We start from the raw sequence: 71,892 nt of genomic DNA, 5'->3' as shown, positions 1-71,892 counted from the left end.
GCAGGGTGCGCCACCACTCAGCCTCGGGGGTTTTTCACGGGGGCGAGCAGACTAGCCAGCCGCCGGATGTGTCTCTTCTCCAGGCACCAGTCGGCGGGAGCAAAGAGGAGGGAGAGAAGGAAAACTGCAACCAGAAAGAAAAAGAATAGGGTTACCAATTTCAAGGCGTGGCCTGAATTCTCCTGGAATCACAACTGTTCTGTATTTCAAATTAAAATGTAACACTTGGGGGTCAGTCAGCAATCTGTCCCCAGGCTAGTTTGGCCAGGAATCCTGGGGCTTTTTGCCCATGGGGCAGGGGGCACTGGGGATGTGTGTGAGGGGAAGGGGTTTGTGAAGTCCCTGCATTGTGCAGGGGGTTGGGCTAGATGACCCTGGAGGTCCCTCCCAACTCTAGGATTCTATGTATTTTCAAGTTAATAAGGAACCTATGACTAGGGAGCACAGACATATCTCCTAGCAACCCAGGATCCAATCAGAGCAGGAGGGGCACTCTGAACAACCAATAGGAACTGTCAGGGCTTTCTTTTGTAGCAGGATCTCCTCTGCATATTAGGCCATGTCCCCTGATGTAGCCAATCCTCCAAGAGCTTACAGGGCTCTTCATACAGGGCCTGCTGTAAGCTCCAGGAGGACTGGCTACATCAGGGGTGTGTGGCCTAATAGGCAAAGGAGCTCCTGCTAAAATTCCACCCCTGTAGCCAATCCTCCTGGAGCTTAGAGGGCTCTTTGTACAGGGCCTACTGTAAGCTCCAGGAGGACTGGCTACATTAAGGAGGTGTGGCCTAACATGCAAAGCAGTTCCTGCTACAAAAAAGCCCTGGGGACTGTCTAGGGATGGAGGGGGAGCTCTAGGGCCAAACTAGACCATACCCCCAAGTCCACCATGGGGTGATGGTGCCCTTTTAGAACCTTTCAAAACTTTTAAAATTCCCACAGGGCCGCAGGTTGGGGATGAGGGGCTCGAGGCTTTCCCTTCCCCCTGCCCCATTTCCTTGGAAAACTCAAAAACAGAGTTGGGGGGGGGGGACAGAAGCCCCTCTCCCCCTACACACCATGGTCCCCAGGAAGATTAGGTCCCCAATGGTGGTTTTAAAAGGAAAACATCACGGCTATAAAACGGTGGGGCGTTCCTTTCGGTGGTGGATTCCAGGTGTCAAGCATGCATATTTCTGTAACTTGATGGTTCCTTCTATAGGGAACAGGTTGGGGAGGGACGGTGGCTCAGTGGTAGAGCATCTGCTTGGTAAGCAGAAGGTCCCAGGTTCAATCCCTGGCATCTCCAAAAAAGGGTCCAGGCAAATAGGTGTGAAAAACTTCAGCTTGAGATCCTGGAGAGCCGCTGCCAGTCTGAGAAGACAATACTGACTTTGATGGACCAAGGGGGGGTCTGATTCAGTAGAAGGCAGCTTCATATGTCCATATGTCAACCATCATTTACTGCTCCCCCTTCCTTTACAGCCTTTGGGCAAGTAATAAATCCATCTGGCCCAAGGATGTTTATGCTACAGCCTGGCTGTGGCTACTCTCATGCCGCCTCTCCCCCAGGTTCACACAGACAGTCGTATCTGAGCTGAAAGAAGTGTGAGAAAGGGAGATGTTTTTAATAACCTAAATTCCTTAGCAGTAAAAGAGATAGTATGTAGTAACCTTTGAACCCGTGACTCAAGCTGCATCTCTATGGTACCCTTTGAAGTTATCCTCTATAGCAACTGTGTAACGCTGTGCATGTCATTACTTCCAAGGCCTGTGACCTCGGCAAAGCTTCTGAGTTTCTTAAATAAAGCAACTGTTGATTCAACAACAAAAGACTGATTATTGGGAGATATCGATGCCTGACACCGGATGCAGTCTCATCTCAGTGAATTACGTCTTTGCAAGCTGGGAGTGAGAGGAAAGGGCTAGTCTAGCAAGAGAGTGAATTAAAAGATAGGTGGAGGCACCGGAACTTTGGGCTGAGTTCTCCTGGGTGGGGAAATGGAAACGTTGCAACTGCGTTTGTCGCCTTGTTAGTCGCTTCTAGCCTGTAACATGGGCATTTTCCAGTCAGCCTTAAAGTTCCAGCTTCATTCCCCTGCGGTGTCTTTTGCCCCTCTTATTTCTACACAGCTTCATTAGCAATACTGTGATGTCCCACTTTTTCAAACCTCAGAGAGGAAAAAAAAAACCCCTCAGCGACAAACAGAAACAAATGAAACTGGAACATTAAGAATATTTGAAAAATGCCTCTGTTGTACTTATATTTTACAAACTTGTTTGAGAAGAGATTATCCCTGGAATGGGCTTTTTGTAACCTAAAATGCCACAATTCCTGGTCGGTTGTTAGTATTTCCCTCCGCAGGAGGTTTCTTGCTGAATAAACGATGCTCATTTTGAAGAAGCAGACCCCTTTTTCCTTGTCAGTTTTCTTCCTTGTCCTTCTGCTATTAATCTGGCCTTGAGGGACTTTAGACCAAGGCCTGGAATCTATGCCCTCATTGGGCCTCTCAAAAACCTTGCTGGAATCCCACTACAGGGAGGTAGGAGTAAAATGGCGACAGGAAGAAAAACCTGTGCAGTGACACCTGGCCCCCAGAAAATACCACCACCACCACCACCTCTTTTTTTTTTCTTGCCACGTGACAGAAGAGAGGCTTCAAGCCATTCTGGCACCCCTGAGATGTCCTTCCAACCCCAAACTGTGATTCTTGTTTTGGAGCACCAAAGGCGGCAGCACAACTGAAGTTGCCAACCTCCAGGTGGGATCTGGAGTTCTTCCATAATGACAATTAATTTCCAGACAGGGAGGGCTGCCAGTTCAGGGTCTGGAAATTCCTAGAGATTTGGGGGTAGAACCTTGGGGTGGCAGGATTTGGGGAGGGGAGGGGCCACTGAGCAGGATAATATATGGAGCTTGCCCTACAGAGCATCTTCTGGCTCCAGAGGAACTGATATCTGTGGTCTAGAGGTCCGTTGTAATTCCAGGAGATCTCCAGGCTGCAGCTGGAGGTTGGTAATGTCTCCAGACTTCACAGATCAGTTCCCCTGGAGCAAAGGACAGCTGTGCAGGGCATATCCCCAGGTATTCCCACACAAATCAGGTATTTCTACAGCTGGCAACCCCAAACAATGCAATTTTCCTTCCTTCCTTCCTTCCTTCCTTCCTTCCTTCCTTCCTTCCTTCCTTCCTTCCTTCCTTCCTTCCTTCCTTCCTTCCTTCCTTCCTTCCTGCCTTCCTGCCTTCCTTCCTTCCTTTCCTCCCTTTGATTTTCAACCACATTTTCAAATTTTACTAGGGTTGCCAATCCCCAGTTGGGGGCAGGGGATCCCCTGGTTTGGAGGCCCTCCCCCCGCTTCAAGGTCGTCAGAAAGCGGGGGGGGGGAGGGGAGGGAAATGTCTGCTGGGAACTCTGTTGTTCTCTATGGAGATTTATTCCCATAGAAAATCATGGAGAATTGATCTGCGGGTATATGGGGCTCTGGGGGGGCTGTTTTTGGGGGGTAGAGGCACCAAATTTTCAGTATAGCATCTAGTGCCTCTCCCCAAAATACCCCCTAAGTTTCAAAAATATTGGACCAGGGGGTCCAATTCTATGAGCCCCAAAAGAAGGTGCCCTTATCCTTCATTATTTCCTATGGAAAGAAGGCATTGAAAAGGTGTCCTGTCCCTTTAAATGTGATGGCTAGAACTCCCTTTGGAGTTCAATTATGCTTGTCACGGCCTTGATCTTGGCTCCACCCCTAATGTCTCCTGGCTCCACCCCCAAAGTCTCCTGGCTCCAGCCCCAAAGTCCCCAGATATTTCTTGAATTGGACTTGGCAACCCTAAATTTTACAGTGAACCACTAAAACAATTCAATGCGTCCAAAGCACAGCCATTAGACTTCAGCCATTAGCTGCAAAAGCACTGGGCAGCTAAGAGCCAGCTAAAACCATCAAGGCGTGAAAAAAGCAGCAGCGAGACGCTGAGGCCAGTCTCAAGGCCCTGACCGAGTTCCTTGCGTGTGGCCAATACGAAATTTCCCCAGCTGCGCTTGCAGAATCGGCTGTGGCAATCGCTGCATAATGTCCCCCTTTCTTGGTTTGCACAAGTATTTCTTCACACTATTGTGTATCCATGACCTAGTTGATAGCAAGAAGAAGAAGAAGAAGAAGAAGAAGAAGAAGAAGAAGAAGAAGAAGAAGAAGAAGAAGAAGAAGAAGAAGAAGAAGAAGAAGAAGAAGAAGAAGAAGAAGAAGAAGAAGAAGAAGACGACGAAAACTCCACTCCTCCTGAGTCACTCGGTACTTCGAACCTTCTCTACTTCTGGGGATTGGAAGTCCTCTTCCAGCTCGTGCAGCTCCCGTGGTCTCAACATCTGGATTGACTCAGCCACTGCTAATCTCTACCAATCCACCAGGGAGTGACCTTCGCTGTATATCTACTAGGAAGGCAAAGGTGAATGAATGGGGGAGGGCTGCAGCCATTCCCCTGAGCTAATTCCCGAGTCCTGGGATAGGAGCATTGTTTGGCCATCAGAGGCAGCCTCCGTTCACTGAACACTGCACATCTTGCCCTCCCCCCATATCAGACAGAGAGATGGCTTCCACAACACTCACTACCGCCTGGCAGCGTTCCAAGGGTGGCCAAACTGCTCTCGAAGCACCACCGTCCTGTCAGCCAGCTAGGAGGAGGCATCTGTCTCTTTAAATCACTTTGCTAAGCCAGCCAGGGGCTTGGAGAATGCATTTAAAGTTAAAGTTGCTTTCTTTCCACCTCCACCTCCCTCCCCCATCTATTTTCCTTCCTTCCTTCCTTCTTTCCTTCCTGTCTTGTGGCTCTCAAACATCCGACATCCATGTCTTGCAGCTCTCAAACATCTGATGTTTATTCTGCGTGCCTCTTACATTAAACAAGTTTGGCCACCCCTGCTCTAAGTCAAGGGTGCTCAAACTGCGGCTCAGGAGCCACACGTGGCTCTCTCACACAAATCGGGCGGCTCTTGAAGCCCCGCACCTCCCTGTGGGATGTCCTGGAGAAGGCTTTTCTTTACATCACTTCTCCAAGTCAAGCTAGCTGGCAGCTTGGAAAATGCATTTAAAGTTGCTTTCTCTCCACCTCTCCATTTCTCCTCCCTCCCCTCCATCTATTTTCCTCCCTCCCTTCCTTCCTTCCTTTCTCCCTCCATTCCTTCCTTCCTTTCTCCCTCCCTCCATTCCTTCCTCCTTCCTTCCTTCCTTCCTTCCTTCCTTCCTTCCTTCCTTCCTTCCTTCCTTCCTTCCTTCCTTCCTCCCTCCCTCCCTCCCTCCCTCCCTCCCTTCCTTCCTTCCTTCCTTCCTTCCTTCCTTCCTTCCTTCCTTCCTTCCTTCCTCCCTCCCTCCCTTCCTCCCTCCCTCCCTTCCTTCCTTCCTTCCTTCCTTCCTTCCTTCCTTCCTTCCTTCCTTCCTTCGTCTGGCTTCTGGCTCTCAAACACCCTAATGTTTGTGCCTTGAGGCTCTCAAACATCTGACACTTATTCTATGTGGCTCTTATGTTGAGCAAGTTTGGCCACTCAGCTGAGCTAGTGCTGGCTAGCTCAGGTTTTTAGCCTCTGGCTCCCACATCTTTGTCTTAGCTCAGGAAAGATAGCCCCAGAACAAACTAACGTATGCAGTCGCTCCCACCAGTAGCTCACAAAGTAGAATTTCTGCTCACAAGACTCTGCAGCTCAGAGGGAGCCTTGTCTGGTCCTTTGAACTGAAGATGCTGCTGGGGATTGAACCTGGGACCATCTGCATGTCAAGCAGAGGCTCTTCCACTGAGCCACGCCCCTTCCCAAGGAGGAAGCCCCTCCCCTCACACCACGGAAATGCAAATATTCACAATCATTACAGTAGCAACAACAGCAATGGGGCGGATCCAACATAAAGCCAGTAGTGCTTGGCAAACAATTTCCTTGCGGCTGCTCTATCCAGATGCATCACGCATCGGATAGTTTGGAATCGGAAGCCCAGCAGTTCAGCCACAGGTCTTAGACAATCTCACGTGGCACGTGTTGTCAAATATGCCTTTGCAGTTCCTACCAGGGATTTCCTTCAGTTTTCTGGGCACTTTGGATTCCTCTATCTCTTCCACCCAGATCATGCTGGACGGCGTCTTCATCCCGCTGGGAATTCCTGCCAGATGGAAAAGGTGGATTTTAATCTTCCTGCTATTCACGGTTCTTTGGCAAGTGCTTCAAATATCTCTCTCTGAAACAGAAGCTGTTGGCTAAACAAAAGGAAGGCTTTTAGTTCACTTGCCTGTTTGCCATTACATTTCTTCATGAGTCTGTCATTGGTTGAAAACTGAGCTCTTGGAATGAAACCTGAGATTTATTCTAGGGTTGACGATTCCCCAGGTGGGGGCAGGGAATCCCCTGGTTTGGAGGCCCTCCCCCCACTTCAGGATTATCAGAATGTGGGGTGGGGGGGGTGAATGTCCGCTGGGCACGCCATTATACCCTATGGAGACTGGTCCCCATAGGGTATAACGGAAAATTGATCTGTGGGTATCTTGGGCCAGGACACTAGCAGCCCTCCCACTGTGCCCCCCCACAAGCACCAAGAATACAGAGCATCACTGCCCCAGACAGAAGAACATAAGAGAAGTCATGTTGGTATTAGATGAGCCCTGCTCTGAACGTAGCAGCCCCGTTGCTGCCAGAGAGCGTGAGGGTCGAGAGGGAACAGGGCACCGTGCTGAGGATAAGGGGAATGCGCCCTCAGAAGGGACCTCTTCTTCGGTCGGTGAGCGGGAATCCTTTCGCGCCAAGGAACCATCCCTGAGCAGGGGGAGAGGGGGGGTATTGGTAGTTGGTGATTCGATCATTAGGCAAGTAGACAGCCGGGTGGCGAAACCGCGTACTGACCGTATGGTGACTTGCCTGCCTGGTGCGAAGGTGGCGGACATTACGCGTGTAGTAGATAGACTGATAGACAGTGCTGGGGAGGAGCCTGTGGTCGTGGTGCATGTTGGCACCAACGATGTGGGGAAATGCAGTCGTGAGGTCCTGGAGGAAAAATTTAGGCTGCTAGGCGGGAGACTTAAGGCCAGGACCTCCAAGGTAGCCTTCTCGGAAGTGCTACCTGTTCCACGTGCAGGGCAGGAGAGACAGGCACAAATTAGAAGTCTCAATGTGTGGATGAGACGATGGTGTAAGGAGGAAGGGTTTAAGTTTGTTAGGCACTGGGATGCTTTCTGGAACAAGCGGGAGCTGTACAAAAGAGACGGTCTCCACTTGTCCCCGGATGGAACCAGGCTGCTGGCGCTTAAAATCAAAAAGGTGGCAGAGCAGTTTTTAAACTAAATCTTGGGGGAAAGCCGACAGGAGATGAAATGTCTCTGGTTCGGGAGGACTCGTCTCAAAGAGATGAAGGGTTAGCTGCTATTTTTCTACCGGGTAACGGACCGGAGTTGTCCACTGTGAAGGTGACAAACAATATGGACTGTCTGCCAGTGTCTCGAGGCGGCAGGAGGAAGGTGGCGGGCCTAGCTCGCCTGGGAAATTATAGATGTTTGTATGCAAATGCTAGAAGTGTTCAAAGTAAAATTGGTGAATTGGAATGTTTAGTGTTGGGAGAAAACATAGACATTGTGGGAATTTCAGAAACTTGGTGGAATGAGGAGAATCAGTGGGACACGGTGATTCCTGGATATAAGCTATATCGGAAGGATAGGGAGGGAAGGGTTGGAGGTGGGGTGGCTCTGTATGTCAGAGAGGATATACGGTCCAGTAAGGCTGAGATCAGAGAATTAGATTCACTTTTAGAAATGCTTTGGGTTGAAATAGAGGGCCCAAAAGGAAATTTAACTATGGGAGTTTGTTATCGCCCACCAAATCAAAAGAGAGAGGACGATTATAATATGATGGAAGGCTTAAAGATAGCGGCTAAACGTAAAAACTGTGTTGTAATAGGTGATTTTAACTACCCGCAGATTGATTGGGTCAATATGTGTTCTGGTCGAGAGAAAGAGATTGAGTTTCTTGATGCTCTCAATGACTGTGCTATGGAGCAGATGGTCTCAGAACCTACCAGGGGTGGGGCGATCCTGGATTTGGTCCTAAGTAATGCCCAAGACTTGGTGAGAGATGTAAAAGTGATTGCGCCGCTTGGGAGCAGTGACCATAATGTTATTGATTTCACCGTTTGTATAAATAGGGAGTTGTCCAAAAAGACCACCACAACCACGTTTAACTTTAAAAGGGGTAAATACACTGAGATGAGGAGGCATGTGAGGAAGAAACTGAAAGGAAAGGTACATACGGTCAAAACCCTTGAGAAAGCTTGGACGCTATTTAAAACTATAATCCTAGAAGCTCAGATAAAATACATACCACAAGTTAGGAAAGGCACAAACAGGCATAAGAAAAGGCCTGCGTGGTTAACAAATAAAGTAATGGAAGCTGTAAAAGGTAAGAAGGACTCCTTTAAGCGGTGGAAAACCAGTCCAAGTGAGATTAGTAAAAGGGAACACAGGCTGTGGCAAATCAAATGCAAGACTGTGATCAGGCAGGCAAAAAGGGACTATGAGGAGCATATTGCAAAAAACATAAAGACCAACAATAAAACTTTCTTCAAATATATTAGAAGTAGGAAACCAGCCAGGGAGGCAGTGGGGCCCTTGGATGACCATGGGGTAAAAGGATTACTGAAGGAGGATAGGGAAATGGCTGAAAAGCTAAATGAATTTTTTGCCTCCGTCTTCACTGTAGAAGACGAGAACTTTTTGCCCGCCCCAGAACCACTAATTTTGGAAGGGGTGTTGAAAGACCTGAGTCAGATTGAGGTGACAAATGAGGAGGTCCTACAACTGATAGACAAATTAAAAACTAATAAGTCACCGGGTCCGGATGGCATACATCCGAGAGTTCTGAAGGAACTCAAAGTTGAACTTGTGGATCTTCTAACAAAAATCTGTAATCTTTCATTGAAATCTGTCTCCATTCCTGAGGACTGGAAGGTAGCAAATGTCACCCCCATCTTTAAAAAAAGGTTCCAGAGGAGATCCGGGAAACTACAGGCCAGTCAGTCTGACTTCAATACCGGGAAAGTTGGTAGAAACCATTATCAAGGACAGAATGAGTAGGCACATTGATGAACACGGGTTATTGAGGAAGACTCAGCATGGGTTCTGCAAGGGAAGATCTTGCCTCACTAACCTGTTGCATTTCTTTGAGGGGGTGAACAAACATGTGGACAAAGGAGACCCGATAGATGTTGTTTACCTTGACTTCCAGAAAGCTTTTGATAAAGTTCCTCATCAAAGGCTCCTTAGAAAGCTTGAGAATCATGGAGTAAAAGGACAGGTCCTCTTGTGGATCAAAAACTGGCTGAGTAATAGGAAGCAGAGAGTGAGTATAAATGGGCAGTCTTCGCAGTGGAGGACGGTAAGCAGTGGGGTGCCGCAGGGCTCGGTACTGGGTCCCATGCTTTTTAACTTGTTCATAAATGATTTAGAGTTCGGAGTGAGCAGTGAAGTGGCCAAGTTTGCGGATGACACTAAATTGTTCAGGGTGGTGAGAACCAGAGAGGATTGTGAGGAACTCCAAAGGGATCTGTTGAGGCTGGGTGAGTGGGCGTCAACGTGGCAGATGCGGTTCAATGTGGCCAAGTGCAAAGTAATGCACATTGGGGCTAAGAATCCCAGCTACAAATACAAGTTGATGGGGTGTGAACTGGCAGAGACTGATCAAGAGAGAGATCTTGGGGTCATGATAGATAACTCACTGAAAGTGTCAAGACAGTGTGCGTTTGCAATAAAAAAGGCCAATGCCATGCTGGGAATTATTAGGAAGGGAATTGAAAACAAATCAGCCAGTATCATAATGCCCCTGTATAAATCGATGGTGCGGTCTCATTTGGAGTACTGTGTGCAGTTCTGGTCGCCGCACCTCAAAAAGGATATTATAGCTTTAGAGAAGGTGCAGAGAAGGGCAACTAGAATGATTAAAGGGCTGGAGCACTTTCCCTATGAAGAAAGGTTGAAACGCTTGGGACTCTTTAGCTTGGAGAAACGTCGACTGCGGGGTGACATGATAGAGGTTTACAAGATAATGCATGGAATGGAGAAAGTAGAGAAAGAAGTACTTTTCTCCCTTTCTCACAATACAAGAACTCGTGGGCATTCGATGAAATTGCTGAGCAGACAGGTTAAGACGGATAAAAGGAAGTACTTCTTCACCCAAAGGGTGATTAACATGTGGAATTCACTGCCACAGGAGGTGGTGGCGGCCACAAGTATAGCCACCTTCAAGAGGGGTTTAGATAAAAATATGGAGCACAGGTCCATCAGTGGCTATTAGCCACAGTGTATGGAGCACAGGTCCACCAGTGGCTATTAGCCACAGTGTATGTGTGTATATAACATTTTTTGCCACTGTGTGACACAGAGTGTTGGACTTGATGGGCCGTTGGCCTGATCCAACATGGCTTCTCTTATGTTCTTATGTTCTTATGGATCAGGCCAATGGCCTAACCAGTCTGACACTCTGTGTCACACAGGGGCCAAAACATCCAGGTGCCATCAGGAGGTCCATCGGTGGGGCCAGGACACTAGAAGCCCTCCCACTATTGCCCCCCCCAGCACCAAGAATACAGAGCATCATTTGCCCCAGACAGAGAGTTCCAACGATACGCTGTGGCTAATAGCCACTGATGGACCTCTGCTCTAGATGTTGATTCAATCCCTTCTTGAAGCTGGCTATGCTTGTAGCTGCCACCACCTCCTGCGGCAGTGAATTCCACTTTAATCACACTTTGGGTGAAGAAGGACTTCCTTTTATCTGCTTGAACCCGACTGTTCAGCAATTTCATTGCGTGCCCATGAGTTTTTGCATTGGGAGAAAGGGAGAAAAGTCCTTCTTTCTCTACCTTCTCTGTCCCATGCATAATCTTGTAAACCTCTATCATGTCACCCCGCAGTCAACGCTTCTCCAAGTTAAAAAGCCCCAAGCCCTTTAACCTTTCTTCATAAGGAAAGTGTTCCAACCCTTTAATCATTCTAGGCCAAGGTAGAGCGGGTAGAACAGCCATGTTTGTTCTTCATGCTTTTGCCTCAACTGGTGCAGGAAATAGTCTAGCAGGAAGAGGTGGAAAGAAAACAAAGGAGATTTGAGTCTTTCTTTGCTCCTCCCAGGTGGTGGGAGAGGGGAGGGCTGCTGTTGCAGACACGTATCACCTCCCCGCTGCCCTGGATTCTAAACAAAGACAATTATGTGAAGCAACAGAGCAGAGTGAGATAAGACAGGGTGGCGACTGCATTGAGCTTCCCTCACCCACACACGTCCTCCGAAGCAAAATCGAGTCTCACACCCTTGAGGTTAGACCCAGGTGGGCAGCCGTGTTGGCCTGAAGCTGCAGGGCGTTGCTTGAGTCCAGGGGCATCTCAAGACCAACCAAGTTTTAGTCAGGGTGCCAGCTTTCGTGCGCTGGCACACTTCCTCAGACAAACCGGAATGAGCCTTACCAGCCCATACGTCTAAGACAGAGGTTGCACAGCTAATTAGCATGCAATATAATAAAATGTTTGAACAGATGCAAACAGGAATAACAAGCTAAATTTATAAGGTCATAATTGCTTGGTTCGATTCCAGGAGGAAACAGTGAGACTAATAAAGATGTCAGAATTGGCAACAGATGAGTAAAGGCATCCTTCTTAGTTGTGGAGTGTTAAGGGCAATCATCTAACCCTGCTGACACACAATCACCTGTTAGAGTTCAATGCAAGGGGGGGGGGGGGGACTGATGCGTCCTTGGTTGTGAGAGGCTGTCATTAGGTTTCTTAATTGTAAAGAGGAATAAATGTAGTCTGTTGCCGTGTCCTGATGCGAGATGTAACTGTGGAAGAGAGGCCAAGAAAGAGACATGTCTGCCTACAGTATATCCAGTTTGGCACTCTCTGTACCACAGTTTAAGAAGCTCACAGACAGCCCCACGCACTGACAAATTATATATGTGAGTCAGAATTTCACACGAACACACAATGCTGCCACACTGAGACCCAGTTTGATGTAGTGTTTAAGAGCAGCAGACTCTAATCTGGAGAGTCAGGTTCGAGTCCCCATTCCTCCTCCTCCTGGAGCCTGCAAACAAATCTCTCGCAGAGCTCTCTCAGCCCCACCAGCCTCACAAGCAGTGCTCCCTCTAAGCTGAGCTGGTGTGAGTTAGCTCACAGTTTTTTTGGTCTCTGGCTCACACATTTTTGTCTCAGCTCAGGAAAAAATGGCCCTAGAGCACACTAATTGATGCAGGAGCTCACAACTTTAATGGCAGTCGCTCGAGAAGTGGAATTTTTGCTCACAAGACTCCGCAGCTGAGAGGGAACATTGCTCACAGGGCATCTCTTGTGCGGAGAGGAAAGGAAGGAGATTATAAGCCACACCAAGACTCCTTGAGAGCCAGTTTGGTGTAGTGGCTAAGTGTGCAGACTCTTATTTGGGAGAACCAGGTTTGATTCCCCACTCCTCCCCTTGCAGCTGCTGGAATGGCCTTGGGTCAGCCATAGCTTTGGCAGAGGTTGTCCTTGAAAGGGCAGCTGCTGTGAGAGCCCTCTCAGCCCCACCCACCTCACAGGGTGTCTGTTGTGGGAGGAGAAGGTATAGGAGATTGTAAGCCGCTCTGAGACTCTGATTCAGAGACGGGCAGAGTATAAATCTGTAGTCTTCTTCTTCCTTCAGGCAGTGAAGGCTGAGCTCTAAAACCAACTCCTCCTCCTCACAGGGTGTCTGTTGTGGGGGCAGAAGGTAAAGGAGATTGTGAGCCGCTCTGAGACTCTAAATGGAGGGCGGGATATAAATCCAATATCTTCTTCTTCCTCCTCCTCCTCTTCTTCTTCTTCTTTCCCCAGTCGGACCAGTGGTCTAACAGAATCGGTATTGTCTATTTCAACAGGCAGCAGCTTTCCAGGGCCTCAGCCAGACGTCCTTCACGTCACTTGCTCTCTCTGCCTGGAGATGTCGGGGACTGAACCTGGGACCTTCTGCGAGCCAACCAGAAATTCTGTGGCTGAGCCAGGTCTTCTCCCTGGTGTGTCATTCCACGCCCTTCCGTTTTCCTTGCTGCTCAGGAATGCCAGGGCCTCGTCCCTCCTCGGAGTCTCAGGGACAGACAAAGCAAGGCAGGGAGAAGTCTCCTCAGCATTTCAAAACTGGCAAGCTGCAACCCTGCAGGACTTAAGTCCAAATCAGAACTGAGTGTTCTCAACTCTCTGGGAATTGCCTTTGGACATTTTCCCTGCTGCGAGAGGAAACTTTCACAGAGGGCTGCCAATCCCCAGTCGGAGGCCCTCCTGCTTCAGGGGTATCAGAAATTTGGAGGGGGGGTGTTGAATGTCCACTGGGCAAACCATTATACCCTATGGAGACAGATCCCCATAGGGTGTAATGGAGAATTGATCTACGGGGATCTGCTGCTTGTGAGAGGGGGCTGTTTGTTGAGAGAGAAGTAGGGGGACTCAGTTTTCACCATAGCATCTAGTGCCTCTCCTTAAAAAACCAAGTTCCAAAAAGATTGGCTCAGGGGATCCGATTCTATGAGCCCCAAAAGTAGGTACCCCTATCCTCCATTATTTCCAATGGAGGGGAGGCATTTAAAAGGAGTGCGGTCCCTTTCAATGTGGTGGCCAGAACTCTCTTTCGAGTTCAATCATGTTTGTCACAGCCTTGCTCCTGGCTCCACCCCAATGCATCCTGGCTCCACCCCCAAAATCTCTTGGCTCCACCCCCAAAGTCCCCAGATATTTCCTGTGCTGCACCTGGCAACCTTACTTTAAAAAGTAAACTTAAAAGCTGGCAGGAAAGACACTATGGGGAGGAATTGTTTAATGGTAGTTCCTCTTCTTTCTTTTTTTTCCGTTTGAGAGGCACTACAGTTAAACATGAGATTGGGTTTTGGAAAAAAAATGCTGGCGTCTGTTTTATAGGCAGCTGTTTTCACATTGCACTCCTGTTTAATTTAATCTGCCCCGCTCCAGCGCAATCTCTGCTGTGCCATTTCCAGGCCTGGCTTCCAGGTAAATATGCACAAAGGAACACAGTCGTAGACGTCCATTGATCAAGCTGCCGTAGAGCAAACAATGCAGAAGCTTTCAACGTTTTTTTGCCAAGCAGCTCAGAGAACAACGTAGAACACCTCAGCTGGAGAGAACGTGTTGACCTCGTTTCGAGAGCAGAGAAATAAGCTGGAGAAGGGAGCTTTGGATCAATGCTTTCTTATACGGGAAGTTCAGCTCACTGTGGGTTGGATCTGGCTAGCTTTCCTGCTAGTGGAAAAGGAAGGAGAGGTCCCTGTTGATGTCCCTAAAAGGTCTCTGCTGGGGATTTTTGGACCTCCAAAAGGTGGGGCGGGGGCCATAGCACAATAGGAGAGCTGGGGGAGGGGGTGAGATGGCATGTAACAGGTGGCTGGATCCAGCTCTCTGTCTGGAACAAAGGCTGCTTCTGATGACTTAAGTTACTTATGACCAGTGTTGCCTCTAAAAAACATTTCCATGATTTTGCATACTAACTCACTGCCCACTTTCTCTATATTTAGGACCGCCTGCCATTCCATCCTATTGTCTGAGGAAGTGTGCTTCTAGCACAAGAAAGCTGACATTCTAAATAAAACTTTGTTGGTCGTAAAGGTGCCACTCGACTCTTGCTTTGTTCCCTCTAAGCTGCGATAGCGTGAGCTAGCTCACAGATTTTTAGCCTCCAACTCACAGATTTTTGTCTTAGCTCAGGAGAAAGAGCCCCAGAGCACACCGATTTATGCAGCAGCTCACCACTTTAATTCCAGCAGCTCACAAAGTAGAATTTTTTGCTCACAAGACTCTGCAGCTTAGTTTGGAGAGCCAGTTTGGTGTAGTGGTTAAGTGTGCAGACTCTTATCTGGGAGAACCGGGTTTGATTCCCCACTCCTCCACTTGCAGCCGCTGGAATGGCCTTGGGTCAGCCATAGCTCTGGCAGAGGTTGTCCTTGAAAGGGCAGCTGCTGTGAGAGCCCTCTCCAGCCCCACCCACCTCACAGGGTGTCTGTTGTGGGGGGAGAAGATATAGGAGATTGTGAGCCGCTCTGAGACTCTTCGAAGTGGAAGGCGGGATATAAATCCAATATCTTCATCTGCCTCACAGGGTGTCTGTTGTGGGGGGGAAGGTAAAGGAGATTGTGAGCCGCTCTGAGACTCTTCTGAGTGGAGGGCAGGATATAAATCCAATATCTTCATCTACCTCACAGGGTGTCTGTTTTTTTTTGGGGGGGGGGGGAGGTAAAGGAGATTGTGAGCCACTCTGAGACTCTTCAGAGTTGAGGGTGGGATATAAATATAATATCTTCTTCTTCTTCGAGGGAACGTTGCTTATGACTTAAGTTATGAGACGTTTTATATTCAAGTGCAGGCACCCAAGTAATGATGTGTGTGTGTACGCATCATTTGCAGCTTTTCCCTTTAAGATACACAGAGTGGCAAGCCGGGGTGGGGGGGAACTGACACCACCTTTTCTTATGCATGTTTTAGAGGGGAAATGAGCCTTTCACAGAGACAAGCCATGTTCAATTGTTACAGTTTGGTCCCTCTCCGATCTCACGGAACGTGAAAGGGTGCTATCTGCAATCAGCATTCCTTAGTGTGAGCTAGCTTACCGTTTTTCAGCCTCTGGCTCACACATTTTTGTCCTAGCTCAGGAAAAAATGGCCCCAGAGCAAACTCATTGATGCAGGAGCTCACAACTTTAACGCCAGTCGCTCACAAAGTAGAATTTTTGCTCACAAGACTACACGGTTTAGACGCATTACCTGCGATCCTCCTGATACTCAGTGGCTGCCATTTTGTGTGACTGTGGGAAACATGTGTATTGTCCCACTTTAGATGGCACAAACAGGTGGGGTTGCCTGCAAGCTCATAGAAGAATGGCCTGTCGCATCCAGGAAGATGGAGCAGAGCATAGCTCTTTTACTCAGCTTTGTGACTTCTCAATGCCAGTAGGTTTCAAAGAAGCTGAACGGTAGGGTTGCCAAGTCCAACTCAAGAAATATCTGGGGACTTTGGGGGTGGAGCCAGGAGAGTTTGGAGGTGCAGCCAGGAGCAAGGGTGTGACAAGCACAACTGAACTCCGAAGGGAGTTCTGGCCATCACATTTAAAGGGACTGCACACCTTTTCAATGCCTTCCCTCCATTTGGAATAATGAAGGATAGGGGCACCTTCTTTGGGGGCTTATAGAACTGAACCCCCAGGTCCAATCTTTTTGAAACTTGGGGGGGTTTAGAGGAGAGTCATCAGACGCAATGCTTCAAATTTGGTGCCTCTACCTCAAACATAGTCCCCCCCAGAGCCCCAGATACCCACAGATCAATTTTCCATGATACCCTATAGGAATGATGGAGTGCCCAGCAGACATTTCCCTCCCCACTCCCCACTTTCTGCTAACCCTGAAGTGGGGGGAGGGCCTCCAAACCGGGGGATCCCCTGCCCCCCACCTGGGGATTGCAGCCCTACTGAATGGGCTTCCAGGAACACCAAAGAGTTCAGGGCAGCTCCCAGTAGCAAAAGGGGAATCGCTCCAGAGGCTGTTGAGACATTGCGGAAGACTCTGGGGCAACCTCCCGTTCTTGGCAAGAGCAAGAGGCACACGCAGCTCTGATCTGCAGGCTCTGACAGGCAGCCCAACATGTCAGCTCTTGACGCTCACTCTGTCATCGGTTGTCTCATCCAAAGGCTGCCCCCGCAGCTTCCTTTTCCTCCAAGAGCTGCGTTGAGTCTTGGGCCTGGAAAGGAACCACAAGGCCTCGGCGGCAGAGCCTCTGTGAGTGGCTGGGGATGGGGGGTTGTCTGCTGCAAACAGTCCCCCCCCCTCCAGCTGCCTCTGATTTTTCATTTCTAAAAAGTGGGACATACCTTTTGTCAATCACACAGAAGCCAACCAGATTCAGCTCTGGTTTTTGAAGTGGAGGGCCCCTGGAAGGATGCTGTGAAACTAGACCATTCTATAGTGCAGGGGTGGCCAGCGGTAGCTCTCCAGGTGTTTTTTGCCTACAACTCCCATCAGCCCCAGCCATTGGCCATGCTGGCTGGAGCTGATGGGAGTTGTAGGCAAAAAACATCTGGAAAGCTACTGTTGGCCATCTCTGCTATAGCATATTCTGTGGCAGTGATCTGTGTTCCCTCTAAGCTGAGTTAGTGTGAACTGGCTCAGTTTTTTAGCCTTCGGCTCACACATCTTTGTTTCAGCTCAGGAAAAATGGCCCCGGAGCAACCTAATTTGTGCAGGAGCTCACAACTTTAATGCCAGTAGCTCACCAAGTAGGATTCTTGCTCACAAGACTCCACAGCTAAGAACAGAGGTCATTTTGTAGGGAAAAAAGGTGCAGGAGCTCAGTAGCATATCTCATTTGCCTATGCCCTGGGATCTGTGTGCAGTGGGGAGAGAACTCCCCCCTGCATGCAGGCCCTGGCTGGGGGTTCAGGAGCTGGGCTCCTCCTGGGAGCTCCTGCTGAATTCAAGCTCTGGCGAAGAAGGAACATTGAGGAGCCCAGATGAAGGCAGCTTCAAGATGACCCCACAGGTGAAGGAATGGGTTGGAAGGTTTGAAACACTGGGTTCCAGTCATGGTTGCCAACCTCCAGGCTGGGGCTGGAGATCTTCTGAGAGTCATAACTGATCTCCAGAATACAGAGATCAGTTCCCCTGGAAGAAACTGCAGCTATGAGTGTGGACTCTATGGTATTATACCCCATGTCTTCCCCTCCCCAAACCCACCCTCTCCCAATCTGGACCTGACAATTTGAGTTTCAGTAGCAATCCCCCACAAAAAGGACTATGTGTCAAAACTACCCCCACCTTAAGTTTTCAAGAGCCAAATTCACACAGGTCTTTAAGGCACCTTTTGGCCCTTCTCCTATTGTGGGTACATAAAACATCTCGAAAGCAGAATGCACTACTTCCAGCTTGGTATTTTGAACTAGATGCAGGGTCGTGGGCCCTTCCAGAGTATTGCCATACATATGCTATTTCATCTGTGCGAATCTTGCCAATGAAAGCTGGTTCTGGGCAGAGATTTGTGATTAAATCCTCAGCTGGCATACCAAGGCAAATCAGGGTGCCCACTGTCTGGCACAGGGCCTCGCTAAATGGTGCCTGGGGGATTAGACTTTTAGAAATGTTTAGAGTTTGCAGAAATGGGTTGGGCCAGGTGGCGTGTCTGATCGGCCATTAATTAAAAATTTGATGGGCTGTGTAGATTTTTTCAGAAGGTGCTTCAGCAGCAGCTGCACCCACAGTGCAAGGATCTTCACAGTGTGCCTGAAGGTGTGTACGTGAGGAAACATTTATGAACTATACTTGAAATAAGCCCCATTGTGAGGAAAAATACAACAGGTTCTAGAAAGAGGCTCTGGGTGAGTGCCCTCCACTCTTGCTGTCTTCCCACCCTCCAATGTGAAGGTATTCACTCCCCACCCCCTCAAAGAGAGCTGATTTCTGCCATCTAGAGAACAGTTGTAATTTTGAGTGATCTCTAGCTTTCACCTGGAGATTGGCAACGGTGGTTCCTGAGGAGGAAATGGCTGATTTGGAGGGTGGAGTGCATGGCATTGTGCCTGTCTGAGGCCCCATCCCTCCTCAAACCCCTCCCTCCGCAGTATCCACCCCTCAAATCTCCAGGAATTTCCCAACTTGAAGTTGGCAATGGCTAAGTCACACCGGCTGTCATAGGACGGCTGTTGCTGAACAGAAGCAAGTAGCCAGGCCTAGTTAAGTCATGCCAGTCAGGTGGCATTAAGTCACCCAGAGGGTGCTGCCAGGCTTAGGGTGGCCAACCTCCAGGTGGAGTTTGAAGATATCCTGGTATCACAACTGAACTCCAGACAACAGATTTCTCTCCCCCTGGAGAAAATCACTGCTTTGGAAGCTGGAATCTATGGCATTATATTCAGCTGAGGTCTCTCGCCTCCCAAACTCTGGCTCCCTTAGACTCCACCTCAAAATCTCCAGGAATTTCCCACTAACTTGGAGCTGGCAACACCTGTCAGGAGTGGCTCCAATGAGTTCTCTCTCAAAGGCCAAAATAGGCCTTGAAAGGGCCTTGCACCCCTTCCCCGCCACAAACCTTTTACTGACAGAACCAAGCTTGTTTGGCAGGCACTGAGGGGAAAGCACAGGCTGCTTCCCCAGTGAGCCAATCATAAAGAAGAAGAAGAAGAAGAAGAAGAAGAAGAAGAAGAAATTGGATTTATATCCCGCCCTCAACTCCGAAGAGTCTCAGAGCAGCTCACAATCTCCTTTATCTCCCTCCCCCACAACAGACACCCTGTGAGGTGGGTGGGGCTGAGAGGGCTCTCAGCAGCTGCCCTTTTAAGGACAACCTCTGCCAGAGCTAGGCTGACCCAAGGCCATGCTAGCAGGTACAAGTGGAGGAGTGGGGAATCAAACCCGATAATGTCATACTCTCTTAAACAGATAACGTTATACTCTCTCTCTCTCTCTCAAATAAATAATTGTTGTTCGGCTGGGAAGGGATGCTTTTTTGTCGATGTCTCTCTGGCTGTTTGGTTCCCCAGAGGAGGAGGGGGAGGAGCTTTCTTGCTGTCCTCTGTGAAGCAGTGCCTCAGTCCTCAGCCAATGGAATGCAACACACCTTGAGTGGCAGTTGATGAGCCAGTGGTTGATGCACATCCCTCAGCCAATGAGAGACCTGCATTTGGCCACTCCACAGGGCTTTTATTATAGAGAAGATATTCATTCCAGAATGCGTCCTGTTAAACAGATTCTGCCTGGAATGTTGAGGAGCTGCTAATAGAATTACTTATGACCTCACTCCCTGAGATTCTATGGTTGGCTCTGCCCCTTGTGACAGCCATTTTCTGACCACCGTTTAGTGTCAGAACTCCAAAGGTACCTGCAAACTCAAAAGGTCCTGGGGACCTCTGGATGAGTACCTGTGAGTAAAGGCAAAACACGACAGGCTGGGGCTCAGTGGTGGAGCATTGCCTTTACATGCACAAAGCTACAGGTTCAGCCCTCGGCATCTCCAGCTAAAAGGGTCTGGCAAAAGGTGATGTGAAAGACCTCTGCCTGAGACCTTGCAGAGCAGCTGCCAGTCTGAGCAGACAATCCTGACACTTATTATCTACTCGGTTTTGTTATACTGGCCAATCACTTCACTTCTTGTGGCGGGGGTGGAGGGAGCTGTGGTTGAGTTACTGCTTTGTAGGCCAAAGGGCTGATGCCACAGAAGGCAGTTTTGTGTGCGCAAGTGAAGTTGTCTGTGCAACTGTTGGCATTAGGAGAAAAAAGTAGAGTTATCTGAGCCAGCACAGGAAAAGACTCCTGTATCATAAGAACATAAGAGAAGTCATGTTGGATCAGGCCAATGGCCCATCCAGTCCAACATTCTGTGTCACACAGCGGCCAAAACCCAGGGGGCATCAGGAGGTCCACCAGCAGGGCCTGAACTCCAGAAGCCCTCCCACTTTTGCCTCCTAAGCACCAAGAAGACAGAGCATCCCTGCTCCAGACATAAGAACAGAAGAGAAGCCATGTTGGATCAGGCCAATGGCCCATCCAATCCAACACTGTGTCACACAGTGGCCAAAAAGCAAGCGCCATCAGGAGGTCCATCAGTGGGACCAAGACACTAGAAGCCCTCCCACTGTTGCCTCCCAAGCAACAAGAAGACAGAGCATCACTGCCCCAGACATAAGAACAGAAGAGAACCCATGTTGGATCAGGCCAATGGCCCATCCAACCCAACACAGCGGCCAAAATGCAGGTTTTTATCATTTATTGCTGCCATCATAGGAGAAGCTGCATTTGCCCGAGTTTTGCCTTTCCTTATGAACTGTTAGTTATTATCACAGAAATCTTGAACATTTCCCCCCACCATTGATTTAACATTCCTAAACCAGGGACACGAAAAAAACCCCAAAACCAAGTTTGGCTGATTCTCTATCCCATTATTCCTCCTCAGCTCCAACTACAAACTTTTATCTCCAGTTTCTTATCAAGAGAATGCCAAATACCCTTTTTTTAAGTGGAGGTTTTGAAGTGTTTCCGCCCCCACCAAATTGATGGCAGGAATGAAGATGTGAAGATATTAATTCAGCCCTTTGCAAGAGGCTCTGGTTTCCCCCCAACCAAAATGTCAACGAAATGATCAGAGAAGATCAATCAGAACACTGTTTTAATCCCCTGAATGAAGACTTTGATTTGCTGTGTTAACTGGGTCATTGCATAGGAAACAAATTTTAATGCCTGCAGTGTGAACATCAGACTTTCAGGGGAGGAAAGCTCTGTGAAAAAGCAGTGTGGGAGGGGGGCAGTTGAATGGGAAGATTATTGAGAACAGCTTTTCTTATGCAGCCAGGCTAATATGGTATTTAGAAAACAAGAACTGAAACGGGGCCATGGAACTCAGTGGGAAATGCCTGCCTTTCATCAGGAGATCTGACCTTAAATTATGAAGGGTTCGTAAGTGGGAAATCCTTTGCATGGAGCCAAGGAGAGAGATCCCCTTCTCCTGATCCCCTGGGGCATGACCCCTGAGCCTCTATTGACAGGGGCACAAAAGAGAGATCCAAGCGGGCAGCTGTGTTAGTCTGAAGCAGCTGAACAAAGCAGGAGTCAAGTTTCACCTTTAAGACCAACCAATTTTTATTTAAAACGTAAGCTTTCATGTGCTCTTAAGCACACTTCATCAGATGAGAAATCCGGCACAGGGAGCAAAGCCATACAGAGCTGAGCAGAGCCATACAGAGCTGGTGTGCAAAGGACAATGGCAGCACGATGTACAAAATATGAATATACCAAAAAATATTGTGCAAATCACACTATTAAATGCCTTGTACAAATTATATTATATTGTGTAGAAAAATACAAAAATAACCATAAATTCAGAACATTTTAGCAACACAAAGTCTCAAATGTATTATTTCAGGGAGGACCCCACAAAGTCTCTTATTTTCCCAAAGAGAGTACTGCGACTCAAAAACAAAGTTCCAAAGGAGTCCCTCCATTGCTTGTCGGCTTCCGAAGGAAAAATGCTTGCCTTCATGCAACCACCGGTTTTTAATTGCGTTCCGCTGCTCCCGCAGCTTCCTCATAAGCCAACTGAAATACCCAGCCAAGTTCCTCTCATACGCCCATTTCAATTTCTCAATGAGATGGACTTGGCTGGGAATTTCAGTTGGCTTATGAGGAAGCTGCGGGAGCAGCAGAACGCAATTAAAAAACGGTGGTTGCGCGAAGGCAAGCATTTTTCCTTTGGAAGCCGACAAGCAATGGAGGGACTCCTTTGGAACTTTGTTTCTGAGTCGCAGAATTCTCTCTGGGAAAATAAGAGACTTTGTGGGGTCCTCCCTGAAATAATACATTTGAGACTTTGTATTGCTAAAATGTTTTGAATTTATGGCTATTTTTGTATGTTTCTACACAATATAATAAAATTTGTACAAGGTATTTAATAGTGTGATTTGCACAATATTTTTGGGTATATACATAGCTGGTAGGCAGTGGCCCAGAATGCAACATGGCACAGATTTAAGAACCAATGATAATGAAGTAAAATTATTTGGTAGGCAGCAGTTTAGAATGTAAAATGGTACAATGACAGCATAGTAAAATTAACATTGAGCAAACCTTTGATCTGAGTAGCATGAGCATGCGAAAGCAACAGAACAGTAGTATGTCAAAATGTGAGATTGTCTGTCAATGACAATGGGAGATGGGTTCAATGTATGTAATGGGATAAGCAACCAAAGTCACAAAAGTAATGGGGAAGAGCAACAGATTGGAGGGGGGTCTCGTTGCAGAAGAACATCTTACACATCTTATTTAAAGATATATATATATTATTTAAAGGGATATATCCCTTATATATATATATAATAGCTGAGGAAAGAAGGAAAGCGAAAGGCAAAGGTGAAAAGGAAAAATTCACCCAACTGAATGCAGATTTCCAGAGAACAGCAAGGAGAGATAAGGAGACCTTCCTGAAGGAATAATGCAAAGCAATAGAGAAAAATAACAATGGGAAGGACAAGAGATCTCTTCAAGAAAATTGGAGAAATCAAGGGAACGTTTTGTGCAAAGATGGCCATGATGAAGGACAAAAATGGTAGGGACCTAACAGAAGCAGAAGAGATCAGGAAGAGGTGGCAAGAATACACAGAAGAATTATTCAAGAAGGATCTCAATGTACTTGACAACCATGACAGTGAAATCGATGACCTTGAGCCAGACATCCTGGAGAGTGAAGTCAAGTGGACTTTAGAAAGCATTACTAACAACAAAGCGAGCGGAGATGATGGTATCCCAATTGAGCTATTCAAAGTCCTAAAAGATGATGCTGTTAAAGTGATGCACACATTATGTAAACAAATTTGGAAAACACAACAGTGGCCACAGGATTGGAAAAGATCAGTTTATATCCCAATCCCAAAGAAGGGTAATGCCAAGGAATGTTCAAACTATCGCACCATTGCACTCATTTCACATGCCAGCAAGGTCACGTTAAAGATCCTACAAGCTAGGCTTCAGCAGTATGTAGATCAGGAACTACCAGAAGGTCAAACTGGGTTTCGGAGAGGTAGAGGAACTAGAGATCAAATTGCCAACATTCGCTGGATTATGGAGAAAGCACGGGAGTATCAGAAAAATGTCTATTTCTGATTCATTGACTATGCTAAAGCCTTTGATTGTGTGGATCACAACAAACTGTGGCAAGTCCTTAAAGAGATGGGAGTACCAGACTACCTCACATGTCTCCTGAGAAACCTGTACAAGGGTCAAGAAGCAACTGTCAGAAGGGGATGTGGAACAACTGATTGGTGTAGAATAGGAAAAGGAGTTTGACAAGATGAATATTGTCACCCTGCTTATTTAATTTATATGCAGAGTACATCATGCGGAATGCTGGCCTGATGAAGCAGAAGCCAGAATTAAGATTGGCGGGAAAAACATCAACAACCTCAGATATGCAGATGACACTACTCTAATGGCAGAAAGTGAGGAGGACCTAAAGAACCTCTTGTTGAGGGTGAAAGAGGAGAGCACAAAAGTAGGCTTGAAACTCAACATCAAAAAAACTAAGATCATGGCATCTGGCCCCATCACAACTTGGCAAATAGAAGGGAAGACACGGAAGTAGTGACAGACTTCACATTTCTGGGATCCAAGATCACTGCAGATGGTGACTGCAGCCATTAAATTAAAAGACTTTGCTCCTTGGGAGGACAGCTATGGAGAACCTGGGCAGTATAATAAAAAGCAGAGACATCACCCTGCCAACAAAAGTCCGTATAGTTAAAGCAATGGTATTCCCGGTAGTAATATACGGCTGTGAGAGCTGGACCATAAGGAAGGCCGAGTGCAGAAGAATAGATGCTTTCGAATTATGGTGCTGGAGAAGACTCTTGAGAGTCCCTTGGACTGCAAGAAGATCCAATCAGTCAGTCCTAAGGGAAATCAACCCAGACTGTTCCCCGGAAGGTCAGATGCTGAAGCTGAAGCTCAAATCCTTCGGCCACCAAATGAGAAGGGAGCACTCCCTGGAGAAGACCCTGATGCTGGGAAAGACAGAAGGCAAAATAAGAAGGGGATGGCAAAAGAGGAGATGCCTGGACAGCATTACTGATAGAACGAACACAAATTTGAGCAGAATTTGGAGGATGGTGGAAGACAGGAGGGCCTGGCATGACTTTATCCAGAGGGTCACAAAGAGTCGGACTTGACTGTGCGACTGAACAACAAACGTGCTGTTTCTAGGAGACCCGTGGTGCAGAGTGGTCAGCTGCAGTACTGCAGTCCAAGCTCTGCTCATGACCTGAGTTCGATCCCGGCGGAAGCTGGATTCAGATAGCCGGCTCAAGGTTGACTCAGCCTTCCATCCTTCCGAGGTCAGTAAAATGAGTCCCCAGCTTGCTGGGGGGAAAGTGTAGATGACTGGGGAAAGCAATGGCAACCCACCTCATAAAAAGTCTGCCGTGAAAACATCCTGATGTGACATCATCCCAGAGTCGGAAATGACTGGTGCTTGCACAGGAGACTACCTTGACTCTATATGCTGTTTGCCTGTTTTTCCACATATGGCACCTCCCACTTGCAACAAATCATTTTGGTCCAAAAACTTAGAAGACTATTCCAGGCCTTGGAAAGGTTGGGACAGTAAGGCTAAAATGTCTGAAATGCACCCATTTCCCCAGTTGTATGCAGGATATATCTTCAGATACATTGAAACAGAGGTTACCATCTGCATGTATAGGAGAAAGATGAGCAGCAATTTAGCATACGGCACACTAAAAGGTGTTGTTTAACAGATGGAAGGACCAAACAGGAATAACAAGCTTGGGTTATGTTGAATTATACATTTGAATTATAAATAAATCACATGGTCACCATTTGTTCGGATTTAATTCCAGGGGGAAACATAGTGAAGGAAATAAATGTCTCAGCATCAGAAAGACATGAGCACAGATCTACCCTTCTTAATTGTGGAGTGCTGCGAGTAATTAACTGCGACCCTGTCACTGTCCTCTTCAGTGTGGAGGCAATTTTACAGCATCCTTTTCTTTGGCAATGGAATGAAACCCAAGCAAATGATGACCATATAAACCAGTCTAATTATTCCAGTTTGGTCCCTGTCTCTGTTAAACACCTTCATTATGCTGTATGCTGATTTCCTGCTTACCATCTACTTATATGGATGGGCTGGGAATTTCCACTGCAATGTATCCGAGGAAGTGGGCATACAAACGAAAGCTCAGACCTTAAATAAAACTTTGTTGGTCTTCAAGGTGCCTGACTGGACTCAGACTTTGTTCTGCTGCTTCAGACCAACACGGCTGCCTACCTGGATCTATATTTAGAATAAGAAATTCTGAATTCAGAACTCAAACATGCATTTTCTATATGAGGCTTTGCTTCAGAATTTGAATTGAAATGTTTTAGACTGGTGGGAATCATTTTGTGTTTTTGTTCTGGAAGGCTTCATAAGAACATTAGAAGAGCCCTGCTGGGTCAGACCAGTGAGGGTCCATCTAGTCTAGCCTCCTGCTTCACACAGGGGTCAACCAGTTCCTCTAGAGGGCCAACAACAGGGCAGAGAGGCTGAGGCCTTCCCCTGAGAAGAACCTCAGAAGAGCCATGCTGGATCAGACAAGGGAGGGTCCATCTAGTCCAGCCTCCTGTCTCACACAGCAGCCAACCAATTCCTCTGGAAGGCCAACAACAGGGCATAGTGGCCAAGGCCTTTCCCTGAGAAGAACCTCAGAAGAACCCTGCTGGGTCAGACCAGTAAGGGTCCATCTAGTCCAAACTCCTGTCTCACACAGGGGCCAACCAGTTCCTCTGGAGGGACAACAACATGATAGAGAGGCCAAGGCCTTCCCCTGAGAAGAACATCAGAAGAGTCCTGCTGGGTCAGACCAGTGTGGGTCCATCTAGTCCAGCCTCCTGTCTCACACAGTGGTCAACCAGTTCCTCTGGAGGGTCAACAACAGGGCAGAGAGGCTGAGGCCTTTCCCTGAGAAGAGTATCAGAACAGCCCTGCTGGATCAGACCAGTGTGGGTCCATCTAGTCCAGCCTCCTGTTTCACACAGTGGCCAGCCAGTTCCTCTGAAGAGCCAACAACAGGGCACAGAGGCTGAGGCCTTCCCCTGAGAAGAACCTCAGAAGAGCCCTGCTGGATCAGACCAGTGAGGGTCCATCTAGTCCAGCCTCCTGTCTCACACAGTGGCCAGCCAGTTCCTCTGGAGGGCTAATAACAGGGCAGAGAGGCTGAGGCCTTCCCCTGAGAAGAACCTCAGAAGAGTCTTGCTGGGTCAGACCAGTGAGGGTCCATCTAGTCCAGCATCCTGTCTCAAACAGGGGCCAACCAGTTCCTCTTAAGGGCCAACAACTTCGAATTTGAACCTTTATAAGCTGCCAACTGTAAAAAAAGAAAGAAAGAAAAGGCCATCACATGCTGTTTCAATCAAGTGCTCAAAATATTCTTGTACATAAATCAAAGAACGCTGTCAAATAAGAAACCACATGGCAAATGAATTGCAGAGAGAGATTTCTCTTCCTGTTTACTCCTTACTTTGGGAATGCGTGTATTTAAACTAGTTGCATTCCACAGAAGAATAGAGAGTTAAGGTAGGGTTCTGATGACCATTTTCCCAGGACTATTTGCCAACTGAAATTTGTTTTAATGCTCAGCTTGGGTTGGATGAAAGATTATCTCAGAATACATGTCCAGGCTGTGGGCGACCGTGAGCTCACAAGTCCTCAAAGGTTAATACTTCTAATCACACCGCACTACAACTATTTTGTCTTATGCACTTCAATCTAAGGTCTACCTGGGAGCGGGGGGGGGGGGGAGTCAGTCCCTATGGGAGGGGGGACTTCTGGATCCCCCAGCTATGGCATCAGTATGTGAGGTTGGGGTCATAAATGTCACCGGCTAGCTTGGATAAAAGTGAGTTTGGTTCTGCACAGAGACAAAGGTGAAGCTTTAGGGACAGTCTTCCAGTAGACAGAGGGACACTGGGCATATCTGCAGGAAGCTGTCCTTACTTCATCTGTAAACAGGGCAGGCTTTACAGGGAAAGTGTCCAGAGAGTTTATTTTACGGCAATATCCAAGAGAAAGCACAACAGCGTGTTGTTCCCCAACAATATCGACCACAACTCCTGATGGTTGCTCAAGAGAGTCCTTTTGCAGGTCATCTGGGAGTGACTAGAGCTTGCTCAGAGACTTTATTGGCCACGAATGAGCAGAAATGGACTTGAGTTGGACTGGCCACATCTGTCAAACAGAGGCAAGCCTTGAGAAAAAAACCAAGAAGTCACTTGGGTTAAGTCTGTCAGGTGGAGGGATGAGGGAGAGACCTTCAGACCATGAGACCTCCTTTGCATATGAAGCCAGACACCCTTGCTGTAGCCAATCCTCCTGGAGCTTACAGGAGGCCCTGTACGAAGAGCCCTGTAAGCTCTTGGAGGATTGGCTGCATCAGGGGGGTGTGGCCTCATAGGCAGAGGAGTTCCTGTTGCAAAAAAACCCCCTGCATCTTAGGCCACACCCCCTGATGTAGCCAATTCTCCTGGAGCTTCCAGTAGGCCCTGTAAGAAGAGTCCTGTAAGCTCTTGGAGGATTGGCTACATCAGGGGGGTGTGGCCTAATAGGCAAAGGAGTTCCTGCTGCAACCCCCCCCCCCCCTGTTTCGAAGACTTCAACCACACCAGGCAGATATCTGTCAGGGATTCTTTGGGTAGGGAAGAGCGAAAGGCTATATTAGGAAAACTGGACTTTGACAGAGGTGACCCCTCATACCCAGGGATGTGTGTTCAGATCCCCCCGTCATCTCCCTGTCCTTCCTTTGATGGATTCATGTGTTCAAACCATAATTTCAATGGTCTTGAAGCTGGGCTAGAAGGAAGGTGCATGAAGAAGCAGAGTATTTCAAAGGAGGGAACTGAAGAAGCCCGGTTAGTTCTTTGCCCCTGTGCTCCTGGCTTTTATTTTAAAACGGGGAAAGGAAAAGTGACCCTGAATTTTTCAATGTGCATTGACAGACTTCTGCAAATGCACAAAGATCTCCCTGTTTATATTTATATATTATCTCCCTGTTTATATTTTATACATATTATATTATATAATATTATATATTATATATACTGGTTTTGCCAAATGTCTGTGTGCGCGCACACACACACACACACACACATTCAATCAAGTGAGGGTTTTTTCACTGCCAATAAAATGGAGATAGACCCTTTCTCCCTGGCTCACTTTTGACAGGGTGATCTCTTAGGGGAGGGATGGTGGCTGAGTGGTAGAGCATCTGCTTGGGAAGCAGAAGGTCCCAGGTTCAATCCCCGGCATCTCCAACTAAAAAGCGTCCAGGCAAATAGGTATGAAAAACCTCAGCTGGAGACCCTGGAGAGTGGCTACCTGTCTAAGTAGACAAGACTGACTTTGAGGGACCGAGGGGGGTCTAATTCAGTAGAAGGCAGCTTCAGATGTTCATATGAGGGATGCAATTCCACAACAACTGGAAGGGGCAGGAAACACAGTTTGCATTTGTGTCTACAACGGATAATAATCAAATTAAATTGCTGCAACAAAGAGCCTTCATAACTAATTGAAACTGAGTCACATATTACAACTAAAATGTATTGAAAATGAAAATGGTGGGTGGGGGCCTTCTCCCAAAGGAACAAAGGCTGAGTGCAGGGGCACCGTTAAGACCCACAACGTTTTATTCAAGGTATTTATTTATTTATTATTTATTTTATTTATTGCTTTACATTTATATCCCGCCCTCTCCGCAAGCGGACTCAGGGCGGCTCACAACATCATAAAAACAATCAATTCAATAAAACATATAAAACCATAATTTACTTATCAATTTAAAACTATCAGCGCTGTCTCAGTCCAATCTAGGCGGTATTGACTTCTGCCTATGTTCGCCAGCATTCTGTGGGATGTCCGGTGGCAGCCCATTTTCAATCAGCCACAAAAGCCTGTTTAAACAGTTCGGTCTTACAGGCCCTGCAGAACGCCGACAAATCCCGCAGGGCCCTTATAGCTTCTGGGAGGGCGTTCCAGAGTTCTGGTGCTGCCACCGAGAAAGCCCTGGATCTTGTTATGCATAGCTTGGCTTCTTTTGGGCCAGGGGCAGACAACAGATTTTTTGTCCCTGATCGCAGTGCTCTCTGGGGGATATATGGGGAAAGGCGGTCCCGTAGATAGGCAGGTCCCTGACCATAGTGGGCTTTAAAGGTTAATACCAACACCTTGAAGCGAACTCGGAACACAACAGGCAACCAGTGCAGCTCTCTCAGCACTGGCTGAATGTGCTCCCGTCGTGGTAGCCCCATGGTAGAAACACACAAAGGGAAAGGAAAGGAAAGGAAAGGAAAGGAAAGGAAAGGAAAGGAAAGGAAAGGAAAGGAAAGGAAAGGAAAGGAAAGGAAAGGAAAGGAAAGGAAAGGAAAGGAAAGGAAAGGAAAGGAAAGGAAAGGAAAGGAAAGGAAAGGAAAGGTCCCCTGTGCAAGCACCAGTCGTTTCCGACTCTGGGGTGATGTTGCTTTCACAACATTTTCACAGCAGACTTTTTATGGGTTGGTTTGCCATTGCCTTCCCCAGTCATCTACACTTTCCCCCCAGCAAGCTGGGGACTCCTTTTATCAACCTCGGAAGGATGGAAGGCTGAGTCAACCTACAAGATCCTATAAGGCTTCAGCAGTATGTTGATGGGGAACTACCAGCTGGGATAGAACTCAGGTTGTGAGCAGAGAGTTCAGATCACAGTACTGCAGTACTGCTGCTTTACCACTCTGCACCGCGGGGCTGCTAGAAACACACAAAAGCTGGACTCAACTTTTGTTCTGCTGTTTCAGAGCAACACGGTACCCACCAATGTCCCAAAGAGTAACCCTTCCGAAAAATAAAACAGGAGTCCAGTGGCCAGTGTTCCCTCTAAGCTGAGATACCATGAGCTAGCTCACAGATTTGTAGCCTCCATCTCACACATTTTTGTCTCAGCTCAGGGAAAATGGCCCTAAAGCACAACAACTTATGCAGGAGCTCACAACTTTAAGGCCAGTAGCTCACAAAGCAGATTTTTTGCTCGCAAACTCCACAGCGGTCCTTTACAAATGAACAAAATTGATTCCACCATGAACCACTGTGAGTCTTAGCAAAGGTTCATTCTGGAATAAAGGGTTGTATGCGGCAACAAAATTTAACAGGAATTTAGCATCACCTTAAAGGACAACGTGGCTGCAATCATGACCCCTCACAGAAGTGCATACGTAACGACCTTCTTGAGCTCTTTTCCCGAACATCTAAGCCGGGCACAATTATTTGTTTATGGTAGGAAGAAACCATAAAATGCCCTTAAAGAAGGATAAAGACAGAGGAGGCCCTGGTCAAACAGAGTTGCTGCCACCTGCCAACCATCCCAGGAGTCAGGAAGATTAGAAAGGCCACCTGAAGCTCCAGCCCTCTTTGCCCAGGGGACTACCTGTTGGAGACAGATGGCTGCCAGTCAGAGACTCCACGACCTTCCAGCGTTCCCTCTCACCAGCTGGGGATTGTTTCCCCTGGAGGTCTGAAGGGCACTCCGTTGGGCCCAGAGCGATTCCTCGCAAACCAACCGAGTCCAGGATCTTCCCAGCGGTTTCCTTCATCTGGTAGATGTTCCTCTTTGCCTTCCTCTTGACCCCAGGGCCATAGGAGAGGACAAGCACATAGGCCAGGAGGCCGGGGACCACGAGGCAACCCACTGCATAAAAGAGACAGGAGAGCATCGAAGCAAACACTAAATCTGCAGCTACAATAAAGAGCTCTTGGAGAAAGAGAGCCATGGCTCGCAGAGGGGAAAGCCTGCGTCTTTGCTTGCAGGGCTGCCAAGAAACCTTCGGGGAGGTGCTTGACGCTCCTTGGCTCATTCGTTATAAAGCCAGCCAGCGTTGGGATTGTGAAACAGGCGGAGTCCTGGAGCCCAGCTGGGCCGAGGAATCGCTGCCATTGCAAGAAGCAGCCTGGCTCTGATCGTTGCAGGGAGTGTCTGAAGGGCTTCTGGTGTCTGATGAGGCTGTTTCCTTGCATTTGTGTCTTGCAATCCAGGAATTCCTCGTGCCCAGGAACCAACAGCCTGTCTTTATTCACAGGGAGGGCAGCTATTTCGCAGCCTTTTTTTGCATTCTGAAAAGAGCCAGAGTCCGGCAGCACCTGAAAGACTACCACATTGTGCAGCAGGGAAGGGGCTTTTGTGGGCCAGGGCTCGCTTCAACTCCTCCCCGCCGCAAATTCTGTCACTTTAAAGTGCTGCTGGACTCTTTGGGGACCGGAAGCAGCAGGAATCCTGGAGAGGTTTTTTGCTTCCTTCTGGGCATGGAGCAGGGGGCACTAAAGACGCTGGGAAGGCGCTAGTTGCGAGTTTCCTGCATTGTGCAGGGGGCTGGACTAGATGACCCCAGAGGTCCCTTCCAACTCTAGGATTCTTGCCCTTTTCTACTGCTGCAGGCTGACATGGCTGCCCATCTGGATCTAATTCCTAGCCTGCAGTTTGACTTGCAAAAGGAAATTGTGTTCACCAGAATGAACTTGAAATGGAGATCTTTGAACCTGTCCTGAGATTTCTGCAAAGGGGAAAATGCCCCTGCCTTTGGACACGGTTAGGATTAGGATTTAGAGCAGGAGTGTCAAATTTGCAGCCTGGAGGCCAGATCAGGCCCCTAGAGGGCTCCTATAGGCCCACAAGAAACTCACTGTCATCTGCTTCCTTCTCCTTCTCTCATGCTTCCTTCTGCATCACAACTTGCTTTGCGAGGCTTGCTCAATTGCACAGGAGCAGCACATGAAGCAACATACATACAAAAAGCTCACAATGCCCAGCCATTTCATGTTTTGCTCTGGGTCTTAGGCTCAAAGCATTGACCATGAGTTTTCTGTAATGAACGTCAATAAATCCAAAGTAACTTTGTTACTTACAAACACACACCTGAACAACACCTGAACAGCACACTCAAGATTGCTACAGCACAGGCAGTGTCTCCAGATTTTGATGCAATAATTCAAAGCAAGCAATAGCAGTTATCAGAGACAGTTATAGAAACAAAATATTGCAAGAGTGCTAATCCTTTAAGCATGTTTTATTTAAAGGTGTTTAAAAAAAAAAAAGCAACATTTAATTGTGTTTGTCTGTGTCATTTATAAAGTGTATATCTCTGCTACCTGGCATTGCATTTTATGACATACATGGCCCGGCCTGACAAGGTCTCATTTATGTGATATTTGGCCCTCATAACAAATGAGTTTGACGCCCCTGATTTAGAGATTAAAATGGACAACAATGAATGGTCTGCAGTTTGTGACCAGCAGGCCAGACCTTCCTTTCAGCATTCAAAGGGAAAGAGCACACGGAAATCCTCTTCTGGGTCAACTCTCTTCTTCCTACCCAGGAGATCATCCTGGCGTTGAGTCTGCATACAGATGAATATTTTAGAAATGTGGGTTTGGACTGGTGAGACCTGGATTCAAATCCCTGCTCAGTGAAGATCCAACCAGTCGCTTAGCTTAGCCAGCCTCACAGAGTTTGTTGTGAGAAGTCTGTAGCTCTTGGTCTGAAGGGCAAAATAATAATAATAAAATATCTTGAAAGATGTTACTGTCTTTAACATCTACTGCACTGGCACCGAATTTTAATTTCGCTGCAAAGGACCGAAACGACCACTCTGGAAGTAGTGTCTCCAGCACCCTGAGATGCGATTGCCTCTAGGCAGACGGGCAAACACTAATTAACTTCATGTTATTTCCCCAAGTGCGCATCCTATTATTTTTAAGTGTTTTAACACAGGTTTCTTATTTAAAGATTCAAGAGCCCTCCGTTCATTGAAACGGTATAGCAATGGCGCCATCTATTGGACACTGCTGCAAACTGTCACATGAACACAATTAAAAAGTCGCTATCTTAAGGTAAAAGGGCCTGCCATTGAAGACATGTTAAATTTCTGGTAAAGTATCACAACGGCTTGTATACATGATATATTTCCAGTGGTATGGTTTGGATAACGATTCAGATTGGGTAGCAATGCTCCTCTGTCACAGGTGTGGGGACAGGAAGTTGGCTTTGCTGGGTTTACTAAAAAGGTAAAGGTAGTCCCCTGTGCAAGCACCAGTCGTTTCTAACTCTGGGGTGACGTCGCATCACAACATTTTCACGGCAGACTTTTTACGGGGTGGTTCGTGACAGTGTGCGTGGGAAGTTCTTTGGTTTGAGTTCTCTGATAAGTGCAGCTCCAGCTGCTGTTCTAATAAGACAAACTCCAAACAAGCCGTTTAAACAGATATATTTGGGGTCAAGGCAGTAGAGGCAGTTATAGTCAGTCCAAAGGTTCATACACAGATAATCAGTCCAGTCAAGGCAACAGCACAGAATCAGTATCCAGTAGAATAGTCAACATACCAGTCCATACATCAATCTTTATCCAGTCCTTATCCAATCCTTCAGAGTAACAGTCTGAGTACAAGATATTGCTCCTCTCTTACACACCGTTCTCCTCTCCTCGTGTCACCCATAGTGACTGAGAGTTAGGCTTCTGCTATTATAGTACAGCTAGCCAATCATATGCTTTGATCAGTTAACTAGCTGCACATGCTACTCACATGATATGCATTATCCTGTATAGCTGGAGTTACATAACTATTACTCAGCATTTTGCTCTCTTAAAGAACCCAATGCTGTCAGTTTGCCATTGCCTTCCCCAGTCATCTACCCTTTTCCCACAGCAAGCTAGGAACTCCTTTGACCAACCTCAGAAGGATGGAAGGCTGAGTCAACCTTGAGCCGGATACCTGAACCCAGCTTATGCCGGGATCGAACTCAGGTCATGAGCAGATTGCTCAGTCTGCAGTACTCTGCACCATGGGACTCAGTTTACTAGCAGCCCCTTAACCTATAACCGTTTCTTGCTAGGGTTGCCAAGTCCGACTCAAGAAATATCTGGGGACTTTGGGGGTGGAGCCAGGAGAGTTTGGAGGTGGAGCCAGGAGCAAGGGAGTGAGAAGCACAATTGCACTCCGAAGGGAGTCCTGCCCATCACATTGAAAGGGACCACGCACCTTTTAAATGCCTTCCCTCCATTTGGAATAATGAAGGACAGGGGCACCTTCATTGGGGGCTCATAGAATTGGACCTTCTAGTCCAATCTTTTTTAAACTTGGAGGGTGTTTTGAAGAGAGGCACCAAATGCTATGCTGCAAATTTGGTGCCTCTACCTCTAAAAACAGCCTTTCCCCAGAGCCAGAGAAGCCATGTTGGATCAGGTAAATGGCCCATCTAGTCCAACGCTCTGTGTCACACAGTAGCCAAAACCCAGGCACCATCAGGAGGCCCACCAGTGGGGTCAGGGCTCAGGACACCAGAAGCCCTCCCACTGTGCTCCCTCCAAGCACCAAGAACACAGAGCATCCCTGCCCCAGACAGAGAGTTCAATCTATCCCTTGTGGCTAATAGCCACTGATGGACCTCTGCTCCATATGTTGATCCAGTCCCCTCTTGAAGCTGGCTATGCTTGTAGCCGCCACTTCCTGCTGCACTGAATCCCACGTGTTAATCACTCCACTTGCTCTTTGTCCAGGATGATATGTAGGCCACTATGTGGCAAAGCCCCCCTGAACACCAGTGAAGGACATCGGAAGTGGGAGCCACGATGTCCTTCACAACTTCTGCCTTCCCAGCCAGCATTTCTTCTGTACAGTATTAATGAAGATCTTTACATTTGTTTATGATTGGTGGTTTTGAACCATCACATCCGTAACATTCATGAGCTTGGACAGAGCAATCAGGAGGGTGAGAGACCGACCAGATGTCCTTTCTTACGCACTTGCTCTGTTGTCTGGCAGAGGCCTCCTCTCTTTCTGCCGCACCTCATTCTCCGAGTCAAATGGCACTTCAAAAGGAGTCCAGGAAAGAAATTAATTTTGCATTCCGAGGCAGCCTTGGGTGGGTAAAGAGGGCCTTGAGATGATACGGACACATTCGTGGGAGTCCGCCTTTGATCTGCCCTCTGTGCTTTGCATAAAGTCTCCCGGATTCTCAAGAGAGCTCTTGGACAGAAACTTGGTAGGAAATTACTGTGAGTGCAAAGACAAGCTGAGTTCATTGTACACTTCATTTTAAGACACACACAAAAAATACCAGCACTGAGTAATTCTCATGTTACATTCAAGGCATGGACAACTGAACATATGATATTAATCCCACGTTTATCCAAGTGCTGGTCCCTGGTTTCCAGGGCTTTTTTTGTAGCAAGAACTCCTTTGCATCTTAGGCCACACACCCTGATGCAGCCAATCCTCCTGGAGCTTCCAGTAGGCCCTGGAAGAAGAGCCCTGTAAGATCTTGGAGAACTGGCTACATCAGGGGTGTGTGGCCTATTATGCAAAAGAGTTCCTGCTACAAAAAAGCCCTGCTAGTTTCATTTGTAAAGTGAATATGAGTTGGCTCAGTCTTACACACAGATGTACATCCAGGAGGTACATGCATTTTCTATAACATGCGAACCAGGCTATATGCTCAGTATGTTTGTTTGTATATTGTTTATTGTGGTCTTAAGACCAGAACGTAAGACCAGTTTGATCAGACATAAAGTACAATTTAAAAAAATAAATAAATTAAAGAACTTTTAAGATACAATTCATGTAATTAAGAATTAGGGCACACAATTTAGCAACTAGAGATGTAATCTTAGAATTCTTATCAGATAAAAACCAGTGAAGCCTTGTTTTATATGTTCAGTATATGTGACGATAGGAACATAAGAGAAGCCATGTTGGATCAGGCCAGTGGCCCATCCAGCCCAACACTCTTGTGTCACATAAGAGAAGCCATGTTGGATCAGGCCAGTGGCCCATCCAGTCCAACACTCTGAGTCACATAAGAACATAAGAGAAGCCATGTTGGATCAGGCCAGTGGCCCATCCAGTCCAACACTCTGAGTCACATAAGAACATAAGAGAAGTCATGTTGGATCAGGCCAATAGCCCATCCAGTCCAACACTCTGTGTCACATAAGAACATAAGAGAAGCCATGTTGGATCAGACCAGTGGCCCATCCAGTCCAACACTCTTGTGTCACACAGTGGCCAAAAAACCCAGGTGCCATCAGGAGGTCCATCAGTGGGGCCAAGAGGTCCATCAGAGGCCCTCCCACTGTGCCCCCCAAGCACCAAGAAGACAGAGCATCACTGCTCCAGACATAAGAGAAGCCATGTTGGATCAGGCCAATGACCCATCCAGTTCAACACTCTGCGTCACACAGTGGCAAAACCCAAGGGGCCATCAGGAGGTCGACTAGCAGGGCCAGAATTCCAGAAGCCCTCCCACTGTGCTCCCCCCACAAGCATGAAGAAGACAGAGTATCACTACCACAGACATAAGAGATGCCATGTTCGATCAGGCCAATGGCCCATCCAGTCCAATGTTCTGTGTTACACAGTGGCCAAATAAACCAGGTGCCATCAGGAGGTCCATCAGTGGGTTCAGGACACTAGAAGCCCTTCCAAGCACCAGGAGGACAGAGCATCACTGCCCCAGACAGCCATCTATACCTTGTGGCTAAGAGCTGCTGAGGGACCTCTGCTCCGTATGTTTATCCAATCCCCTTTTGAAGTTGTCTATACTTGTAGCTTCTGCAACTTCCTGCTGAAGTGAATTCCACCTGCTAATGATCTCTGGGTGAAGAAGGACTTCCTTTTATCCGTTCTAACCCGACTGCTCATTCATTTCATGGACTTATTTCTTTACCTTCTCTACCCCGTGCACAATTCTGTCATGTCACCATCTTCCCACTGCCCTCCATTCTTTTTATTCACCCCCCCCCCCCATGGTGGCATCTCATGAGTGGTTCTCTTGATTTAGCTCCAATATATGACTTTTGAATCAATTGTTCATCTGCTTCTTACACAGAGTTGCCAAGTCCAATTCAAGAAATATCTGGGGACTTTGGGGGTGGAGTCAGGAGACTTTGGAGGTGGAGCCAGGAACGAGGTTGTGACAAGCATACTTGAACTCCAAAGGGAGTTCTGGCCATCACATTTAAAGGGACCGCACACCTTTTAAATGCCTCCCCTCCAGTGGAAATAATGAAGGATAAGGGGACGTTCTTTTGGGACTCACAGAATTGGATCCCCTGGTCCAATCTTTTTTTAACTTGGAGGGTCTTTTAAGGAGAGGCACTGGATGCTGTGCTGCAGATCTGGTGCCTTTACCTCATAAAAACAGCCCCCCCCCCGAGCCCAAGATACCCACGGGTCAATTATCCATTATTCTCCATGGGAATCGGTCTCCATAGGGAATAATGGAGTGCCCAGCAGATGTTTCCTTCCCCCCTCTTTCTGATGACCCTGAAGTGGGGGGAGGCCTCCAAACTGGGGGGTCCCCTGCCCCCACCTGGGGATTGGCAACCCTATTCTTACAACCCCCCCATCCAAATATTTCACATCAATATTTCTGCAGGAAATGCAAGCTTTGTGGCCAGGCTGATTAACAGCAAGGGCAAAACCTGCCAGGAATTATTGACCCTCTGTGATGAGTCCAGCATTTGAGTCACCATTTATCTGCCGCCTGCCAATGAGTTTAGCCAGATGGATGAGAAAAGAAAGACAGAAGGAGAAATGAAACACGCCGAGCACTTCCACGTTTGGCATGCAGATGTTTCCACAGCTCACCGTTTTCATTCTGCTTTCGTGGGCTGTCTGGATGCAGGCTTATTTGCTTGCTGACATGGGGGATTGCTAGGCTGCCTCTCCAGAGAGAGCTCTAGAAAAAGAGCCCTGCTTCACTTGGTGTGCCAGGAAGGGGAATGTGGAGGCAAGCAGTGGTGTGCAGGAGGGGCTGTGCAAAAAGGAAGTATTCATAGAATCCTAGAGTTGGAAAGGACCTCCAGGGTCATCTAGTCCAACCCCCCTGCAATGCAGGAACTTCACAAATGTATGTATGTGCGGGGGGGGGGGGAGGTATTTGTGAAGTTCCTGCATTGCAGGGGGTTGGACTAGATGACCCTGGAGGTCCTTTCCAACTCTAGGATTCTATGAATACATCATTTGGAGGTACATAGGTTTGAGCTGTACTTTCACTGTCTCTGAGCGACTGCTTTGAATTTGCATGCAAGAGGGCGAACTTCAAAACATACTGCCATTGACAATTCATCAGAACAAAAAGAACAACAACAGAGTCCCAGAGCCAGGAGGCAACCTCAGGGGAAGGCCTCAGCTTCACTGTGTAAGACAGGAGGCTGGACTAGATGGACCCTCCCTGGTCTGATCCAACAGGGCTCTTCTGATGTTCTTCTCAGGGGAAGGCCTCAGCCTCCCTGCCCTGTTGTTGGCCCTCCAGAGGAACTGGTTGGCCTGGGCTTCCCAACCCTCCCGCCCTGGAGGGGGGAAACGGCGCCGGGGAGCATGGCAAGCTGCCCGATCCTGGAGCAAGCGAAGCCACTGTGCTGCGCCGCTGCCGCCCCCTCCCCACCCTCCGAGATGGGCCCAGGCTGAGCCCATCTCGGAGGAGCAGCCAAGAGGCGGCAGCAGCGCAGGGGAGGGCGAGGCAGGCCAGGAGCATGGCGAGCCGCGAATCCGGGCCCTTCACCACGCCCCCGGCCCGCCTCCACCTCCCCCCTCCGCTTCCACCCCAGAGGCGGAGCGGGCGAGGCCGCCGCGCCGCTGCCACCTCTTCTCCACTCCTCCATCTCGGAGGAGCAGCTGCGGTGGGCGGGGAGGGGGCGGCAGCAGCGGCTTCCCACCTAGCTCCACCCCAGTGTCTCCTGGCTCCACCACCAAAGTCTCCTGGCTCCACCACCAAAGTCCCCAGCTATTTCTGGGGTTGGACTTGGCAACCCTAGGTTGGCCACTGTATGAGACAGGATGCTGGAATAGATGGACCCTCACTGGTCTGATCCAGCAGGGCTCTTCTGATGTTCTTCTCAGGTGAAGGCCTCGGCCTCTCTGCCCTGTTGTTGGCCCTCCAGAGAAACTGGCTGGCCACTGTGTGAGACAGGAGGCTGGACTAGATGGACCCTCCCTGGTCTGATCCAGCAGGACTCTTCTGATATTCTCAGGGGAAGGCCTCAGCCTCTTTGCCCTGGTGTTGGCCCTCCAGGGAAACTGGCTGGCCACTGTGTGAGACAGGAGGCTGGACTAGATGGACCCTCACTGGTCTGATCCTGCAGGGCTCTTCTGATGTTCTTCTCAGGTGAAGACCTCAGCCTCTCTGCCCTGTTGTTGACCCTCCAGAGGACCTGGTTGGCCACTGTGTGAGGCAGGAGGTTGGACTGGGTAGACCCTCAGTGGTTTTAGGCAGCAGGGCTTTTCTTAGGCTCATATGTTCTTAAAACCAACAGCAGAGACCCTAGCACTGAAACTGAAGCCTCTTGCGTGGATCTTGACTGAAGACCGCATCCATCACCAACACTGTGTACCACCAGCCTCCAATTCCGGCACTTCCATTGTAATCATCAATAGTGCAAGAGACAAAGAGGTTGAGGACAAGAGCAGAAGTATCCACGTGTTGCATAGAAAACCTTGACTCTGAACATTTCCCTGCCTCCAGTTTTAAGAGATTCCTTTGTGCCAATTTTATGCTAGATTTCTTGTCTGTTTATTGATTCTGTACTGCCTCCTCTCCTGCCTTGATGAAGTGTGGGGGAACAGTGCAAAGACATGAGCACTAGACTTGTCATGGATGCTCAGACCGACACAAGAGTCAGTCACGGGGTGTGTTCGCACACACCAAACAATGTGCTTTGCAACTGGATTTCTACTGTGTAAGAATAGCAAAATCTTCTTGCAAACAGTCACCGTGTGAAAGAGCCCTTTGACAGTCAGTCTCTTATTAATACTTGCAGACCAACAGGTCATAAGCAAACAGGGAAAGATATATTAATATACAGATGATGCAAAAAAACACAAGAATACAAAAAAAAATGCATTAAAAATGAATGCCATTAAATGCCACAAACAACAACAACAAAATTGAAACGGCAGGAGTCACATTTGGATTAGTATCTGCTAATAATTTAGCTGCAACAAATAGTTAAGTCAGGCCTGGATGGTCAACATTGGTGGAGTTTTGCAGAAAGTAGTAAAGCATTCCATCTATTGGGTGTTACTGTCATCACTGGTTTTTTTCTGGAAAGGCTAAATGTTTGAATGACTCTGTCAAAGGCACACGATAGCAAACATTTTATGAGAAACAGTCTATGATATTTTCTGCTCAGCCGCTCCGTTTGCCTTTTATGCAATGGAAGGAATATTTTGTTTTCAGCGAAAAGCTACAGTTTTTGGTCCAAAGGGGGGTTCTGCATGTGCAGAAGTCATCTTCCATTTCCCAAAAAGCAAAACATTGTGGAACACACCTCTATTCATCCCACTCAAGGGTCCTGGAATCTGAGCCAGTACACAGAAGCTGATACCCAGAATTTGGTCTTAAAGGTGCCTGACTGGAGTCAAACCTTCTCTTTTTTTTGCATTCCCCCCTACATTTAGGATTTCTACTTGTAAAGGATGGAGATGCCCCATGTTGTTATGTGGAATAAATGATGCATTGAAAACAACTGCACGACAGGCTGAGAAGTTATCTGTCCCTGTAGGGCCACCTGACTTCCTTCCTTCCTTCCTCCCTCTCTCCCTCCCTCCCTTCTTCCTTCCCCTCCCCTCCCCTCCCCTTCTCCTCCCCTCCCCTCCTCTCCCCTCACCTTCCTGCCTGCTTTTCTCACAGGGATTCAAGGTGGATTATTCGGAGTGAGTTGATGCAATCAGCGAAATGGGTCATTCAATTAAAAAATGCAATCGGATTAGGATTGTTGAAGTCTGGAACCCGCCAGAAATCTAAAAGACAGAATTGAAACAAGGTACAGGTATTCACATGACAAACTAATCAGTGGGAAAATCGCATCGTGGGCTCCTTCTTGCCAGACACTGTCTAGAGGGGCATATGCCACAGTGCCTTCTCATTTATCCAAGTAGTTTTGTTAACCATTTCGTACTGCACAATCCGCGTAATTCAGTTTGTGGGGAGAGAGGGGCCCTTCCTGACCAACTCAAGATGTCCATTTCATGAGCTGGGGGCACCAGCGGAGACACCGTGTGGATGGGCAGTTTTGGATTTTGCCCGTGGGCAAGTTGGCACCGCAAAAGGCCCTGCTGAGATGATCGAAGCTGCCATTGTGGAGAGGCCATAAAAGGTTATACACAAAAAGGTTTTCTGATTGCCATCCCCACCTGTAACTAGTATGCAGGCTTTGAATTCAGCAGGAGCTCACAGGAGCACAGCTCCTGAACCTTCCTGACGACCCCCCCTCCTCCTCCCCACCTTATCCATTGAATAGTAGGTGCAGCTGCAAAATATGCTCTGGAGGAGCTCCACCACCTATTTTTCTACAAAGCAACCATTGCAAGTATGTGAATGAAAGACAACTCCCCTTTCTTCTGGGCAGCATAGGTGGTGGGGGTGGGGGTGAAGACCAAAGTTCACTCCAGTGATATAAATGTATAATAATTATCCTGAAAGAAACAAAGAACTAATAGATGCAGTGATTGTAGCCGCCAGAACATCAACTGCCACCAAATGGAAAAGCCGAGCAGCACCAAGCCAATCTCTATGGTATTGCAAACTGTGGGATCAATATATAATTAGAGCTGCCAAGTCCCCCGTAGTCTCGGAAGTGATGTTATCATGCTGGCAACGTCACACGCCAGCTGCTCTAGGAGCGTCCAGGAAAACTCTATGGTTTTCCTGGACGCTTCAGCAATTTGGATGGGAAGACTCTATGGTATGGTACCATAGAGTTTTCCTCCCAAATTGCTAGAGTGTCTGGGAAAACCAGAGAGTTTGTCCGGCGCATGACTTCACCGACACAATGACGTCACCTCTGAGTGACATCATTGCGCCAGCGACATTGGAGAAGGATCCCCCTGCTGGAAGGATCTATCCTGTCTCCAGGGCAGGAGAATCCTTGCCTGGCCCAGGAACTTGGCATTCCTATATATAATGGCGAATATTTTAGATGAAATCCACAGAGCAATGCAATTTCCTAAACAAACTAACTTTACCAAAAAATGGCACCCCTTACTGGACTATACTTGGTAAACAGAAACGTTTGGGCACAACTACAGAGATGGCTATAAAAATTGCTTTTCTCAGACAGGAAATGTTATCGCTCTTCGTTACAAATACATTTGGTTGGTGCAAGACTTTATACCTCTGTAACTCTACATGAGCTAATTTAACTAATGTATTGACTGTTGTCTGTGTAATTCTAATCTCAACTTTAATAAATGAAAAAAAATAATTATTATCCTTCTCTTTCACAGGATGGGGAGTCGCGTGAGTCCGTCTGTAGCTTACTCCAGTGACTTACGAAAGCCAGTTTGGTGTAGTGGTTAAGTGTGTGGACTCTTATCTGGGAGAACCGGGTTTGATTCCCCACTCCTCCACTTGCAGCTGCTGGCATGGCCTTGGATCAGCCATAGCTCTTGCAGGAGTTGTCCTTGAAAGGGCAGCTGCTGTGAGAGTCCTCTCAGCCTCACCCACCTCATAGGGTGTCTGTTGTGGGGGAAGGAGATAAAGGAGATTGTGCCCACTCTGAGACTCTGAGATTCAGAGTATAGGGCAGGATATAAATCCAATTTCTTCTTTTCCCTCATAATTCTTCTTCTTCTTCTTCTTCTCCCCACCACAAATTTTGTTAGTCTTTAAAGTGCTCCTGGACTTTTGCTCTTTTCCGCTGCTCTTTCACAGTGTAGAGCTGAGTGATGCCCACCAGATGGCACCGTTTTGTTGAGAGTAGAAAAGAAGGTTCCTTTGTAGCGCTCTCAAACACCAGGTGTGTGGCGGGGAGGGGGAGGTGTTCATTAATAGACGCAAATGAATGTGTCACCAACATTTCTTTAAGAAGTCTCACTCTTTCAACGAAAGCCGTCAGCAACGAAGGCTTCCACTCCTATGCATTCCGTAGTGGGATCCTTCTACATGTGAATCATAATGAAGCACCATCTAATTGCTGGGTTTTTTCAGGAGAAGGAGGAGGAAGAAGAAGAAGATATTGAATGTCTATCCCACCCTCCACTTCGAATCTCAGAGTCTCAGAGCGGCTCACAATCTCCTTTACCTTCCTCCCCTACAACAGACACCCTGGGAGGTGGGTGGGGCTGAGAGAGCTCTGACAGAAGCTTCCCTTTCAAGAACAAACCCTGCCAGAGCTATGGCTGACCCAAGGCCATCACAGCAGGTGCAAGTCTGCTCTAGTACTCTGCTCTGGTAAGACCTCACCTGGAGTCTTGTGTTCAGTTTTGGGCACCACAATTTAAGAAGGATATAGACAAGCTGGAATGGGTCCAAAGGAGGGTGACAAAGATGGTGAGGAGTTTGGAGACCAAGTCCTATGAGGAAAGGTTGAAGGAGCTCGGGATGTTTAGCCTGGAGAGGAGGCAGCTGAGAGGTGATAGGATCGCCATCTTCAAGGACTTGAAGGGCTGTCATATAGAGGATGGTATGGAATTGTTTTCTGTGGCCCCAGAAGGTAGGACCAGAACCAATGGGTTAAATCAAATTAAATCAAAAGAGTTTCCGGCTCAACATTACGAAGAACTTCCTGACCGTTAGAGCGGTTCCTCAGTGGAACAGACTTCCTCAAGAGGTGGTGGGCTCTCCTTCCTTGGAGGTTTTTAAACAGAGGCTAGATGGCCATCTGACAGCAATGAAGATCCTGTGAATTTAGAGGAAGGCGTTTGTGATTTTCTTGCATTGTGCAGGGGGTTGGACTAGATGACCCTAGAGGTCCCTTCCAACTCTATGATTCTTTGATTCTAAGTGGAGGAGTGGGGAATCAAACCCAGTTCTCCCAGATAAGAGTCCTCACACTTAACTACTACACCAAACTGGCTTTTGTAAGTCACTGGAGTGAGCTATAGACAGACTCACATGGCTCCCCATCCTGTGAAATAGCAGGATAATTAAGCTACAGACAGACATGTCAAAAGTTGTTGGCTGGCAGATCGTAATGATCTCTGGGGCTCATATGGGGAGAGACGGCCCCGCAGGTAAATAGACAGTAATTGAATTCTGGTGCTAACGGGTCCCTGCATTTTCATCCTGTGTTTCCAGATTTCTGAACTCCCCTGGTGCACACTCAAACCAGTTTGGAAGCATGAACCTTGAGTTCTGGTTTTGCCACTCTTTTTTTAAAGAAATAGTAGAACATATGTGCATAGGCACACCTGTGCACCCAAAAAATGCTTTCCCAAAAAAATGTCAAAGTTGTTTTTAATTAAAAAAAATTCAAACCAGACTTACTAAAAATAATAAAAAGTAAGCCCAGACCCATCCTGAAAAAGTTAGGACCAGAACCAAGGGGTTGAAATTAAATCAACAGAGTTTCCAGCTCAACATTAGGAAGAACTTCCTGATTGTTAAAGCAGTTCCTCGGTGGAACAGGTTTCCTCCTCAGGAGGTGGTGGGCTCTCCTTCTTGGAGGTTTTTAAAGAGAGGCTAGATGGCCATCTGACAGCAATGAAGATCCTGTGAATTTAGGGGGAGGTGTTTATGAGGTTAGAGAGGTTCCTCAGTGGAACAGGCTTCCTCCTCAGGAGGTGGTGGGCTCTCCTTCTTGGAGGTTTTTAAAGAGAGGCTAGATGGCCATCTGACAGCAATGAAGATCCTGTGAATTTAGGGGGAGGTGTTTGTGAGGTTAGAGAGGTTCCTCAGTGGAACAGGCTTCCTCCTCAGGAGGTGGTGGGCTCTCCTTCCTTGGAGGTTTTTCAACAGTGGCTAGATGGCCATCTGACAGCAATAAAGATCTTGTGAATTTAGGGGTAGGTGTTTGTTAGTTTAGAGCGGTTCCTCAGTGAAACAAGCTTCCTCCTCAGGAGGTGGTGGGCTCTCCTTCCTTGGAGGCTTTTCAACAGTGGCTAGATGGCCATCTGACAGCAATAAAGATCTTGTGAATTTAAGGGTAGGTGTTTGTGAGTTTAGAGCGGTTCCTCAGTGGAACAGGCTTCCTCCTCAGGAGGTGGTGGGCTCTCCTTCCTTGGAGGTTTTTAAACAGAGGCTACATGGCCATCTGACTGCAGTGAGGATCCTGTGAATTTAGGGGGAGGTGTTTGTGAGTTTCCTGCATTGTTCAGGGGGTTGGACTAGATGACCCTGGAGATCCCTTCCAACTTTAGGATTTTATGAATCTGTGCAACCCCAGTCAAAGCTTGCCTGAGAAGAGACCTGGAAGCGCCACAGCAGGGTTCCAAATAGTGCTTCTGTAAAATGTGATCTGCCACAGTCCCCTTTCGTTCCCTGACAAGCAGCATATGGGAACATTAAAATAAATAGCGGTCCTTTTATCACCATGACAACAAGACGGTCAGGATGAATTACCCTTCTGGGGATTCACAGTTCAAGGCTCTGCCTCCAATTGCCTAGGAGGACCAGGCAGGGAGGCAGCCAGGCTCTGTCCTTGGGGAGGGAAACGGAACGTCTTTCTTTGCACTGCCCCGATTCTCTTACCCATTAAAAGCTCATTTAGTTCAAGCCCCAGAGAGGACCTCTTTCAGACTCAAACACCCCCATGCCATTTGACTTAGTGTGCAAGGGCAATAAGAAAGGCCAATGCTATGCTGGGGGTTATTAGGAGGGGGCAGGGCCGGATCGGGGGGGGGGGGGAGCAGCGGGTGTTTGCCCCAGGCGCCGAAGGAGGGGGGTGGCAAATTGGGTATGGAGTCCATTGTATTCTATGGGACAGTAAGATAGAATGGCCCATAAGGGGGCATCATTTTTTTAATTCCCCCCCCTCAAAAACGTGTAGATCCGTTCCTCGGAGGGGGGTGGGAAACAAAGCAGCCCCTGTATAAATCGATGGTGCGGCCTCATTCGGAATACTGTGTATAGTGCTGGTCACCGCATTTCAAAAAAGATACTATAGCATTGAGGTAAGTGCTAAAAGGGGCAACTAAATGAGGGGATGTACTACTTTCCCCGTGAAGAAAGGTTAAAGAGGTTGAAAAGGTTAAAGGTTAAAGTCTGGGCTTTTTAGTTTGGAGAGATAACTACTGAGGGGTGACATGACAGAGGTTTACAAAATTATCCATAGGACAGAGAAGGGAGAGAAAGAAACATCTGGAGCAGAGGTCCGTCAGTGGCTATTAGCCACAACATATTGATGGAACTCTCTGTCTGGGGCAAATGATGCTCTGTATTCTTGGTGCTTGGGGGCAACAGTGGGAGGGCCTCTAGTGTCCTGGCCTGCTAATGAACCTTCCGATGGCCCCTGGGTTTTGGCCACTGTGTGACACAGAGTGTTGAACTGGATGGGCCATTGGCCTGATCCAACAGGACTTCTCTTACATATTAAGATGGAGCAGTAGTTCATGAGTAGCTGGCTATTTTCCACAAGGTAGAGATGGAACACTCAGTCTGGGGCAGGGATGCTCTGTATTCTTGGTGCTTGGGAGGGGCAACAGTGGGAGGGCTTCTAATGTCCTGGCCCCACTGATGGACCTCCTGATGGCACCTGGGGGTTTTTGGCCACTGTGTGACACAGAGTGTTGGACTGGATGGGCCATTGGCTTGATCTAACATGGCTTCTCTTATGTTTTTATGTCTGGGGCAGTGATGCTCTGAATTCTTGATGCTTGGGGAGCAACAGTAGGAGGGCTTCTAGTGTCCTGGCCCCACTGGTGGACCTCCTGATGGCACCTGGGGTTTTTTGGCCACTGTGTGACACAGAGTGTTGGACTGGATGGGCCATTGGCCTGATCCAACAGGGCTTCTCTTATGTTCTTATGTTCTCTTAAGAACTTTTCTCCCTTTCTCACGATGCAAGCCCTCGTGGGCACTCCGTGAAAAGAATGTGCAGGAGGCTTAGAACAGACCAAAGGAAGTCTTTCTTCACCCAAAGACTCATTCACATGTGGAATTCACTGCTGCAGGAAGTGAGGGTGACTACAAGCTAAGGCAGCTTTAAGAGGGGGTTGGATAAATGTATGGAGCAGTGGTCCATCAGTGACTATTAGCTATAAGGGGTAGAGGGACCTCTCTGTCTGGGGCAGTGATGCTCTGGTGCTGGGGGGGCGACTGTGGGAGGGACAGAGTTTCACATCCCGGCTAGTAACCTGCAAAGGTCTTGGTTGAGCCAAACATCCCCTCAGAATCAGGCCTAATGGGCAAGAAACAGCATTAAGAATTCTTATATCTCTTTCTTTTTCAAGCCAAGCTATCTGCCCTGAAGTTTCCGTTTCAATAGAACCTGGGTGTTTGTTGTCACTCTTCTACGCAAGAAGTCTCGTTGGTGTATTGATGGCACCCAACCGCAAAGCTCCAGATTGGAGGACAGTGCGGATCAGGGGGGTTCTTCAAACTTTCTGAGCCTGGGGGCCCCTTTGGAATGGGTGCTGCAGAAGGCGGAGCTGGAGGTCCCAATCCCCAGGTGGGGCAGGCAAACAAGGTCGAGGAACCTCCGTGAAAACCAGCCTCCAGAGTTATACACAAATAATATACTTCATTGATAATTCAAGAAATATTGCACATCTTACTTTTCTATCGAAATATAAACTCTTAGGAGCTTGCAAGACTTCATCACTGGAATTTCTGCCTGCACCCAACTGTTGAGAGATATTGGACATTTATTTGTTTCAGAGTGACTTTGGGTGAGGGTGTATGTTCCTTATGTATCGCTATGCAGATGATTTGTAATGATGTGCAATATTTTTTTTTGAATTATCAATGAAGTATATTATTTGCGTATAACTTTGGAGGCTTGTTTTCGCGGAGGTTCCTTAACCTTGTTTCCCTGCTCCGTTATCCACATAGCAATTTGTTGGTTGCTCAATCCCCAGGTGAGGGCAGGGGATTCCCCGGTTTGGAGGCTCTCCCCCCTCTTCAGGGTCATCAGATAGTGGGGGGAGGGAGGGAAATGTCTGCTGGGCACTCCATTATTCCCTAATGGAGGCTGATTCCCATAGAGTAAAATGGAGACTTGATCTGCAGGTATTTGGGGTTCTGGGGGGTGGGGTTTTTTTGAGGTAGAGGCACCAAATTTTTAGCATAGCATCCAGTGCCTCTCCTCAAAACACTCTCCAAGTTTCAAAAGGATTGAACCAAGGGGCCCAGTTCTATGGGCCCCTAAATAAGGTGCCCCTATCCATCATTATTTCCAGTGGAGGGAAGGCATTTAAAAGGTATGCAGTCCCTTTAAATGTAGCAGGATTTCCCTTTGCCTATTAGGCCACACACCCCTGATGTAGCTGATCCTCCAAGAGCTCACAGGGGTCTTATTACAAGAGGATTGGCTACATCAGGGGTGTGTGGCCAAATATGCAAAGGAGTTCCTGTTACAAAAGAAGCCGTGCCTTTTACTAATTTCTCACCACTACTTGCATTAATTCATACATTCTGTGTGCACAATAAACGGTCTTGTAAGCACAATACAAATTACAGAAGAAATCAAGAAGAAAACTTAGATAGAATCTGTTCTAGTCTGTAGACAATCTCGTAGACAAGAGTCATTCTTGGAGACAAGATTTTAATGGATTTGTTTCCCATCCTTAAGAAAACATGCCCCCCCTACCTGGCTTGCATTGGTAAACATGATCTAACGGGCATTATTTTATTAAAAGCTTTTGTTTTGTCAGCTAATGGTTTATCAGCGGACATAAAAATGACAGTAACTCACTACTGCGTAGATATTAATTGAATATGTATGTGTTTTTGCTTGAATAAACACTACAGATGATTCATTAACTCACAAGACACGGAGAATTCCGTTGCCCGGAGTAAACGTGCATCGATCATCCTTACATTTTGTCAGAGGTAAGGCTTTTCATATAGAGGCCCTCTGATCTGCGATTCACCAATGAAATCAATAATGAATGAGACCACAGTCATTAATCATAGCAAATAATTGTTCACGGTTTTCCACTCTGTAGGCAATAGCTTTTTTGAAAAGCATCCAATGATCCAGTGTAGAAGAACTTGTGTGGGGGTTTTTTTTCCCTTTTAAGAGAGGGAGACCGGATAAGGTGCGTTAAGTGCAGTTTAAGGTATTCCACTGTCTTGATTAGATCTGCACTTTCCATAATTCCATTTCACCTTAATTTCTGTCTTTCACAGCCTTTTGAGACTCCTGTTCATTGATTCATTTCTCTTATCTCCTTTAGAAAAGGTCTTCCTAGAGAGGCACTTCTTACTTCTGAAGACGTGGGCTCCAGTCCACAAAAGGTAACACCCATAATAAAATGTTGTTGATCTTCAAGGTTTTGCTAAACTTCACTTCATTTTTGCCACCATAGAAAGCTGTGTTTGAACCCGATATTGTGTTTGAGTCCATGATTTAATAACAATCTTATTTATTAAGGTATCTATATAGTCTGCTTTTCTCCCAAATGAGGATCTGAAGTTGCTTAGAACGCCCTTTTCCACTCCATTGTTTTATGATCACAACAGCCCTGGAAGGTGGGTTAGACTGAGAGAGCGTGTGGGACTGGCGCAGGATCTCTCAGCTTGTAGCCCACACTCTAGCTCAGGGGTGGCCAATGGTAGCTCTCCAGATGTTTTTTGCCTACAACTCCCATCAGCCCCAGCCATTGGCCATGCTGGCTGGGGTTGATGGGAGTTGTAGGCAAAAAACATCTGGAGAGCTACCGTTGGCCACCCTTGCCCTAGCTGTTATACCACGCTTCTTCTTTGGGTTCCTACTGGGCAGAAAAGCAGGGTATAAACATCTAAACAAAACGCAGAATTAAAATCTTGTGGTGTGTTTGTTGCAGGCATTTTGCTTTTTGCAGCTGTCTCATTTAACGTTTTCCCAGCGTGCTGATCAAATGGAACAGAACAGAGAGGCAAGGAGGAATTGGTGGTGAATATTGTGGGTTAGGGAGTTTGTGGTAGCCTTGCTTTCATTTATTCATTTTGCTTTGGAAACGTAACCGGAAAGATGTCAAGATGGCTTTGATACACCCAGTGGCCCTCCAGAGTTCACAAACCTTCCAAAATATTATTCTCTGCATGGAAATGGGACAAACATTTCCTGTGTCTGTGAAGATACCAAAATAACTGGAAATAATTCATTGCCAAATTAAACCAGGGTAGCGTTTGCATTTGTGTTCAGTCACGCCTTGGGGTGCTTTGAAGGGACAATCAGTTAATTCCCCCCCCCAAGAAAAAATCAGATTAGCTGCCAGGTTTTTAAGCCTTTAGTCAGCCAATTAGATTAAAGCGCCCACAATGCATGGTTGCAGGTAGCCCCAATTGCATCTTGCGTAACCGAATCAGATTTGCAAAGAAGCTATACATCAGTTTCTAATAGAAACTATTACATAAAATACGTCCTCAAGATTATAAATGTGGTAAAAAAAATCACATCCTTGATGGTGAAACTGGGGTAAGATCAAATCAAGGCTGGGGTGGATAGATATTGTGAGACAAAGGTCTTTGTGTCATGGGGAAACTTCCATGATGCGGTTGAGTCTCCTACCAAATTGGGAGGAGTAGCAAACACCCAGGAGGATAGAGTTAAAATTCAACAAACTCTGAATAATCTGGAGAAGTGGGCAGTTGTGAACAGAATGCAATTCAACAAAGATAAGTGTAAAGTTTTACATAAGGGCCACAAAAATGTGATGCGCAAATACCGGGTGGGGGATGCACTTTAGGGAAGTAGTGTGTGCGAAAGAGATCTTGGGGTACTAGTGGACTGTAAACAAAATATGAGCCATCAGTGTGATGCTGTGGCAAAAAGGGCAAATTCAATCCTGGGCGGTATCAAAAGGGCTATAGCATCAAAATCACAAGAGGTCCTAGCTCCGCTGTCTACTGCCTTGGTCAGGCCACACCTGGAATCCTGTGTACAGTTCTGGAGGCCTCACTTCAAAAAAGAGGTGGCTATTAGGCCACATTCCCCTGATGAAGCCAGTCCTCCTGGAGCTTCCCATAGGCCCTGTAAGAAGAGCCCTGCAAGCTCTTGGAGGATTGGCTACATCAGGGGGTGGGCCTAATATCCACATCCAAAGGAGCTCCTTCTATATATATATAAAAGCCCTGACTATGTGTAAGGCGTGAGGAAGTGTTTCAACGTAGCTGTGTGTGTGTGCACAAAAGCTTAATTAAGAATTAACAGGGCTTTTTTTGTAGCAGGAACTCCTTTGCGTATTAGGCCACACCTCCCTGATGAAGCCAATCCTCTTGGAGCTTGCAGTAGGCCCCGTAAGAAGAGCCCTGTAAGCTCTCGGAGGATTGGCTGCATCAGGAGGACGTGGCCTAATATGCAAAGGAGTTCCTGCTACCCAAAAAGCCCTGGGAATTAAACTTCTAAAAGGTGCCATTGGATTGAAACTTCTTGACAGAATTACCCCCGTTGACTTGAGTGAGCATAACTCAGCTTGGACTGCACTGTGCATTTCTTTCTTTGCTTGTTTTATTTTAATCAAAAGATTCTGCACACCCAGCATGAGAGAGATTTCCCAAGGGACTGGCCCTGCACATATTGCTAGTTCTTGCTTTGTGCTTGTGGCCGGCCGTGCTGGTCGGGACAAAAAGCAGGCAGAGCTTCCCCACATCCTTCCCCTTCTCTGCAGGGCTTTCTAACTCCCCCCACCCACCCAGTCATTCCTGGGATTTCAGGATCTCTGCAAAGGGGGAGCTGTGAATGGTGTGGGGTGTGCGGACTGGAGTGAGGAGGCTTTTTTTGAGAGGAACACACAGGAAAGCAATCCTGCCTGGCAATCAGGGGGCGTGGCCTAATATGCAAATGAGTTCCCGCTGGGCTTGCTCTTAAAAAGCCTTGTGGGAAACAATGGTGACATCAGGGGGTGTGGCCTAATAGGCAAATGAGTTCCCGCTGGACTTGCTCCCAAAAAAATCTTGTGGGAAACAATGGTGACATCAGGGGGTGTGGCCAAATAGGCAAATGAGTTCCTGCTGGACTTTTCCTACCAAAAAAGCCCTGGATGCAACTGACTGTGCTGCCAAAGGAAGAAGAAGAAGAAGAAGAAGAAGAAGAAGAAGAAGAAGAAGAAGAAGAAGAAGAAGAAGAAGAAGAAGAAGAAGAAGAAGAAGAAGAAGAAGATGAAGAAGAAGATGATGATATTGGATTTATACGTTGCCATATACTCCTTTACCTTCCCCCCACAACAAACACCCTGTGAAGTACATGGGACTGAGAGAGTTCTCCCAGAAGCTGCTTTTTCAAGGACAACTCTGCCAGAGCTCTGGCTGACGCACGGCCATTCCAGCAGCTGCAAGCGGGGAATCGAACAGGTTCTCCCAGATAAGAGTCCTTCTCTTCACACTTAACCACTACACCACATTTTCACACACACAAGCCCCTTGCCCTTCCTCACGCCACCCACTCCCCAACCTGGACAGCTATTTCTCTGGGAAGAACCCACAGTCCTGGATGACCTTTCCTGGAGTCGGAGGGGCTGCAAAGGGAGAGAGAAATGTGGGGATGGTATTGGGATAGTGCCCAGTATTTGTAAATTGGAATGAGAAGCATTATTCAGTGTGAATTGACAGGAAGACAACTTGGAATGTTGAAGAGCTTGCTGGTTTAATTCCATTGCAGGTTGAATGAGAGAGGTTGCAAATGGTGGAATCAACACTGCATTCTGCCTCTGAAGGTTCAGCAAAGTACCTTTTTCTCAGCCTTGGCTGCTGGTCTGTACTACAATACTGGTATCTTAAGGTTGCCGGATCCCTCCTGGCTACTGGTGAGAGATGGGGTGGGGGCTAGGGTTGCCAGATGCAGGTTGGGAAACTCCTGGAGATTTGGAGATGGAGCCTGGGGAAGACGAAGACTTCAGTAGGGTACAGTTCCATAGAGTCCACCCTCCAAAACATTCATGTTCTCCAGGGGAAAGAAAAGGCACATCCTCTGAATCCCAGATCAAGGAGGCAACATCAGAGGAACTGGTTGGCCCCTGTGTGAGACAGGAGGCTGGACTAGATGGACCCTCACTGGTCTGATCCAGCAGGGCTCTGATGCTTTACTGCCAAAATAGAGACAAGTGAGCCAAAGCAAATTAAGTACAATATAAGCATAATTCCAAGTGCTGTAGCACAAAAAAGGGGTTTAATGAAATAAGGCCTATGCAATAATATTCTGGCTAAATCCAAAATGGCAGTCGAAAAAGGAAGTCATCAATTTGGATAAGTGTTTGGGACAAAGACGGATAGGGCTTGAAGAGGAGGACAAACACTCCATGTGTGATGCTTTTTTCATAAGCCCATCAAACATGAATATTCATTAGGTTTGACAAGTCTTTTAACACCCATCCTTTGAGAACATGATGAAAAGTCTCACCTTGTTACTTTAATCCTCTTAGTTCTTCGCTGGCGTTTTTTTGGCTTTGATGTCTAAATTCTCCGTTCCTCTGATATGATGGCTGGACATCGAGCAACAAGCTGAAAAAATAAAGTTCCAAATAATCCACAACTTAATTTCAAAGCAACGAGGCCCACTTCGATGGAAGTGAAGAAGAATAACGATTTAAATTCAATTCACAGTCCATTGAAACGCACTCATTCAAATACTGTTTCTAACCTTGATTAGATTGCTGGTGTGTGGTGGGGAACCCGACAGGAGGGAACCACCCAGCTTTGCATGATGGTCAATTTACTGGGAGGCAGCTGCGTGGAACTTCATGTGAAGTTCTGGCTCTTTCCTTTCCTGGGGAAGGAGCCTCAGCCAATGGAGAAAACAGAGGCCTGTGCGATTGAGCAAGCCTTGCAAAGCAAGCTCTGATGCAGAAGGAAGCGAGAGAGGGGGAGAAGGAAACAGATTGTCATTGCTTGGGGGTCTGACAGGGGCCTGACAGGAGACCTCTGAGGACATAATTCAGCCCCCCTGGGCCACATGTTTGACACCCCTGCTCTATTGTGTTCCTCTCACCCACCCCTTTAATACACAGCCATGTGGGCAGTGGCCCTCTGAACTGCCGGTTTCTTCTGGACTTTTCAACAGCTTCTAGCCTAAAGGCTTCATGTGTCTCTAAGAGGAAGAGGCTTCTCAATGCCATGTTGGGTGGAACCAGGATAGCTTAAAAAATGAAGACTTGCAGCCCTTACTCAAATTTGAATCATAGAATCATAGAGTTGGAAGGGACCTCCAGGGTCATCTAGTCCAACCCCCTGCATAATGCAGGAAACTCACAAACACCTCCCCCTAAATTCACAGAATCTTCATTGCTGTGAGAAGGCCATCTAGCCTCTGTTTAAAAACCTCCAAGGAAGGAGAGCCCACCACCTCCCGAGGAAGCCTGTCCCACTGAGGAATTGCTCTAATGGTCAGGAAGTTCTTCCTAATGTTGAGCCGGAAACTCTTTTGATTTAATTCCAACCTATCGGTTCTGGTCCGACCTTCTGGGGCCACGGAAAACAATTCCACACCATCCTCTAGATGACAGCCCTTCAAGGAGTTGAAGATGGTGATCCTATCACCTCTCAGCCACCTCCTCTCCACGCTAAACATGCCCAGCTCCTTCAATCTTTCCTCATAGGACTTGGTCTCCAAACTCCTCAACCTTTCCTCATAAGACTTGGTCTCCATGCGCTCCACTCCACAGTGGCACAAAAAGGTCTGGGAGTCTTATATGATGGCAGAACTGACAGATAACCCCAAGCACTTAGATGATTGTAATATGCCTTCTAATTTTATTTCCATACGGTTTCCCATCTCAGGATATTTAAATGCCCAACAGGAAATCCGTAACCAAATAAATGATTTAAGCTTATGGTAAACTGTTAAAAGCTCATAAGTGATTTTATAGGCAGTAATGACTACGGTAGAGGGTATATTTTGATAAGTTAAGTACATGTAAATCATATCTTGCTAGCTGTTTGTACAGCATTGGCACTTACGTAGTTGTATCAGTTTTCAATGTTCATTACTTTATTATGCTGTTTTGAAAACCAATACACTGTTAATTTACAAGAACAAGAAGAAGAAGAAGAAGAGACCAAGTAAAGGATGAATCTCAGAACAGGGGATACTTCAAACGTTTTGACATGCTATCTGGAAAGAACTCTTTGAGACAGGTGTGTCAGGCATGCAGCCCAGGGCGCATATCGTAGAATCATAGAGTCGGAAGGGACCTCCAGGGTCATCTAGTCCAGCCCCCTGCACAATACAAGAAACTCACAAACACCTCCCCCTAAATTCACAGGATCTTCATTGCTACCAGATGGCCATCTAGCCTCTGTTGAAAAACCTCCAAGGAAGCAGAGCCCACCTCCTCCCAAGGAGGAAGCCTGTTCCACTGAGGAATCGCTCTAACGGTCAGGAAGTTCTTCCTAATGTTGAGACAGAAACTCTTTTGATCAGGCCTCTGGATGGCTCCTATCAGCCCCCTGAGCAACTGGCTGTCATCTGCTTCCTTCTCCCTCTCTCTCACTTCCTTCTGCATCACAGCTTGCTTTGCAAGGCTTGCTTGATAGCACAGGAGCTACAGAGCAAAACCTCTGTTTTCTCCATTGGCTGAGGCTCTTCCCTTAGGGAGGGAGGCGGGGAGGAAAATCTTGCTTTGCCAGGCTCTCTCAATCACACAGCAGAGCAACTGAGCCAAGCCTCTCTTCCTTCTATTGGCTGAGGCTCCTCCTTTCCTGGTCCCCTGGGGAAAGAAGGAAGGAGCCAGCGCTTCCTTTGCCCAGTTCCCTGGATCCCATGGGAGAGAAACAAAGAAAGCTCCTTTAAGACCAGCGAATGCTGAAGTCTTTGAGCATGTTTTATTTATGTATTTATTTATTTATTTATTTTAAAAAATATTTAATTGTGTTTGTCTGTGCGTTCTTTATAAAGTTTGTACCTTTGCTATCTAATCTTAAATAGGTACACAACAAGGTCTGATTTATATATTTATTCACGTTATATTTATATCCCGCCCATTCTACGCAGGCTCAAGGCAGGTAACAACGCAAATGTCAGATCCGGCCCTCATGACGAATGAGTTCGACACCTCTGCTCTGAGTGCTGGCTGAGGGAAGGGCTGGCTGTTTCCCATTCCATCCCCTCCCTGCTCCCCATTGTTTGTTCTGCTTCTGTTGCATAAGGCAGTCCCCAGGTTAGTGATGTGCTTTCACTTCTGGTAAGGGAGCCCACGGACACCAGCAAGACAGAGTGCTTGCTGGTGCATTTTTGCCCAGGGATCAAAGACTTTGTAGGAGCGTGGCCAAAGAGATAAATAAGTTGCGGGGCTCAATGCCACAAATACACATTTCAGTTCTTCCCAGGGTGACATTTGTACGATACCGAGACCTAGAGGTTGGCTGCAGCACGCGAGTTCTCCCCGTTTTTGGCTGGAGTCCTTGGAATTCTGCTGATTGACTGGGAAAGCCGCCAGAAGCGCCACCCAACACTGCGTTGCACAGAAATCTACAGCCTCCTGCACCATCGGGCTCCAGGACTGTGTACCAGCAGCTCAAAGTCTCATGAACCAGGTGCGAATCCAGCACTTGGAGGCTGCGGGATTGAGGCCACTAAACCGGCATCACCTCTACATAGTGAGGAAAATTCTGCACCCGCTCAAAAAGGCTGCTTCAAAGAGAACCTCTGAAACGCAACATTGGGAAGGCTGTTTGGTAAGACTGCAATTTTTGCTACCCTCCCAAGCTGGCTAATTTGTATTCTTCTAGCGTAGCCGAGTAATGCAGATTCCTGACAGATAAGTGGCACATGCCGCATATTAATTCACGAGCATCAGAGAGATATCTTGCCTTTGCAAGAATCATTCATGTGCCAATATCCCACAAAATATCGGGGGAGGAGCGATCATTATGGGGCAATCAGCACCCCAAGTGACAACAAGCACAACACACACATGAACACACGGGAAGCTGCCTGATACTAATAATTAATAATTATCTGAATGGCATTGTGGGTAGTAGAGCTAGGAGATCCTGAGGTTGTCTGGCAGCCAGACGTTGTAGCTCTTTGAACTTTATGCACCACTAGGTGGCGCATCAGAATTTTTTTTAAGGCAAGAGATGCTTCAGAGCTGGTTTGCCATTGCTTGCCTCCGTATCACACCCCTGATATTCCTTGGAGGTCACCCATCCAAAAACTAGCCACGGCCAACGATGTTTAGCTTCTGAGATCCAGTGAGATTGGGCCGGGCTGCCTTCCACTGAATCAGAGCTTTGGTCTATCGAGGTCAGTCTTGTCTACTCAGACTGGCAGCAGCTCTCCAGGGTCTCAGGCAGAAAAAGGTCTTTCCCAACCCTTCCTGCCTGGTCCTTTTAACTGGAGATGCCGGGGATTGAACCTGGAACCTCTGCATGCCAAGCAGACGCTTTGCCACTGAGCCAGGGTCTCAGGTCAAGTTCTTTCCCATCCCCTCCTGCCTGGTCCTTTGAACTGGAGATGCCAGGGATTGAACCTGGAACCGCTGCATGCCAAGCAGATGCTCTGCCACTGAGCCACAGCCTCTCCCCTAGAAAAGCCACTGGCAAAGCGGAGGCCAGAGAAGTGGTCTCAAAGGGATAAGGGTCAAGTTCCAGATGGGACAAGTTGCAGCGTGAAAGGCAGTCCAAAACTCAAGCCAGACAAGAACATAATGTAAGAGAAGCCTTGTTGGATCAGGCCAGTGGTCCATCCAGTCCAACACTCTGCGTCACATAAGAGAAGCCCTGTTGGATCAGGCCAATGGTCCATCCAGTACAACACTCTGTGTCACATAAGAACATAAGAGAAGCCCTGTTGGATCAGGCCAATGGCCCATCCAGTCCAACACTCTGTGTCACATAAGAACATAAGAGAAGCCCTGTTGGATCAGGCCAATGGCCCATCCAGTCCAACACTCTGTGTCACATAAGAACATAAGAGAAGCCATGTTGGATCAGGCCAGTGGCCCATCCAGTCCAACACTCTGTGTCACATAAGAACATAAGAGAAGCCATGTTGGATCAGGCCAATGGCCCATCCAGTCCAACACTCTGTGTCACATAAGAACATAAGAGAAGCCATGTTGGATCAGGCCAGTGGCCCCTCCAGTCCAACACTCTGTGTCACATAAGAACATAAGAGAAGCCCTGTTGGATCAGGCCAGTGGCCCCTCCAGTCCAACACTCTGTGTCACATAAGAACATAAGAGAAGCCCTGTTGGATCAGGCCAATAGTCCACCCAGTCCAACACTCTATGTCACATAAGAACACAAGAGAAGCCATGTTGGATCAGGCCAATGGCCCATCCAGTCCAACACTCTGTGTCACGTAAGAACATAAGAGAAGCCATGTTGGATCAGGCCAATGGTCCATCCAGTCCAACACTCTGTGTCACACAGTGGCCAAAAAACCCAGGTGCCATTAGGAGGTCCAGCAGTGGGGCCAGGACACTAGAAGCCCTCCCACTGTGCCCCCACAAGCACCAAGAATACAGAGCATCACTTGACCCAGACAGAGAATTCCAACAATATGCTGTAGCTAATAGCCACTGATGGACCTCTGCTCCAGATGCTTATCCAATCCCCTCTTGAAGCTGGCTATGCTTATAGCCGCTGCCACCTCCTGTGGCAGTGAATTCCACGTGTTAATCCCCCTTTGAGTGAAGAAGGACTTCCTTTTATCTGTTAATCTAATCTGGCATAGCTGCAGAAAACATCAGTCTAGCAACCTGGGTCTCCATCGACAATGTGGAAAAGGCAGAGAGGTGCTGCATCTTCTCGCCTGAAGTGGCTAAACAGAGGACCCAGCCACCTGCCAGGGGCTCCACAAAACTGAGCAAGGCAGCCTTAGTTTCCTTGGCCCGCTGGCTTCTGATGCCACCTCTGCGGCACACTGAGGGCAGCACCGTCTAGTCAGCAGAGATGGTGCCTCAGTCGTGGAGGAAGGAAGGTGAGTGGCAGAGCTTCTGCCTGGCCTGCAGAGCTCCTCAGGTTCAATCCCCGGCATGCAATTCCGCAGGGCCTGCAAGACAAAGACATTTTGCCAAGTGTGTGGCTGCAGATGGCAACGAGTTCTATCCAGCCTGGCTCCTCCTTCCTCCTCCCCCAGCCCCAGGAACAGGCACTAAGGTGCAGACTTCTTTATATTTTTGCTGAATTGTTGAGGCATTTAAATTATTTTAACTAGATTTGATATTTAAATGTGTATTTAATGGAGAGCCAGTTTTGTGTAGTGGTTAAGTGTGAGGATTCTTGTCTGGGAGAACCAGGTTTGATTCCCCACTCCTCCACTTGCAGCTGCTGGAATGGCCTTGGGTCAGCCAGAGCTCTCTTATCTGGGAGAACTGCGTTTGATTCCCCTCTCCTCCACTTGCAGCTGCTGGAATGGCCTTGGGTCAGCCAGAGCTCTCTTATCTGGGAGAACTGGGTTTGATTCCCCACTCCTCCACTTGCACCTGCTGGAATGGCCTTGGGTCAGCCAGAGCTCTCTTATCTGGGGGAACTGGGTTTGATTCCCCACTCCTCCACTTGCACCTGCTGGATTTGATATTTAAATGTGTATTTAATGGAGAGCCAGTTTTGTGTAGTGGTTAAGTGTGCGGACTCTTATCTGGGAGATCCGGGTTTGATTCCCCACTCCTCCACTTGCACCTGCTGGAATGGCCTTGGGTCAGCCATAGCTCTGGCAGAGGTTGTCCTTGAAAGGGCAGCTGCTGGAAGAGCCCTCTCCAGCCCCACCCACCTCACAGGGTGTCTGTTGTGGGGGAGGAAGGTAAAGGAGATTGTGAGCCGCTCTGAGACTCTTCGGAGTGGAGGGCGGGATATAAATCCAATATCTTCTTCTTCTTCTTCTTCTTCCTCCACTTGCACCTGCTGGAATGGCCTTGGGTCAGCCAGAGCTCTCTTATCTGGGAGAACCGGGTTTGATTCCCCACTCCTCCACTTGCAGCTGCTGGAATGGCCTTGGGTCAGCCAGAGCTCTCTTATCTGGGAGAACCGGGTTTGATCCCCCACTCCTTCACTTGCAGCTGCTGGAATGGCCTTGGGTCAGCCATAGCTCTCTTATCTGGGAGAACCAGGTTTGATTCCCCACTCCTCCACCTGCAGCTGCTGGAATGGCCTTGGGTCAGCCATGGCTCTCTTATCTGGGAGAACCGGGTTTGATCCCCCACTCCTTCACTTGCAGCTGCTGGAATGGCCTTGGGTCAGCCAGAGCTCTCTTATCTGGGAGAACCGGGTTTGATTCCCCACTCCTCCACTTCCACCTGCTAGCATGGCCTTGGGTCAGCCATAGCTCCCTTATCTGGGAGAACCGGGTTTGATTCCCCACTCCTCCACTTGTACCTGCTGGAATGGCCTTGGGTCAGCCATAGCTCTCTTATCTGGGAGAACCGGGTTTGATTCCCCACTCCTCCACTTGCAGCTGCTGGAATGGCCTTGGGTCAGCCAGAGCTCTCTTATCTGGGAGAACCGGGTTTGATTCCCCACTCCTCCACTTGCAGCTGCTGGAATGGCCTTGGGTCAGCCAGAGCTCTGGCAGAGGTTGTCCTTGAAAGGGCAGCTGCTGTCAGAGCTCTCTCAGCCCCACCTGCCTCACAGGGTGTCTGTCATGGGGGAGGAAGGTAAAGCAGAATGTGAGACACTCTGAGATTCGGAGTGGAGGGCAGGATATAAATCCAATATCTTCTTCTTATGTTGATAATGTTGTTCCCTCCTCTGGGCCTTGTACAGGGAAGGGTGCTTTAATAATCAAATGAATAATAATAGTAAAATAATAATATACACTAGCAGTAATAACTCGTTTCCTGGCTTCCACATCATTCTAGAACATCCTGCATCCCTCACCTATTGTACACAGAGAACAGCACAGCTGTGGTGTAGCTTTCAGACTAGACTCTGGAAGGCCTGGGTTCGAATTCACACTCATCTGTGAAGCTAACTAGCTGGCCTGGGCCCATGGTTTATCTCTCAGCCTTGCCAGCCTCACAGGGCTCTTGGGAGGAGAAAACAACCCTGCAGCAAAAGGAACTTTGCAGGGAGAACCTGGTGGGAAACAACAGAGTCCACGAGGCTCATTAAAATGGCTGACTGTGATTCCCAAGGAAGGCTCAAACACAGACCAGGGGCTGGATGGAGCTTCCACCAGCAGAACATGATTTCCTTGCTACCCACCAAGACCCGAAATGCCACCCCCCTCCCAGTTCTGCTCTTGGGTGGCAGAGGACACCCCCCTCCCAGGAATAGCACGGGGGGGGGGGGGGATGAGCGGTCAGCAGTGGAAGGGGGAAAGTGGCAAAAATCAACTCCCATTTCCATCCGTGGACATTTTCTGGTGAAATGCAAGCCCAGGTATTTCTCAGCAACTACAAGCTCAGCAAAATGAAGAAGAAGAAGAAGAAGAAGAAGAAGAAGAAGAAGAAGAAGAAGAAGAAGAAGAAGAAGAAGAAGAAGAAGAAGAAGAAGAAGAAGAAGAAGAAGAAATTGGATTTATATCCTACCCTATACTCTGAATCTCAGAGTGGTCACAATCTCCTTTATTTCCTTCCCCCACAACAGACAACCTGTGAGGTGGGTGGGGCTGAGAGGACTCTCACAGAAGCTGCCCTTTTCAAGGACAACTCTGCAAGAGCTATGGCTGACCCAAGGCCATTCCAGCAGGTGCAAGTGGAAAAGTGGGGGATCAAACCCGATTCTCCCAGATAAGAGTCCACACACTTAACCACTACACCAAACTGGGTTTCGTAAGTCACTGGAGTAAGCTACAGACGGACTCACGCGGCTCCCCATCCTGTGAAAGAGAAGGATAATAATTATTTTTTTATTTATTAAAGTTGAGATTAGAATTACACAGACAACAGTCAATACATTAGTTAAATTAGCTCATGTAGAGTTACAGAGGTATAAAGTCTTGCACCAACCAAATGTATTTGTAACGAAGAGCGATAACATTTCATGTCCGAGAAAAGCAATTTTCATAGCCATCTCTGTAGTTGTGCCCAACCAAGTGGTGTCACGTTTCTGTTTACCAAGTATAGTCCAGTAAGAGGTGCCATTTTTTGGTAAAGTTAGTTTGTTTAGGAAATTGCACTGCTCTGCGGATTTCATCTGAAATATTCTCCATTATATCTAGGACTGCCAAGTTCCTGGGCCAGGCAAGGATTCTCCCGCCCTGGAGACAGGAGAGATCCTTCCAGCAGGGGGATCCTTCTCCAACGTCGCTGGCGTGATGATGTCACTCAGAGGTGACGTCATTGTGCCGGTGAAGTCATGCGCCGGACAAACTCTCTGGTTTTTCCGGACACTCTACCAATTTGGGAGGAAAACTCTATGGTACCATACCATAGAGTCTTCCCTCCCAAATTGCTAAAGTGTCCAGGAAAACCATAGAGTTTTCCTGGACGCTTTTAGAGCAGCCGATGTGCAACATTGCCAGCATGATAACATCACTTCCAAGACTACGGGGGACTTGGCAGCTCTAATTATATATGGATCCCACAGTTTGCAATACCATAGAGATTGGCTAGGTGCTGCTCGGCTTTTCCATTTGGTGGCAGTTGATGTTCTGGCGGCTACAAGAAGAGTCCCAGCAGTGGAAGGGGGAAAGTGGCAAAAATCAACTCCCGTTTCCATCCATGCACATTTTCTGATGGAATGCAAGCCCAAATATTTCTCAGCAACTACAAGCTCAGCCAAATGAAGAAGAAGAAATAGGATTTATACCCCGCCCTTCTCTCTGAATCAGAGACTCAGAGCAGCTCACAATCTCTTATATCTTCTCCCCCCACAACAGACCCCCCCTGTGAGGTGGGTGGGGCTGAGAGAGCTCTCACAGCAGCTGCCCTTTCAAGGACAACTCTGCCAGAGTTATGGCTAACCCAAGGTCATTCCAGCAGGTGCAAGTGGAGGAGTGGGGAATCAAACCCGGTTCTCCCAGATAAGAGAGCTCTGGCTGACCCAAGGCCATTCCAGCAGCTGCAAGTGGAGGAGTGGGGAATCAAACCCAGTTCTCCCAGATAAGAGTCTGCACACTTAAGCACTATGGCTGACCCAAGGCCATTCCGGCAGGTGCAAGTGGAGGAGTGGGGAATCAAACCCGGTTCTCCCAGATAAGAGTCCACACACTTAACGACTACACCAGACTGGCTCTTGAGTGATGGTCTTTTCTCAAGGCCAAGGGCTCACCCTGACAGCAGCACCATTTGAACTCAGCCCACCTGCTCAGCTTTCCAAAACGAAGGGGCAGCTCATGGCCCCAAATCTCTCCCAGAAGAGGTGCTCTGCAGAACCTTAGCACCCAAAATTGTTTTAAATTATTTTAAACTGGTTTGAATTGTTTATTGCAATGATTGTTAATTTTAATTGTTTGCTCACTGTTCTATTGTTTGGCGTTTGATTGTTGTGAGCCCTCCTGAGGCTGCTTCGGCAGGGAGGGCCGGGTATAAATACAAGGAATAAATAAATAAAAATAAATAAATAAAAATGTCTGCATTGTTTTTGCGGGGAAAGAACCCTAATCATCACCGCTGGGAGAGGGCCCTAAGGAAACCTATGATGTGGCTTGTATCACCAATCACCACTGTTGTGGATACATCGATACATCGCGGTTCTTGGAGACTCAGGGTCGAATCCCCGTTCATGCCACAGAAACCTGCTAGGCGACCCTGGGTCTGTCACTCGCTCTGAGCCTCCTGTGTCTGCGGGGAGAGGGGGGAGACGATGAAAGGGAGCAGAGGCCAATGTGAGCAGCTGCTTGGGGTCCCTCCCGGGGCAGGGAGGAAGACGGGATCCCCCATGCTTGTGCTGCGTCCGGCTGAGGGGGCAACTCCTCGCGCAGCAGGTGGGGCGGGCTCGGGTGCCTGAGAGCTGCTGGTGCCCGAACGCCGCGGAGGTGCCTGCGGGCTTGCCAACCTCCCGGCGGGGATCCCCCAGCCTTCAGAGCTCAGCTCCCGGGGAGAAGCTCAGGGCAGGTCCCCAGGAAGGGAGGTGGCCGCGTCTCCTCCGGAGGGGCGGGAGGGGGTCGTCACAGGCACCTGGCTGCAGCCGCCCTACCAGGGCAGGAGGCGCCGGGCTCTCCCCGTCCCACAACACACACACACCCCTCCCTTGCTGGCTGGCCTTCTGCGCGCGGCCCCTCCCCGGTCTCCCGCTCAGAGGTGGCAACTGGTGGGGGGCGGGGGGCTCCAGAGGGAGGAGGGGAGGGGAGGGGAGGGCGCGCGTCTGTGCGCTGCGCTGCGTGGCCAGGCGGCGGCGGCGGCGAGGAGGAGGAGGCGGTGGAGGCGGAGGCGCGGCGGAGGCAGCCCGGATGTCGAGAGCGGCGGCGGGCGAGGTAAGGCGGTAGCCGGAGCAGCAGCATCCCTGCCCGGGGAGAGGGGCGGCCGCAGCGCCAGGGAAGGGCAGGGCAGGGCAGGGCAGGGGCGGCTGGGGCGCGCGGCCCTTCCTCTCCTCTCCTCTCCCGGCGGCCAGAGAAGGGGCTGGGGGGAGCGGCCTGCGTGGCTGCCCGGGGATGGCGATGGCGATGGGGATGGGGACGCGGCGGGTCCGGGAGATGCTCTTGCGCTCCCAGGGCGCGCGGCTGGCGGGGGGGGGGGGGGAGGTGGGCTTGGCCAGGCTGGGAGCTCGACCGGGGCGAGGCGGGAGCGGCGGCGGATGGAGGCCCCGCTGCGCCAGGCGCGCCTGAGCCCCGGGACCGGCGGCGGGGGACGGCCGAGGCCGCGGGCGGCGGCAGCAGCAGGAGGAGGTCGGGAGCGCTGGGCTTGGAGGCACCAGAAAGGAGGGGCGCGGCCGGCTCCGCCGCTCCAGAGAAGCCGAGATGCTCCCAGAGGCCGGGGGGGGGGGTGGGCAGAGGAGAAGAGAAGAGCAGGGTTGCGCCTCCACCTGCCGCCTTTCTGTTCTCCCGCTTAGTCAGTCTGTAGCATGGCCAGAGCCGCCTTCCTCCTGCCAAGAAAACTTTGCCTCCATCCAAGGGCGCTTTGGGGGGGGGGGGGGGCGGGGAGACCAGCTTGGTTCGGCTAAGAAGAGCAGGTGGGCAGAGGCGTCTGGCCTGGGACCAGGGTTCCCTCTAGGTTGCGTTTGGGTGAGCCGGCTCACAGATTTCCAGCCTCTAGATCACACCTTTTTGTCTTCGCTCCGGAAGGCTGGCCCCAGAGCGCACTCGTGTACGCAGGAGCTCGCGGCTTTAATCGGGGGTCGTTTTGTAGAAAAAGAGGTGGTGGAGCTCCTGCAGGGATCGCTCCGCAGCTGCACCTGCTATTCCATGGACAAGGAGGTGGAACTCTCTGAAAGGTTCAGGAGCTGCGCTCCGGTGAGCTCCCGCTGAATCCGAGGCCTGGCTTTAATGCCAGGAGCTCACAAAGTAGAATTTTTGCTCATCACGTTCACAAGACTCTGCAGCTTAGAGGGAACATTGCCCAGCAGATCCAGGGAGACTAGAACTCCCCGCCCCGCCCCCCCCAGCCGCTCCTCGACTCCCCTGCCCATGGGGCAGGCAGGAAAAGAAGCCCCCCTTCTCTCTTCAGCCCCTTGCCTTGGACAGCGCTTTTGGCGACGAAGGGGGCGGGATCCCTTCCGAAGCAGCCCGGCCGCTTCCCTCCTCTTGCGCTCTGCTGCATTAGATTCGGAAAGGGCGAGAGTCCAGCAAGCACCGAGGAGACGAAGCAGGGCTGAGGCGGCTGCCGGTGCAGCCCCGAGCAGCAGAGACGAGGTTGGCTGGATCCTGCCTCCCCCTCAAAGGAGAAAGGTTTCCTCGCTCGGGGAAGGGCTTTGCTCTGCGGAGGGAAAGTCTTTCCCTTGGGAAGAAACCAAGTTGAAGTCTCCTGCAGGAGCCCCCAACCCCGGGCTGTGGAGCAGTGTTGATCCCTGGCCTCTCAGCGACCAGGCCCTGAGTTGTAGAATTACTTCATTATATATTACAATGCAATAATAATAACAAGAAGAAGACATTGGATTTATAACCTGCCCTCCACTCCAAATCTCAGGGTGACTCATAATCTCCTTTCCCTTCCTCCCCCACAGCCGACACCCTGTGAGGTGGGTGGGGCTGAGAGAGCTCTCACAGCAGCTGCACTTTCAAGGACAGAGTCTCAGAGCAGCTCACAATCTCCTTTCCCTTCCTCCCCCACAGCAGACACCCTGTGAGGTGGGTGGGGCTGAGAGAGCTCTCCCAGAAGCTGCACTTTCAAGTACAGAGTATCAGAGTGGCCTACCATCTCCTTTCCCTCCCTCCCCCACAGCAGACACCCTGTGAGGTGGGTGGGGCTGAGAGAGCTCTCACAGCAGCTGCACTTTCAAGGACAGAGTCTCAGAGCAGCTCACAATCTCCTTTCCCTCCCTCCCCCACAACAGACACCCTGGGAGGTGGGGGGGGGCTGAGAGAGCTCTCACAGCAGCTGCACTTTCAAGTACAGAGTATCAGAGTGGTCTACCATCTCCTTTCCCTCCCTCCCCCACAACAGACACCCTGTGAGGTGGGTGGGGCTGAGAGAGCTCTCTCAGAAGCTGCACTTTCAAGGACAGAGTCTCAGAGTGGCCTACAATCTCCTTTCCCTTCCTCCCCCACAGCAGACACCCTGTGAGGTGGATGGGGCTGAGAGAGCTCTCCCGGAAGCTGCACTTTCAAGGACAGAGTCTCAGAGTGGCCTACAATCTCCTTTCCCTTCCTCCCCCACAGCAGACACCCTGTGAGGTGGATGGGGCTGAGAGAGCTCTCCCGGAAGCTGCACTTTCAAGGACAGAGTCTCAGAGTGGCCTACCATCTCCTTTCCCTCCCTCCCCCACAGCAGACACCCTGTGAGGTGGGTGGGGCTGAGAGAGCTCTCACAGCAGCTGCACTTTCAAGGACAGAGTCTCAGAGCAGCTCACAATCTCCTTTCCCTCCCTCCCCCACAACAGACACCCTGGGAGGTGGGGGGGGCTGAGAGAGCTCTCCCAGAAGCTGCCCTTTCAAGGACAACCTCTGCCGGAGCTATGGCTGGCCCAAGGCCATTCCAGCAGCTGCAAGTGGAGGAGTGGGGAGTCAAACCTGGTTCTCCCAGAGAAGAATCTGCAGACTTAACCACCATGCCAAACTAATAGAAATAAAGTGCACAATTGTATCATCCCAAAATCATTGCCCCACCCCCCACCCCCATCTCAGTCCATGGAAAAATTGTCTTCCACAAAACGGTCCCTGGTGCCAAAAAGGTTGGGGACGACAGTGGTACCTCTAGGACCAAAGTGCTTGAATTCTGGGTAGGAGCCTGTATGTGCCTGAAGAAGGGCGCCTGTATAGGAAAACTTCCTCCCAGAATAAAACTTTGGTTGGTCTTCAAGGTGTCCGGCTGGACTCTGGTTTTATTCTGCTGCTTCCAACTGACACCCCACCTGAATCACATTTCTGTGTTGAAGACAGGCAGCGTTACATAGAAAATGGAAAGGAAGTCTTTCTTTGTTGGAGGAAGCCTTGATGAAAGGCAGTCTGGAGATTCCACCTTTCTTCAAGTTTTAATTAGCAGAACGACAGCCCTGTAAGGTAGGGTCAGGGCTTTTTTTGTAGCAGGAACTCCTTTGCATACGAGGCCAGACACCCCTGATGTAGCCAATCCAGTAGGCCCTGTAAGAAGAGCCCTCTAAGCTCTTGGAGGATTGGCTACAGGGGTGGAATTTTAGCAGGAGTTCCTTTGCATATTAGGCCACACACCCCTGATGTAGCCAATCCTCCTGGAGCTTCCAGTAGGCCCTGTATGAAGAGCCCTGTAAGCTCTTGGAGGATTGGCTACAGGGGTGGAATTTTAGCAGGAGCTCCTTGGCATATTAGGCCACACACCCCTGATGTAGCCAATCCTCCTGGAGCTTCCAGTAGGCCCTGTACGAAGAGCCCTGTAAGCTCCTGGAGGATTGGCTACAGGGGTGGAATTTTAGCAGGAGCTCCTTGGCATATTAGGCCACACACCCCTGATGTAGCCAATCCTCTGGAGCTTACAGTTGGTCCTATAAGATGAGCCCTCTAAGCTCTTGGAGGATTGGCTACATCAGGGGTGTGTGGCCTAATATGCAAAGGAGCTCCTGCTACAAAAAAGCCCCTGGGTAGGCTGTCTTGGTGTTGGAACCTGGATCTCGCCAGATTCCAATGTGACACCCGTAACTGCTTTACCTCGGTGGCTTCTTTATTCCACACTCTACAGTAATTCAATAGAGGATCTGCGTAAAAGGTAGCCGGAATCAGTTTATGCAGAAAGAAGGAGAGAAAGGACATTGCTGAATGCAGTGCGAGAGAAGTCTAGTCATCAGTGAAATAACTGATACCTGACTGGGTTGCCTGTTACAGGTTTTGGCTCACAAAATCACGAATTCTTTCCCATACACAGGATTTGTATTCCCCAGACACAGAAAGCTAGCATGTCAGGAGTAAGGGGTAAGGCTATCTTGGAATGTTCCTTTTCACTATTTAGTTTTCTCTGCACTTAAAAAAAAATAGAGGAGAATTAAATTATGTGAGCCACACTTATGGTCCGAGAGAGTCAGGCCCAAAGTAATGACCTTAGTGAAAAGTGGGCAGCCGTGTTGAAGCAGTAGAACAAAGTGGGAATCAAGTTGCACCTTTGAGATCAACAAAGTTTTATCCAGAATGTTAGCTTTCGTATGCATGCACACTTCTTCAGGCGGGGCTGAAATACATGTAGTTGGTGCATTAAGAGTGTAAACTCATACAAAGCTGGGATCAAGTGGCGAAATAGTGTAATAAAGCGGAAGACCACTGGTCTGGATAGCAATAAAAGGCAATAAAAATTGCCGGTTAATTGCTGTTGCTGCAAGTCTAGGTAACACAAAAGTTGGTGAAAAGTAGGTCAGCAATCCTGTGCCCCCCACCTCAAAAAATCTTCTTGGTTTCTAAGGTGCAGCTGGACTTGAATCCAGCACTCCAACCAGTGTGAGGGCCAGTGTCATATCCTCAAAATTAGCGCTGTGGGATTGGCTCAGGGTTCTAAGTTGGTTGTCGATGGTGGGGTGTTTATTTCTCACTTGCATTCAGGACAGAGCCCTCTTTTGCTGTTCTGTAGGCCAGGAAAATCAATCTTTTCCCCATACTAAAAGCTGAGCTTTCCACAGGGTCTTCTGATACCATTGGCTCTGTTGGTCTCCCTCTACTTGTGAGTAGAGGAAGGAGGCAGCTGTGATCACAAAGGCTGCTGCAGGGGTCACTAGAATTGATGTTGTTGTTGTTCAGTCGCAAGCCGAGTCTGACTTTTTGCAACCCCTTGGACCAAGTCACACCAGGCCCTCTTGTCTTCCACCATCAAAGTCTGCTCAAATTTGTGTTTGTTACATCAGTAACACTGTCCAGCCATCTCATCTTTTGCCGTCCCCTTCTTCTTTTGCTATCTCATCTTTTGCCATCCCCTTCTTCTGTCTTTCCCAGCATTAGGGTCTTCTCCAGTGAGTGCTCCCTTCTCATTGGGTGGCCAAAGGATTGGAGCTTCAGCTTCAGCCTCTGACCTTCCAGGGAACAGTCTGGGTTGATTTCCCTTAGGACTGACTGATTGGATCTTCTTGCAGTCCAAGGGACTCTCAAGAGTCTTCTCCAGCACCCCATCGAACATCTGTTCTGTTCAAAAGCATCTATTCTTCTGCGCTCGGCCTTCCTTATGGTCCAGCTCTCACAGCCATACATTACTACTGGGAATACCATTGCTTTGACTATTCAGACTTTTGTTGGCAGGGTGATGTCTCTACTTTTTTTTATACTGCCCAGGCCCAGGTTCGCCATAGCTGTCCTTCCAAGGAGCAAGCATCTTTTAATTTCACGGCTACAGTCACCATCTGCAGTGATCTTGGACCCCAGAAATGTGAAGTCTGTCACGACTTCCATGTCTTCCCCTTCTATTTGCCAAGGTGTGATGGGGCCAGATGCCATGATCTTCGTTTTTTTGATGTTGAGTTTCAAGCCTACTTTTGTGCTCTCCTCTTTCACCCTCAACAAGGTTCTTTAGGTCCTCCTCACTTTCTGCCATTAGAGTGGTGTCATCTGAGTATCTGAGGTTGTTGATGTTTTTCCCGCCAATCTTAATTCCAGCTTCTGCTTCATACGGGCCAGCATTCCGCATGATGTACTCTGCATATAAATTAAATAAGCAGGGTGACAATATACATCTTTTCCTATTCTACACCAATCAGTTGTTCCATATCCCGTTCTGACAGTTGCTTCTTGACCCTTATATAGATTTCTCAGGAGACATGTGAGGTGGTCTGGTACTCCCATCTCTTTAAGGACTTGCCACAGTTTGTTGTGATCCACACAATCAAAGGCTTTTGCATAGTTAATGAAGCAGAAATAGACGTTTTTCTGGTACTCCCGTGCTTTCTCCATAATCCATCGAATGTTGGCAATTTGATCTCTAGTTCCTCTACCTCTCCGAAACCCAGCTTGAACTTCTGGTAGTTTCCGATCGACATACTGCTGAAGCCTAGCTTGTAGGATCTTTAACATGACCTTGCTGGCTTGTGAAATGAGTGCAATGGTGCGATAGTTTGAACATTCCTTGGCATTACCCTTCTTTGGGACTGGAATATAAACCGATCTATTCCAATCCTGTGGCCACTGTTGTGTTTTCCAGATTTGTTGACCTAATGTGTGCATCACTTTAACAGCATCGTCTTTTAGGACTTTGAATAGCTCAACTGGGATACCATCATCTCCACTCGCTTTGTTGTTAGTAACGCTTTCTAAAGCTCATTTGACTTCACACTCCAGGATGTCTGGCTCAAGGTCATCGATTTCACTGTCATGGTTGCCCGGGACACTGAGATCCTTCTTGTATAATTCTTCTGTTTATTCTTGCCACCTCTTCCTGATCACTTCTGCTTCTGTTAGGTCCCTACCATTTTTTTCCCTTTATCATGGCCATCTTTGCATGAAATGTTCCCTTGATTTCTTCAATTTTCTTGAAGAGATCTCTTGTTCTTCTCATTATTTTCCTCTGTTGCTTTGCATTGTTCCTTCAGGAAGGCCTCCTTATCTCTCCTTGCTGTTCTCTGGAAATCTGCATTCAGTTGGGTGAATCTTTCCTTTTCACCTTTGCCTTTCACTTTCCTTCTTTCCTCAGCTATTTGTAAACCTCATCAGACAGCCACTTTGCTTTCTTGCATTTCTTTTTCTTTGCGATGGTGCTGATTGTTGCCTTCTGTACAGTGTCACGAACGTCCATCCATAGTTCTTCAGGCATTCTATCAACTCTAGTTCCTTAAACCTATTCTTCCCCTCCACTGTATATTCATAAGGGATGTGATCAAGGTCAAACCTGAATGGCCTAATGGCTTCCCCAGTTTTCTTCAGTTTAAGCCTGAATGTTGTGATGAGTAGCTCATGATCTGAGCTGCAGTCAGCTCCAGGTCCTGTTTTTGCTGTCTGTAAGGAGCTTCTCCATCTTTGACTGCAGAGTATATAACCAATCTGATTTCTGTGCTGCCCATCAGGTGATGTCCATCAGGTGTAGAGTCGCCTTTTAGGTTGTTGGAAGAGGGCGTTCACTATGAGCAGCTTGTTCTCTTGGCAAAACTCTAT

This window comes from Heteronotia binoei, chromosome 1 (assembly GCF_032191835.1).
Source record: "Heteronotia binoei isolate CCM8104 ecotype False Entrance Well chromosome 1, APGP_CSIRO_Hbin_v1, whole genome shotgun sequence".
NCBI lineage: Eukaryota > Metazoa > Chordata > Lepidosauria > Squamata > Gekkonidae > Heteronotia > Heteronotia binoei.
The sequence above is the reverse complement of the archived record's forward strand: the minus strand, read 5'-3'. Positions refer to the sequence as shown.